Consider the following 72,089-nt stretch of genomic DNA (forward strand, 5'->3'; position numbering starts at 1 on the left):
GTTGTCACTTCCTCCATCTAGTAACACCTTAACCAACTACCCTTTGATTGAGCCAGTGAACCTCATGGTTCCTGAAGCTGCATAACTATTCATGGCATTCAAAGAAGACTTAGGAATTTCTTCTTCATTAGTGGTATTCTCCTCTATTTCAACCACAAATTCACCCGATTCCTGTTCACTGTTATCAAATGATTCTTCACCCCACTGGAGTAGCAAAAGTCTTTTATTTTGGCACCTGTGTGTTGGTGAGAACTTCTCATCACAGTTGAAACATAAGCCTTTTGCTTTTCTCAACTGCATCTCATTGAAACTAATTTTTTTGAATGCTGGAGGATGATGAGTGGTACCGGGGGGCATTAATTGAGGCACATTCAGAATAAGAGGTAACAACTTCGGCACTGGTGAGGCTCCTTTAACTGCAGGATGATTTGTACTGATGTCTTGAAGGAATTGCACTCTTCGAGTATGAGATTTAGACAATGTTCGATACTTATCCTCATACAACTTTGCCAAGCTTGCGGCCTTAGAAATAGATTTTGGCAACAAAAGAATGATGTCCCTCTGGATCTCTCTTCTCAGCCCACTAATAAAACATTTCAACAGTGCTGAGGATGATACTCCTTCCACTCTGTTAGCCAATGTTACGAAAGTGGAATAATAATTTGCTACTGAGTCCTCTTGCATCAATTTAAAGAGTGCGAACTCCGAGGTTTCAAAAACAGATGGTCCATAGAGCTCTTCCAAGGCATTCATCAAAGATGGCCAATTGTCAACCTTCCCTTCTTTCTCCAACATCTGATACCAAGGTACCACTTGCCCATCAATATGTATTGATGCTATCTCTAGCTTCTCAGCATCAGTAACTCTGTAGTATTTAAAAAACTGTTCTGCTCGGTATATCCAGTGTAGCACCTCTTCACCATCGAACCTGGGAAAATCCAGCTTGACCAATCGAGTAGTGAAAGGTTTGTTTCTTACATACTCTCCATCCTCTCTGAATTCACCCTTGGAGGCTTGCCATGTTCCTACTGTGTTAACATTGGTAGAGACGATCTGATTTTCAATGTATTTGGAAATAGTTTGCATAGACGTCTCCAACATCTTAATCTTGTCATCACGTTGTGCCATTACTGCAATAAATCGCTCCTCCCTTTGCTCCATTGCCATCTGCATACCTTCAATCTTTGCTACTAAGTCTCTAAACCGAGTTGCATCAGCCATGATTGTAATGATATGTGATTTCAATTGCTCTCAACGAAAGCACCAAAATATGTGATGAATTAATTGAACAATCAATCCAATCACTCAGGAACTCAATATTAATAGCTAATCTCTAACTTCCAAGCAGATCAGCATATCTATTCATGAGTAAATCCTCAAACACAATAACAGCAGTAGTATAATTCCTCTCAAAATGAGAAAGTCGATCTGATTGACAAACAACTAGAAATATACTGGTATTCAAAGCAAATACAGAAATAGAGCTCACAGAGCTGTAGATCGGACAAAAATGAGTAGAATCTATAGTAAGATATGTGGGAATGTCTTCCCTCCCAACTGGTCACCGGAGAGTTGCCGGAGAACCACGCCAGGCCTAAGCTTCTTCAATGTTCTTTCCTGCCTCTTCTCTTTCTCTCTCTTCTTCTTTTATATTTACTCCTATAGTGAGCATACTCCTATCATGTTCCAGCCCATCATTCCCTTCTTCACTGCTACGTGGCATCACTGATTCATTTCCAAAGCCAATACGATCTTCCCCAGCTGCCACTATGCCGAGAGTATGATAACCCTTCAATCTGCTGCTTCTGTGCCTCTTTCTATTGCTCATGCGGATCACTGGACGAGATGCATCCACCTCAGCAAACTCAATCACATCAACTCCCTTGCTCCTCTGCACGTGCCTCTCTTCATTTAGTCTTTTTGGTCTTCCTAAGACTCTAGTCAACTTCCCTATATTCCCTAGTATTCATCACAGTCAACTGACTAGTATTACTAGCTGATTTGATTGCGATGAACCATGCCGGCTACATCATTAGAGATTGCTGGAAGGTATTATTTTGTACCTTAGCAGCTTAATTAATACTTGCTGCATTATTTTTTTCATCTTGCATTGACATGAGACATTACTATGAGTTGTTTTATGTAATGATACAGTGGGGCAATACGAGTTACATACTGCCTTCACTATTATTTGGCTATACCATATGGTTCATGGCATCGATGTCTTTGCTACAAAGTTCAACATTGTGTCTCCTAGTGCTGATATATCCGTGTACTTCCCCTTTACTAAACAGAACAATAGCACCCCCTGCTTCAGTTGCAGAGTGAAGTAGTGTTTATTTTGGGTTAATTTGCCACCTATGGTTGTTATGCTAATTTCACATACCTGATTTTTTTTTGTAGAGCCCCCCACAAAAATCAATGAAGTGAGCCAGGAAGACCTAAAATTGCTAGATATCATAACTGGAAAATTAAGCTTGTTTGAAATTTTATTTAAGGACATCTGTTTTATCCAGATGTTTGGTTTGTTTATGAGAGATATTTTTATTATTGCAAGTTTTTGTTGCAGACTCTTCCATAACCTTATCTTGTTAGTATTTTTGTGTTCATGTTAACATTTGCTGATCTAGTGCTGGTGCGTCTTAGATTTATTGCTTCGATGAGGTTAGCTTTTTCAATTTTGTTAATAATTTGCATGTCATCAGTTTTAGTGTCTTAGATTTATTCCGTTTTTCAAATCTGAGATCAACATGGTCATGTCATTTAATTTTAATAAAATTTATTTTATATAAATTTATTTTTCATAGAACAAACAAAAGCGTACCGAATGCCGCAACAAAAAAAAGTTTGGTTAAAAACTGTGCCAATACCATAAAAAAAATATAGTATATAAAACCGTGCTAAAATTTTAAATCAATAAATCCATATCAAAATCGTGACAAATATGGAATCAAAGTTCATGTCAAAAATCAAGGAAATGTTTGGCATAATAATAATAAAAAACTATTCCAAAAATAGTGACAAAGTTTACCATGATTATATTTCTGTGCCAAAATCAATTTGTCACGGTTTTTAAGTTTATTTTTGTGCCTATTTTACCGTGCCAAATTGTTCTTTTGCATTCACTACCCCTAGAATTGCATTGATTTTACTTCTATTTATCCCAAAACCTATTTACCTACACATTAAACAAAATATACCCGGTATACCACTTCTACTTCGGTTGAGTCAACAAAAATATGTGGTCTGGGTGTGTTTATCATTAGATCGTAGAGTATTTTTAATTATTAGTGTTCTTTCATCTGAAGCCCATGCTTATTGAGAAAAATTCGTGGTTGTGTAAGCTTGAACTTGAAGTTTTTTTCATATATTTATTTATTGATTATTTTATATATTTACTTCGCAAACTTTTAGAAGTTTTATCTGTATTAAAAAAAGTACGTGGGATTAATTTGTAATATTTTTTTACTATGAAAAAGTTATTTTAAAAACATTTTTAATGGAAAAAACAATAATAATAAATTCAAATGGTTTATTTGCAAAATTGGTGAATGCGACATGAATTATGATATTGAAACAAACCAAATAAAGGGTCTTTTAAGTATTTTCATGATTTTGGCTAAGGTTTATATATATATATATATATATATATCACCTTGTCCAACACGTCTCACATAAAAATCTAAAAAATTAGGATCTTGTTGAGGGAAGGTTATGTTGCTCTTTAGTGGTGGGTTTAGTTGCCCATAAAAGGGTGAGAAATTTGTTTTTTAATTTCTTATTCATTTGAAATTGAAATTTAATATCTCAGTCAGTCACTCCAATGACAACAATTTTATTCTAATTTGAATTTATTTTTATCTATCTATTATTTTTTAGAATTTTATTTTGTAATATAAACATTTTATCACCAGACCAAATAGGTGCGAGTTAAGATAGGCTCAGGATTACTTTCTAAAGATTCACTTGTTCACAACCTCATGTGTTTATTCCTCTGGATCATGATAATAAGTTGCTTATGATGATCAATTAGCCTAGGACTAAATGGATTGAGTTAAAAAAAAAAAACAGATTATATAGAAAAGATCCTTGTTCATAGCCCCAAGGGGTTATTCATATTGACTTCCAAGATCACATGCAATGACTTTTACTTTGGAAATTAGACTAATTGTTGCTCATTGATTATCATGATCGTAAGTTGCTTAATTTTTATGCTGGTTCTTTTAAAGTTGGTTTTGAGTTCAGTCTTCAAGCTTGTGAAAGTTCATCAAAGAGCATTCAAGAGTGATATGCTTTTCTAGCTGTTTCACCCAAGTTTTTTATTATTATTATTATTATTATTATTATTATTATTATTATTATTATTATTATTATTATTTAGTTTTAAATTGGAGGATTAAAACATGCTCAAAATTTGAAAACCTTTATTAAGCTCTTATTAACAATCATATTTATAATATATATAACATCACTCCAACCCAATACACTAGTTTCTCCTCCAACTTACGGTAATCAGAAGTCAATAATTTTTTCAGACATTTCAAAATATCTGCAGTCTGTCAATTAATTAACATAAGTTCTCAACTTAACTCAACCTTGAGATTAATTAAGATCAAGTGGACCTTATAAAGAATTGGATTTCAGTTTCACGCCAACAAAGATACATTTATGTTTCATTGGAAGCTCGTGTTCTCTGATTTTTTTTTTTTAAAACCACTGCACGCTCAAAAATTGAAACAAAACAAGCACAACACAACAAATCATTATAGAAAATAGAGGACGAAAGGGACAAGCGATTTACGTGGTTTGGTCAAAATTAAGACCTACATCCATGGGACATCAATGCCAATAGTAGTTTCAATATCACTTTGAAATTTACAATTACAATGACTATAAACAAGCAATCAAATACAACACCTTCAACTTTAAATGTAGACATTTACCACACCAGAAAAAGCTCTTTGCACTCCAACAAGAAGGCCATCTTCTTCTTCTCCTTGCATTCAAAACCTCACATAAAGCTTCTAATATATAGATAAGGCTCCATTAGATTAAAAAAATCCAATGATGAGGAATAGCTATGAATAAGTGTGAACTTATCAACAAATATTAAGCCTCCAAATTAGTTATTTGACTTCACCTTAAACAAGTCCAACTGAGTTTATGCACCATAAATTAATAATGTCTAACTACACTATAAAGAAATGTTAATCACTGCAAAGAAATTAAATTAAGGTAACAGACAGTGTGGTTGTTGTGGGTGTCACTATAACATTCCCTTTGATTGTATAAGCCGCCACAGAAATCAAGAGAAAATATCTCTAACATCCCTAAACAATAGATGAGCAAATTAATTAATATCAAGAATCAACCATCCATCTGAGAAGGAAAGTGCAATACAATCACTACCTCAAAAATATATCTATATTTTTTTTGGTTGCAATATGAAACCCAGCTAAATGTCACCATCACTACAAGAAAAACATCAATTAGCTTGGGACAATTCCCTAGCTAAAATTGTAAAACCCCAGGCTAATATTCATTAGCTAGGGATTTCCTAGGGATTAACATCCCTGGGTAATAGCCTCGTGGGTAATAATTTACCAAGGGATTTTATAATCCCTTGCTAAATAGCAACGAATTATTCTGTGGGTAAATAATAAATTCCCTGGGTAATTAATGTTAATCAATTCATCAAAGACAAGGAATTTGCTTCGAAATATTTTATGGGAAATCTCTCGGAAATTTAAGTTAATTGATTCATCATAGACAAGGAATTTGCTTTGAAACCTTTCCTAGGAAATCCCTAGGTAATGTTAGCAAGGTATTTTTCATAGGAAATCCGTTGCTAAATTTTCAAAAAATTGAAATGTTAGTCCCTGAGTAATCCCTGGGTAATATTTACTAGGGATTATGTCCTAGGTTATTCGTTAGTATTTGGATGTAGCAGTAATAAATAATAGCCTTGGTAATCCCTTGCTAAATATACTTAGGGATTATTTCCTTGGTAATCCTTGGGTAATAAATTTGAAAATAGGATTATTCCCTGGGTAATCCCTTGCTAATATAAAACAAAGTTTTAATTATTTATTTTAAATTGTATTATAAATTATAATACAAAAAACCTGTATTAAATCATTCATTCATAATAATCAGTAAATTTTACTACAATATGCTAAAAATAACAATTGCAATCTATCATAACCAAGTATGAAAGATTATATTAAACATTGTCAAAGACATTAAAAAACAACACAATTCATATTCAAAATAGCTTCAAGCACATATAGCTAATATAAGTGGCAAGTACTAAAACTCAAAAGTATCACAAGCAAGCAAACAAATACGAGAAATATGTCACAAGATAAGAACATTAACTACTTAGTTGGTGGAGTAGGATCAACATCTTCATCATGACCTGATTGATTTATTTGAGAAGGTGCTTGATTTTGAGATATAAGTAATTGTAACATCCTCCTCATTTCAGCCATCTCTTGTCGAGTTTGTTGAAGCTCTTGTTGAGTTTCTTGACGCTCTTGTTGATGCCGCTCTTCTTGGATCTCGTAGTTGATTACGGACAGATGCTAACTCATTTTTGTAAATCTTCATTATTTTTGCATAGTAGATGTTGCAGCTTGAGTTATTGACATTTGAATTTGAGCATCCATAATAGGAAGATGCTTGAGAACCAAGACCATAGACTCTTCTTTTCTTTTTCTCCACCAACAGACTTTCAATATAAAAGAGCTAATTCATCTACTGGAGTAGGTCCTGAGTTTGTTGATGCAGATTCTATAGAAATTGCATGTTGTTTCAAGGTCAACATCTTATCCTACATTGAAAACAAATGTCAATAGTACAAATTTAGAAGAAAAAAAAATTAAGAACTTGCATTAAAATGTCATCGGTCTTAGAAATGCTTACATTGATTGTCTTTGACTTGAGATCTACAAAAGTTTCCCCATCATGTTTTTTAGTATGAGTATGCAAAAAAATCTCATGTGGAGTAGCTTTTTGACCCAATTTAGATTCCTATAGCAATAAGAAACATTAAAATTTCTTAGCAACATGTAATACATGAATTTGCAAAATGAAATAAAATAAACACATTTCAATACATTTAAAATCTTATATTTATACTTACAAGCTTCTTCCCATGCTCAACACTAGATATTGACCCTCCTGTATGGTATGATGGCTCAAAGAATACTACGTCGATTTTTAGAATTTATCTCTTGTTTCTTTTTTAAAATGTAGGTCTATCCCTGCATAGCCTTTCCAATGCTTGTACTCCTCCTCACTTAGATACTCCGGCTTTGTTGTTGCATCCCTTATATCCCTCAAAAATCACTATATCGTGAGGCTTTCAAAAACTCCAAGCTTCCTTTTATTTGTGCCTCTAATGAGGAATCCCAAATAAAGTGCTTCTACATAAGATAAAAAATATTCAATGTTCAAAACAAGAATTAATAAAACAAACAAATAAATAAATTAGAAATGATAATGAATAATACCCGAAATTCTTCAAAATAAAAGTCTCTTATAGGTTGTGACACTGTATTCCATGTGTATCCTTCAAAGTCAACTTTTTCCTTAAACTTTTTTGTGATTATCCTTGCACATTTGCTAGATGGCTCTAACCTACCATAGTTTAAGTATAAAATAAGAAATAAATAGTGAACATAACAAATACTATCATTGTCAAATTGTGAATACTTACAATCCATTGACAACTATGATACGTAACCTCCCAACAATTGTTGAAGCATCTTGTGTGCTACCATAGTTTTCTTGAGTATCACTAACAGCTACAACATTTTGATTGAGTTGTTGAGATTCAATACCATTCACTGTTTCCTCAACACTTGGAATAGTGGCATTTGAAAATGGTACACTATCAGTATTGCTTGATCCTTCAATGTTTAAATGAGCATGAGAAGTGCGGCCTCCACTCCTTCCACCTCTTAATCTAGTCCTTTCTTTACCTCTATCCATATCTATAAAATTATAAAAATATAATTAGTTGACATCAAAATAAGGCAACATATGTAAATAATATATGATATAAATAAACTAAAACAATGTCTTTTGAAAAAAGAAATATAACTTAGCAAAAAGAAAACCGATAATGCACAATAATCATAACTTCAAAAATTGCAAAATCAAGTACTACAATATATAAAATGTATTGCATTTGTTCACCAATCTAATAAAAACTAATGATTATAAGTCATAATCATCAAAATGTATTCATCTTCATCATTTTCCTGATTTGTCTTCGTCTCATAATCTGCTTTCAATTTCATCTTCTAGTATATCATCATGGCTATTATCAACCTCCATGGAACCTCCATTTGAATCATTTAGAGGTCCTCGTATATCATCGATATTGTCAATAGAGTGCTCTTCGATTTCATCTTCTTGAATGCCAAATTTGCTAGTGGAGCATCAATAATTTGTCTTGGTTTAATTTTGCATAATGCCCACCAGCTTATCTTTTGTCACGCTTTCATGCTTGGATAAGATGTATAATATACTTGTGTTGCTTTGTGTAGATAAAATGAAGGGTTCATCCTTGTTAAACCTTTTTGTGATTGATATCCACAAGATTGTAATCCTTATGTATCTTCATCCCAAACATTTAGAGTTGGATCAAACCAATCACACTTGAACAATGTAGTCCTTTTTATTGGGAGTGCAGGATACTCTAATCTGTATAATCTCCCTCAAAAAGACCATAATAATCATATGATGTTGCATCGTAATTGGAACCCTTTACACAAACTCCACTATTTATTGTCATTCTTCGCACCATGCTAAGTTGTGTGGAATTTATACCCTTTGATGAAATACAATGGATAAGTCATCACAACTTTTTAAAGGGCCGAGCTATGTAGATCCTTCATCATTTGATTTGTCACATTATTATTAGGATCCCATGCCTACATAATAAGATGCACTATTAATATTAATGAGACAAGAAATCAATATAGTAAGATTGGTAAATAAGAAGAATATATAAAAGCTTTAAGACTTACATAAATCTTAAAACCAGCTTAGCAAAATTCATTTTTCCAATTTATCATCAACTTGTGCATCAGTTATATTAGGTGTATTTTCCACCACCTCTTCCACAAATATCCTTCAAAGGTGAAACCATTTGTGTTAAAAAAAGAAACTAGAATTTTTCTTTTTAATTAAATTGAAGTAGAGAAGCATACTTGACATATTGTTGAACCTCATCACAATTTAGTAAGACATAAGTTTGAGCTTGATGGTATTCTTTTATCACCAAAACGCCTTGATTTTTGCTTGCCCATATGGCTCGACCGTGTAAATCGAATATTGATAAAAGACCTTCAGATGTTTCAACCTCTCCTCCATCATCATTATGAGGTACTTTTCTTAACTTTGTGTTCACATGAGGTTCAAAGTAATATGAACAAAAAGTTGATGCTTCTTCAACCAAGTACGCATTACAAATTGAACCTTCAACTTTGGCTTTGTTAGTTACTTTTTTATTTAAATGGCGCAAGAACCTAAATTATAAATAAGAATAGTTATATTAAATTGAAAAAATAGACATTATACAAAAATCGTGATAGGCTGAATTTATATTAAAGTTTACCTCTCAAATGGGTACATCCAACGATATTGACCTCGCCCTCGCTTATCTTTGCTTCATATGGTAAGTGAATTGGAAGATGTTCCATTGAGTTAAAAACCTCGGAGGGAATATACGTTCCAACTTGCATAATATTACAGGAATTTCTTCAATAAGCCTATTCATGTCTTCCACTCTAATCGTCGAACAAGTAAGATCTTTGAAAAATAAGCTTAGCTCTGTCAAAGCCTTCCATACCGACAATGGTAATAATTCACGAAAGGCTATAGGGATTAACCTTTGCATGAATACATGACAATCATGGCTTTTCATTCCATACATCTTATACTTGCACATATTTACACACCTTGCCATATTTGAAACATACCCATCCGGAAACCGAACTTGACTTACCCATTCACAAACAACTTTTTTTTCCTCCTTACTTAAGCTATAACAAGCTTTAGGATATTTCCCAGCCGCTTCATTTTTCTCCAATTCTTTACGCTTGCAATATATTTTCACATCCTCTCTTGCTTTTGCATTATCTTTGGTTTTTCCTTCCACATCCATCACGGTGTCAAACACATTTTCAAAAACATTTTTTTCAATATGCATGACATCGAGATTATGGCGGATGAGATTAGTATGGCATCACAATTTACTCATATCACAAAGATCTGAGTAATAATGCATAATACAACATATATATATATATATATTAAAGTTAGGTGATAATGCATTGATTTAATTTGAATGGGCTTTCATATATCCTTTTTTATTTGATAATCTTTAGTATGGCATCGCAATTTACTCATATCACAAAGATCTGAGTAATAATTCATAATACAACACCCTGATCAAGATTTTTTTTGTTTTTACAGGCTCTTCTAGCAGCTCAGAATTCTGGAGCTATTGTTTTTATTGGCACTTTTAGTGCACTTGCGTAAGTCCAGTCACTCGGCATGGCAATCATAGCTTGCTTCACTTCTCATCCCCTTCATGCTGCTCCATTTTTTCAAACTAACCACATCTAGAAAGAATCGACATTCTACTTGTTGTTACTTCTAAACCTATATTTCTGTTGGTAGAACTAATTCAATTGGAGATATTGGAAACTTGTGATGATTTAATTAAATCACCTTCAACAGAATATAACATTTTGATATGAATTCAACCCGACTATGCACATATGATTTTTTTACACCTTTCTTGATAGGATCCAAATTTGAATTCAATTGGACTATATCCTAATAAGTATCACAGTGTTCATGGCAATTAACTATTGAAATGGAAAACACACAAGTTAAAGACCATCCCTTGTCCTGTCACCACCATATTACAAATTTTCTTTTACATTATATTACTGACGAACTTTTGTAGATCTATTATTTTTTAATCCTTGAAGCAGAACATATTGTAGTTATTATCATATGCATCAATTAATGAGAACAATTTCAACAAGTGTGGCATTATATATATATACTCATGTAGTTTTTCATTTTTGGAAAAGAGTGAATGTTTCAATTAACAAGTGAGACTGATATTTGAAATGGAAAGATAACCCAGAGCAATTCTTAAAAAGTCTAATCCAACTAATCTGATCCAGCAATTCGACCTCTCTTCGTCAACAATTTAATATAAAAAGACTTGTGTATAAAGCAAATTTCATTAATGTTACACTTCAATGAATTGAACCTGATTGCTCAAAAGTTACCAGCAAACTCCATAAACCTGAATTATATATCTCTTCAACATCAAGACACCGAATGGAAACAAACAATTGGCCAATGGATTGGATTGATAAAAATAAAAGACATAAAAGAGAGAAAAAGGGGGATCATAAAGAGGATGATTAATACTTTAATGGCAATTTAAAAGTAAAAGCTATGGTCACCAGGAGGACCAAAGCTCTTTATGTTTGCTTTTTGTGGCTAAGCTCACTGTTGATTCACCCCTTCATGTTCTTTCCTTATTGCTCAATCTAGCATCAGAAACCTAATTAACTAAGAAAAGAAAATCCAACTCAGAACTCATCCTAATATCCACATCTCTGCACGTCTTCAAATGAATTTCAGCCAGGCTACCTACTAAGCTCAAAAAACAAACCTAAAGATCACAAATATCTAAAATTTCAAGTTTAGTCCATGTCCATATAGAATAAAAATCTATAGATAAAAAGAAAAAACCTTCTTTTTAAATTAAAATAAAAGAAAACTAAGACAGCAAACATATCAGTTCCTTCTCTTCAAGAACTTCTAAAATCTTCTCTCTCTCTCTCCAACATAAGCACAAGAAAACAAGGAGTAAATTAATCAATTCAACCATGCAAATCAGAACTCCCAACAACCCAAAACATCCACCACCAGACAACAACAAAGTCTCTATGGTTTAAAATAAATCAAACAGTATAAATATCAACACAAAACATACCCTACCATGTTTCTTAATCAAAGATTACAGAATCAAACAATTCATGACCGAAGTAACCAAACAATAGAAAATTCCATAAATTCCAAGAAAAAAAAATCTTTGCTTAACTAAAATCCATCAAATAAATAAACAGATAGCTCACCATAGAGTTATTAAACGAAGTATAACCAGATTGATCACCATATGGTTCTCCCAGTTCTCTTATGTCCTCTTGTGTCTAGAAATCTGGGTTAGCAACACAAAAGTGAACGACGGTCAACTTCGCTGGATCTATAAGCAAAACAAAAGTGTCGAACCAAAGTGGTGAGAGAGGAAATTTAGGGCGGGGATAGACCTCGGATCGAGCGTTGGGTCGGGCGGTGAATCTTGAGAGTGCAGAGTGAAGGTGTCGGGCTCACGGGACCGGCGAAGTGCGGAGTGATGGCGTCGGGATCAAGGACCTCAACGCGCGTGACCTCAACGATGAGAACGTCAGTGAAAGAGGAGACAGAGATCAGGGATTAGGGTTGGGGTGAAGAGACAGAGATCAGGGATTAGGGTTGGGGTGAAGAGGAGGCAGAGATCAGGGATTAGGGTGGTATAATTATGAAAACAACCCTAAAGAGGCTATTAATTATTTGGGTTTGACTTGGATTATATTTTTATGAAATGAATTTTGGTGTGACTTAGATTTGTAGCCGTTGGAGGTTTTGGTTTGTATGAACTGAAAAAAATTGTGTGGGTTTTTATGCAAATACACCCTTCACAAAACTTATATTATGAATTAGTAATTTGAAAAAGTGTTTTTTTTTTGTTTTATAATTAGTTATATATTTATTTGAAATATGCATTTGATCCCAATAATTGTTCTATTATCAAGATAGTTAAAACCAATTGCATTGCAACTTGTTTTTTTATAATATTGTTTTATTAATTAAAAAAAATTGAAAAAAAATCAAATCAAAACTGAATTAAATTTTAGTTAATGGGAAATTTGTTAATAATAATAAATGGAATATAATTATAAATGTTTTTAGGGATATTAAAACATAGAGGCTAGAGTACAAAGAGACATTGAGGTTATTAATTATTTTATTTTCTTTTGATGCAATTTTTTGATAAAAATCATACTATTAAATTATATATATATATATAATAATAATAATAATAATAATAATAATAATAATAATAATAATGAAGTTTAAACAATAAATAATAAGATTTTTAAACTCAATAACAAATCTAAGAAAAGCAATTTAATACTCTTATAAAAAAAAACAAGTTACTTTTTATTTACCTAGGGATTAGCTATGAACTAAACATGATGGTTATAGTCCCTAGCTAATCCCTAGGTAAATTTTAAGATCAACAATTTTACCTACGGAATCTAATCCCTTGCTAAATAAAAATCCTAACAAATAAAAATACCCAGGGATTAGCTACGGGCAAATAATAACGACTATTTACCTAGCTAATCCCTGGGTAATGTAAATGCTATTCAATATACCCAGGGATTAGCTAGGGAAAAATAACAACGAACAGTGCCCTAGCTAATCCCTGGGTAATTTTAAAGTTGTTCAATTTACCCAGGGATTAGCTAGGGAAAAATAACAATGAATAATTTACCTAGCTAATCCCTAGGTAATGTTAAAATTGTTCAATTTTACCCAGGGATTAGCTAGGTATAGATACCAAAGGATAATTTTTTATGGTAATTCATTGCTAAATATTAGCCGCGAAGTTCCCGCGATATTTAGCAATGGAATAGCTTGGGAAAAAAAATTTCATTGCTAATTCCCTAGGTATTTCCCTGGGTAATCCCTGGGTAATATTTTTAACCTTTATATCTAATCATTCCTTTCTAATCCTTAGCTATTCCCTAGTGAATTACCTAGGAAAATGTTTCCTGGGTAAATTCCGTTGGTAATTAACAGTTTTCTTGTAGTGCATCAAACTGTGTATGTATGCCCATGAGCATGTAACAATACTATTTACATCATATACTTAAATTATGATTATAAAGTTTGTAAATTGTTTGTTATATGATGATGAATATAACAAAGTTAAACTATGTTATTGAAAGCATGTATCACTCAAAGAATGAAGAGCTCGCAATTGCCATAATTTCTCCTCTTTGTTTGATTTCGATGTGCAATAAGTAAGAATATATGCATATATGCTTTGATTCTCACTACAGTGTATACTAAAACGTTGATGACATGAATGATAGAATAAGAAACATATCATCAAATACTATTCAGTTTTACCGTTTCTATAAAGAAAAAATGAAATAAATACCAAATATGTGAAAAGTGAATTAAAGAAATATCTATAAATAGCAAACTATACCATATTAATGGCCAAATCAAAAATAGAATCACATCCTTTCATAACAACTAAATTTGCACTCATACGAAATCAAACTGCATTTAAATAGAAAAATTAAAACTTAAAATTAAAAAAGAAAGCTTAGCTGCTTCAAACAAAAGGAAAACAAAAAAAGCTTGTGCATCAAGGCTTGATATAGTTCCATGTATGTTGAGATATACAGAGATCATCCACAGACCAAGCAGAAGATTATACTCCCCATTATTCAAATTCATCTTTGCCTTCCTGAAACAATTAAGAAAACATTTTAAATTGATCCAAAGGGGGAATGAAGAAATAAAGAAAACTTTAATTTAATTCAACATATTCCCTGTGCGCGTTACATTTAAGATGTTGAAATCAACTAAGCCAATATAGAAAGGCAAATTTTAAATGTCACAAGCCATTTTTCTATTTGTTTCCCAAGCTTATAAAAAAGATGATAAGTAAATAACCTATGATTAACAGACTTTTGTTGAAAATGCTCAATAATATACTAAAGATCATATTGAAATTAAAAGGTTACACTTGCATAACCATTTGACAAAAAATAAAATACTAATGAGACATATCAAGAGATTAAACTCAAGATAAATAAAATGAATGTGTAAGGAAAAAATGAATTTAGTACAATACCTTAATTAATTGGAATTGAAGGAGTCAACACATCTGAAGATTTGATATTTCCTCTTTAGCATAGTGAACTTCACAAGAATTGCCATATAAACCCGATCATGCACATTGTCTACGTATTGGAAATATGAAACCCTCCAAGTTCTCTTGAACAACATAATAATAAAAACTGCCCATAAACCAGTGGCAAAACCTGAGCCTATGATAAGATAAAGCATTGCATCTTTTACTTCATCAGCACCTGTTGCAGTTGTTGGCCCTTCCTCCATTGAACAATTCATTAAAGGAGGACCACAAAGATCATTATTGCCAATGTAGATAGATGGATCATCGAATGTAGTTAGATGCTTCTCAAAAGGAATCACTCCTGACAAATTATTGTATGATAAATTCAAGTGACCCCAAAGAGTCCAAATTACTCAAGGAAGAAGGTATTACTCCCGACAAGCTGTTTCTAGATAAATCAAGAGATTCTAGTTCATGCATTTTGCCAATCTTGTTTGTAATCTCTCCGATAAGATTATTTCCAGATAAATTTAGGCTCTTCAATCCAAGAAGATTAGTTAACTCTTCAGGTATGCTTCCATATAAACAATTGTAAGAAAGGTCCATGACACTAATTAGGGGTAAAATTAGTTCACATTTGTACTCATTCCCCTTTATATCCAATAAGATATTCTCCTTGTAAGAAAAAAAATTTCCCAAATGGCTCATCTTGTTAGATAATTTCATGGCATTAAAATTGCCATAGCTTTTTGGTATAGAACCAGACAAGTTATTGTGGGAGAGGTCTAATAAATGAAGTCTCTGGAGATTAGAAAGTTGAGGAGGGAGGTACTTTGAAAACCTATTTGATCTTAAATTAAGAATTTCCAACTCCACCAAGCTCTCGCTTATCCAATATGGTATGCTTCCATAAAAATTATTATAACTCAGATCAAGAGTAACCAAACTATAACATTCCCTTAGAGATGTAGGAAACACACTTGATATCTTATTGTTGCTCAAATGCAATGACTCAAGTTTATGAAGAGAACAAATAGAATTAGGGATTCCTCCTGATATATTGTTGCTTGAAAAATCCAACACCTTGTACCATGAGTCATTATTCCAACAGTTAGGAAGCTCTCCAGACAAATGGTTCCTAGAGATATCCAACACTACTATATTTTTCAAATTACATAAACTAAAAGGTACCGTACCATTTAGTTTGTTGATTGAGAGGAAGAGATATGATAACCAAGACATTGTTGCCAAATGGTCTTCTTTCAATGGACCCTCAAAATTGTTATTTTCCAGAGACAATTCCTCCAAATTGGATAGATGCCTGATATTCTTTGGGATAACTCCACTAAAGTGATTGTTTGATAGATCTAAACGAAATAGTGATGAAAGCCTACCAATTCGTGGAGGTATTGAACCCAAGAGAGAGTTATGTGAAATGTTAAGAACTTCTAGATATTCGAGGTTCCAAAACTCATCTGGAACATAACCAACAAGTGAAGTTTGAGCTAAGAGCAATTCCCGCAAACTATTTCTGATACAACCAGAAAAAGGGCCACCATACTCTTGAAAATTTTGGCTAATATTTACACCGTTGAGGTCCAAAACCATTAGATTGCAAAGGTTACCAAGAGTGATAAGAATCGGACCCTCAAGATGAAAATTCATACCCAATTGCAATACCTTCAGTGAAATCATGTTTCCAATGATTGGAGGAATATATCCGTGGAAATAATTAGATGCTAGGTTCAAGTAAGAGATGCTAGTTAGATTGAATAACCATGGAGGTAAGGTAGAGTTTATTTGATTATCAGGAAAAATCAAGAGTTTTGAGGTTCTTGAGACCAGCTATCCAATATGGAATGTCACCTTGAAGGTTGGTTTTGGCCAAATATAACACATTCAAACTTTGTGAAATGCAACCAGAGAATATTTGTTGAATTTTAGCTGCTGCTTTACTTAGATCAAGGCCAGAGAGAGACAAGATTTGTAGCTTGCACAGATTGCCAAGAGATGTTGGTATTGAAAGACGTTGGTTGTAAGAAAGGTCAAGGATTTCAAGAGAACTCATGAATTCATCAATATTGGTTGGAATTGGACCAGAAAGAAAGTTTTGCCTAAGGTTGAGAGTTCTGAGATATTTTAGATTCAAAATCTCATTTGGTAACTGACCAGCCAGTGAAGTATTATATAAGTACAAGTCCTGCAAGCTATTTTTGATACAACCAGAAAAGATAGCACCAAATTCTTGAAAATTCTGGGTAATATTTATACCACTGAGCCCTAATGTTTGCAATTTACAAAGGTTCCCCAGAGTCATAGGTATTGGGCCTTGAAGATAAACATTCCAATCCAAGTATAACACTTCCATCGAAATCAAGTTTTCAATGGCAGATGGAATATATCCATGAAAATCATTATCTGATAGATCCAAGTAGGAAATTGTGGTCAAATTAAATAACCAATGAGGTAAGGTGGAGTTTATTTGATTCGAGGAAAGGTCAAGCAACTTGAGGTTCTTGAGACCATCTATCCAATATGGCATATCACCTTGAAGGTTAGTATTGGCTAAATGTAACTCCTTCAAGCTTGCTACGATGCATCCAGAGAAAATCCTTGCAGTTTTATTAGCAGTCTCTTTGCTTAGATCAAGATAATAGAGAGACAATGTTTGTAGTTTACACAGATTGCTAAGAGATGTAGATAGTGAAAGACCTCCATTGTAAGAAAGGTCAAGGATTTTGAGATTGGTGAGAGTTCCTAGCCAACCTGGTAATGACCCATTAAGGGAGCCTTTTAAGTCTAACTCCACCAAGCTATTTATAATGCAACCTAAGAAAATCCTGCCCAATTTAGCTTGCTCTAGACTTAGATCGAGATAAGATAAAGACAAGGTATGCAAATTACAAAGATTGCCAAGAGTTGAAGGTATCAGAAGGTTACTAGGAGAGTTAAAAGATAAATCAAGGGCTTTGAGAAAAGTCAAGTTCCCAATGTTACTAGGAATTTTGCTTTCAAAATGATTGCCATTGAGGTACATATATTCAAGATTGTTGAGATTGAACAACCAATCAGGTAAGGAGGAGTTAATGTGATTAAAAGAAAGATCAAGAGTAGATAGAGATGTAAAATTCACATATGGAAGATTGAGTAATGGCCCAGAAAGGTGACAAGAACTTAGACGGATCTCAAGCAAGGAAGGAAGCATGTTAATTACAGGAAGCCAATTGGATGCTTGTAACATATCAACATAGCTTATGTTGAGATATTTCAAAGAAGTGAGTCTAGATAGCCAACCAGCATTGTCAATGACAAGAGATTCCCAATAATTGGAAGATAGATCAAGGGATTTCAACATAGAGAGATTTCCCAAGTGATGTGGGATAGTACCTGTGAAGCCAACTTGAGAGAGGTTGAGATATTCCAACTTCTTGAAAGAGCCCATGAATTCTGGAATGCGAATTTGATTGAAAGCATTGCAGCTCAAGTCCAAAAAACGAAGTTGCTTGAGGTTTACAAGATTTGGATCTAGCATTCCTCCAAGCGCCTTATTTATATCACATGATGTGTAAGCATCGGTACTATAATAATAATAATAATAATAATAATAATAATAATAATGAGAATCTCGAAGTATTAATTGGGAATTCCGCAAGTCCAGCTTGATAACATGTCTAGGGACATCGTTACTGCAAGCAACGCCCATCCATGAGCAACAATCATCTCCAGTCCAAGAAGAAAGCCTGTGGGCAGGATCAGAAAGACCACTTTTAAATTGAAGGATGGTTTGCCTCTCAGTTTCAAGGCACTTGGTACTAAACATGGTAGAGTTGGTTTTAAAATGATGATGATGATGATAGGATGCTTGAGAATGGAAGTGAGAAAGCTTGGCCAATAGCAAAAGAGAAAGAAAAGCTAACCAAATGGATTTAGGAGAAGCCATGGTATGTAGGTGTGGGGTGAAATCATGAACCAACAAGGGCTATATATAGTAGTACATCAGACTCAATGTGGTTTGTGATGACGAATTAGAAATATTTTCAAAAATCAAAATTATTTTTAGTTTATACATTTGAAATACCAGGTCTAAATAAAACATAAATAATTTCTCTTTCATGTTCAAGATAGATTAATGAAAATTGTTTTACAATAAGATATTAAAAGTGTACAGTTTTGTCGTTTGTGGGATCAAGCCAAAGAAAGGTTTAAACAAACTTGAGAAGTGTAATATAGTATCTTCGTACCTTGCAGCAACTGAATCTATTTAAATTTAAACCCAAAAAAAATATAATTAACAAATAAAAAAAGCATACATTAATCAGACTTCAATAACATTAATTATGTTGTATAGCATATCGTGCTATGTAAGTATGTTTTTTATTTTGTAGATTACCTTTGCAAATGTCCTGAGATTTATGTCAAGCAAATCAGAAAGGGTAATTTGAGAACAAAATTACATTAATATTTTAGGTTAGAAATATATTAGCAGTAACCCATTTTTATGAAAATATTTTGTAAGAATTACCAATTTTTCTTGATACAGATTTTTTTAGCCATGCCAAAAAAAAAAAGCTATCATTTTTTTTCATAAAATTTAATTATTTAAATCATTACATTTAATATATATTTAATTTTGAAAAATTATTTACACAAAGATTTATTAATTAGTTAAATTAAAGTTTAGTCTAAGCCAATTAAAATTTTCCTCTATCAGAACTTTCAACAAAAATTTCCAACAATCCATAGTCTTATATGCCACCAAACACGTTCAAAGAATATTAACCATGGCCTACACAAATTATTCGTTCTATCACAAGAGTTCTCATCCGTTTTCATATCCAAATAGACAGCCTTGATGACAACATTCAACTAATTCATATTTTAAAATTTTTAATTTTTATTTCCTTTTTTCATTACGTTGATTCCGTAATATTAGATCGTTGATGTGCTAGAATCAACCAAGTCTTTCGGGGTGGGTCTAGTTTACCATCACTATCTATAATGAATAAAACATTATATTACAAAATACATTTTATTTATCATTATTATTTATTAATGAATCTCTTCTTCATTTGCAGCCAATAAATCAAATAAAAGAATTTTCAACTCATCCATCTATATCACTATATGTCATATTGGAATTTTGCTTTCTTATAAAATTTACTCGACAAGTCCCAAAGAAGAAACCAATTCTTTATTAGATCGTAATAAATGTGCCTTAAAGAAAGCTTTGGCTTATCATCCAGATTCCATACAAGCATGTACACATAATATGGACATAATATTAACTTCCTCCCATTCTTTTTACTGTCCTATTTTACAGTTTTTTTTTATCCCATTTTACTTAACCATTTAGAAAATTTATAAAAGTATTAAATTTATTTTTTTCAAATTTACCTTTATATTTAATATACTTCTACAACTTCCACTAAATCATATTCAACTACACATTTTATTAAATAATATTTTAAATAAGGATAATTTTGAAAAGTTAATATAATTTATTTATAAATTTTAGATTTTCAACTAACTTTAACCAACTTTTTAAATCATATAAATTAGTTAAAATAGACAAATAAAAAGAACTAGAGAGAGTATTATATAACTTTTGTTGCCCCAAACTTGGAACATGTCTTAGGACCGGTTCAAGACATGGCTTATTTAGTTCAAAGATTAAGAATTCACACTCATACAAAATAATCATTAATATATACCTTTTTGTTTTGCTGTTGTATAACTTAATAAATTTAATTATTTGAATTATTTTAAATTTCGTTAAATCAATTTTATTTGTCTAAACAAAACCTCATTTGTGATGCATCTCATTTTTGCTTTTCAACCTTAAAATGATGGTGTTGATGACGAGGAATGATAGGAAACCTATTATTATTATTATTATTATTATATCGAAAATTCTTGCTAATTGAAATATTGAAATAAATAAAATGACGTGTATTTCTTTTTTTTGGGAATTTCATCATGTAGATAAAAAAATTATAGAGATAGAGAGAAAAAAAAAATAATAGTTTTCAGTGGCATTTGAACAATTAGGGCCATTTTAAAAGATATATAAAAAAAATAATAATAAATAAAAACAAAAATAAATAATAAAAAACAAAAAACAAAACACAACACAAAATACAAAGCAAAACAAAAACAAAATCTAGATTACCTTGTCCAGCACGTCTATGGGTCTTTATTGGTGGATTTAGTCAATTATGAAAGTGATTGAAGATTTTTTCCTACATTTCTTTTTCATTTGAAATTGAAAGCTAATTAATATCTCTGAATCAAACATACCAATCATAATAGTTTTATTCCAATCTAGTGCTATTTGCATATACTTATTCCAGTTTGGAATTTTACAAATTAATAGTCTTCTCATTGTCATAGGACCAACAAGAGTGAATAAAGAGACTTGGATTACTTATGAGAGACGCACTTGTTCACAAATCCATGTGTTTATTTATCTTGATCATGGTAAGTGTCTCATAATCAATTACCATGGAACTAAATGGATCAAGTGAAGAAAGGCTTAACTAGATTACCTAAAAAAAATATACTTATTCACACGCCCAAGTAGGTATTCATCTTGAGTTCCAAAAACACCTTTGATTTGCAAATTGAGCCAATTGTAGATTGTTTGTCATGATGATAAGTTGCTCAATTTTAATGGTATATATGAGCTAAAGGGTTGTGGTATACATGAGAATTGGTTTTATAAAGAGGTATATATTTAATTACTTGAATTTTAAGGAATATGTAAATAAAAAACCACATTTAATATTATAATATAAGTATTTTCTTGAAAGTCCTTGCTAATTGAAATATCATATGGATGGCCACTTTGGGTAAGTAAAAAGATATCCCCTTGTCTTTGATGGTGGGCATGGTTTACCATCAAATTGTTTGACGTTTTCTTTTCATTTAAAGTCCAGGTAATCTCTCAATCAATCCATTTAATCAGACAATTATTCTATCCTAATTTAGAGTTACATTTACCTAAATATTCAAAATTTTATTTAGTAATCTATCAATTATCATTAATGGAACGTAAGAAATCAAGGGAGACTAAGTTTACTAACAAATGAAGCGTTTGTTCACCCTTAATGACTATTCATCTATGACATTAACAAATTGTACATTATTTTATTTGAAAAATATTAAATTAAACTGATGTTTTAAAAATATTTAATGTAATATAGAAATTAAATAGGAAATCCATGTTTGGATAGCCTTTGAAGTTATTTTCATATAATTTATAAATTATTTGAGCTATTTAATTCTTAATATTTAGGAGGTTAATATGCACTAAAAAATATAGTATATTTGGGTTAATTTGCAACTATTTTTTCTTTATTATAAAAACTCAATTTAGAAAATACTTTACATATGCAAAAATTAATAATAATAATTTCTTATGACTCATTTGCAAAATTGGTAAATGCAGCATGCATCAGGATATTGCCACAAGTCAAAGAAATGAAGGTCATGTAGATTAATAATTTTGTTTTAGAGGGGTATAGGAAGAAATAATAGTCTTTAGACTCCTCATGGACAAGTGCATCCATTTTTGAAGTCATCCATGGAAAACATCCTTCACATTTTTGTAATTTGCTCACTTGTACCATGTAAATGAAAAGGACCAAAATCACATTGTCCAACACATCCGAGAAAAAAATTTAAAAATATTCCAAAAAGGAGATCTTGTTCAGCAAAGATAATAGTCTTCGATTAATTGTGGATTTAGTCAACTATTAAAGTCATTGGAAATTTTTATTATTATTATTATTCTTTAAATTGAAGGCTAGTCTCTCAGTTAACTATGCCAATCACGGATTCACAATAATTTATTCTAATTTGGAGTTATTTGTATGTATTTATTTTTAGAATTTTATTTTGTAATTTATTCATTTTTTTTTTGTTTTTTTTTATTTGAAAAGGGCGACAAGCGCTTGTTTTTATGGCGTGAGAGTTGGTTACAAAATCACTTGTGAATTAATTCTTCCAAGAAAGATTCGAACCCTCACCACTCTGCACGCCACACGAGAAATTTATTTTGGTACCGCTAACCACTTAAATCAAGTGGCTTTGGAATAATTTATTCATTTTCATTTGACTAAATGGGAATTGAGTCAAGAGAGACTTGGCTTACTTAGGCAACATGCAATTGTTAATAATCTTATATGTCTATTCAACTTGATCATGATAAAGTTGCTTATGATCAATTAATATGGGGCAATGGAACCAAAAAGACCGAGTCGAAAGATTTGGATTATGTTCAAAAAAACCTAATGCATGTTCACAACTCTAGATGGCTATTTATCTTTACTTCTATGACCACATGCAATAACTTCATTCTACAAACCAAACTAGTTCTTGCTTATTGATCACCGTAATAAGTTGCTCAATTTTGCAAAGACTATTCATCTTGACTTCAAATATCACATGCAATGACTTTGTGTTTGATTATTGATCACGGTAATAAATTGCATAATTTCGTGAAGACAATTCATCTTGACTTAGAAGATCACATGCAAGGACTGTGTGTTGCTTATTAATCACGATAATAAGTTGTATAATTTCATGAAAACTATTCATCTTGACTTCGAAGATCGTATGCAATGACTTTGTGTTGTTTATTGATCACGATAATCAGTTGCATAATATTGTGCAGACTATATTTTGTAAATTGAACAAGTTGTTACTTACTGAACAAGATAATAAATTGCTTAATTTTGTGCTAGTGTTTCTAAAGTTGGTTTTGAGGCCAATTTTTAATTCTATAAAACATAATCAAGAGCATTTGGGAAAGCATGCCTTTCTCTATTTATATTTATTGTTGCATTTCTCTATAATTTAATACAAACGGATCTTTCAATTTAAATCTCCCCATTTTTTTAAATTATTTTTAAGATGGTTTTAATGCTACTTCTTTAGCTAAAATAAAAGTAGAAGAGGATCTTTGCAACTTCCTTGGTTAACAAATAAGCATTATTCAGACAAGTCAAGTTTCTTTGTCACAGAAAATAATGTGAATTATCTGACCCGTTATTATTATTATTATTATTATTATTATTATTATTATTTATTTTGAAGTTATTAAAAAAATACTAAAAAGTAATGAAACTAAAAGTTTTATATAAAGAGTTTAAGATATTAAAATATTATAAAATTTAATTAAATACTCATATCCATGATTTAAATATATATGTCAATACTCCATCAGATATATTATGTTATTCTCTACTTAATAATCGAAAGTCATTAATTTCTTAAATATTTGTAGTCTGTTAGTTGTAATGGTCATAAGTTCTCACCTCAATTTGATCTTGCTGTTAAAATCAGGCGTGAAATATATAAATTTTCTTGGTTTTTTTGAGAAGTGATTCATTAGGCTCTTCTAAGAAGTCAGACTTTAGTATTCATGCCAATAAAGATACATTCATTTCTCACTTGGAAGTTCCATCTTAAAATTTCAATCAATGTATCCATTCAATGTAGAATTTATCCCCATTCAAAGCTAAACATACTTTTTTTATGATAGACTATAATACTTCTTTCTAATTTATATTTCATTTACAATGGAACCAGTTAGACCTACTTAACATAAACTTAGATCACATAATTTTTCACCAATCCAAGAGAAAGAACCCAAGTCCCTTGTTGGGCCAAAACCAAATGGGTCATGGGGAAAAGCTCTATCTTACCTCACATATAAGTAAATATTGTCAATTCTTCTATGGTTATTTTTTAACTTAAAACTCTTGCTTATTTTTCAAAATATATTCATGTACAATAGCTACACCATTATATATTGAAGATTGAGCTTGGAGGGAAGGATCAAAACAAAATTTTAACGCCAATTCCCATAGTTTTATTTTCTTATCACTTTTCTATGATGAACTTGTATCTTGAACTCTTTATTTTCTTGTATTTTGTACATATGATGGGATAGATAATCTCTAGTTGGGAAAAATCTTTGTGCTAATCTTTCTTTGGATTTTCATGCTTGAATGAATAAAATTTGAGTTTATGCATTTGAATTTAATTTTTAAATGAATTTGTTATGGCGGATGGATATATCGACTCTACATTTTTTAGTTTAAAATATTTTAGGGTGTGATTTGATCTTGTAATTCATTCCTTAATTGAATTTACTCCGTTAATCAATGAAGATACATTGATTTTGTTCTTGAGGAATTGATCTTCAATTGGTATGTGACAATGCTAGATTATTAGGAATTATAGATATAGGGTTTCTATTTTAGATTTCAAGAAAACATTTAAATTCATTCTATATAATTTTCAAGAAAACATTTAAACTTCAATTGCTTAGATAATAGTATACTAAGTTTGGAAAGAGAGTAGGAGAGGTTGAATTATGAATATATTAAGAGAGGTCCTCAAAAGGGGAGTTGCTTGGTTATGGATTTCTAGAATTAGATTTGCACAAATGATTGAAGAACTATTGCATCTAACTTTTTAGCTTACTTTACTAGGATATGAGGGTTAAGGTTAAGTTAGGAATGCAAGTGGGGCGGGGCGGGGATTCCCCGCCTAAAAATTCCCCGTGGGGGAGAAATTTCCCCACTCACTCCCCCTCGGGGCCGAGGAATCCCTATCCCACCAAATTGTTTTTCTTAATTAAAAAAATAAATAAAATATTTTTCAAAATAAGTATTATTTAATGTATGAGAAAACAACAAACTAACAAAGTAATCGATGGCATGAAGAATTGAAGATGGGGAACTGCAGAAGTTGGGATTTCATAAGAGATGCTCTACTTATAAGTTGAGATTTCATAAGAGATGTCCTACCTATAAATTGAGATTTCAGTAGAATTGATAAATTAATTAATGAAATCTTAATTTTAATATAACATATTTATCTATAATAGGAAATAAAAAGTTTTGATTAAAATTTTTAAAACAATTTTTCTTATAATTATCTCCAAGTATTACATTGGAGTAACAATAATTTTTAATTTTATTAGTTTGAATTTTAATTTTGTAAATATATTATATAATAATTTTATTAAAATAATTTAAGATTTTATTAAATAAATATGTTTTAATGAAATATATTAATATAAATAGTTAATTAGTTGTATGAAATAATTGTAAGTCCCATTTTATAACATAAAGATAAATTAATGAGCAAGAGTTTAAATGTTTAATGGATTGAAAAAAATAATATTTATCACTAAATAAATAATATATAATGTTTTTTTTCAAATTTATTGTTACAAATTATATGTAAACTTAGTTATTTTAAATTAGATTTCTATTAAATATGAAAGTTATATTTACTAAAATTTATTAATAATTAAAAAATATTAACAAATAAATATTTATTGATTATATATATAATATTATCTTAATGTCGAAATAATCTTTACTAAATACACTAAAAATATATAATATATTTTTTTTTGTTGGGGAATCACCGTGGGGAGCGGGGTGGGGAGAGCATTCCCTGCCCCCGACCCGCCTGGCTAGGCTGGGAGGAATTTTTCCCAGTTCCCCGCCCTGCGGGAGGATATTTCGGGGAATCCCCGCCCCACTTGCATCCCTAGGTTAAGTATATTTTCTTTTTTAACTACATACCTCTTTAAGAGCATGGATTACATAAGGTGGTTACTTGGATATAAGGCCCAATTTGGTTTCAGGAAGTTATCCCCAATGCATGGGGATTACTCCTTCCTTTGGTACATACCCACGTTTGGGTTTGCATCAAATTATTTGGGGAATGGCATGGGGGAGGCATGGATGCCCCCCCAAACCCTGCATAGTGGTTCCTCCTAAAATTGGTGGGTTTACACAATCCTGATAGGTAAAATTACTATATTACCCCTAACAAATTTAAAAATTCATTGTTTAAATTTTCCTATGCCTTAACATCAACGAGGAGAGGCCGTAGTAGTTCACATCCTTTTTTCTTTGTCATCACTGCTCCGCCATATCATACCCCGATGAGGCCTTCTTCATCACATCACAACAAGTAATATTGCATACAGGCCGTCGTTTCCCTAACTGCATAGTCGTATCTCCACGATATCTACAGTATGGTCTCCTTCCATTTTTTTTTTTAGATATGATCTTATTGTTTTGCTTGAATATTCAATGTGTGATTTATGTTTTGCTATTGTGTCCAAGAAGATTTTTTTAAATATTATTTTTTTTTTCATAAATAAAAATGAATTGATAAGCATGTTTTAATATTCTCACTCCATCTTACCATATTAACATTATCTTTTTTGTTTTCGCAAATAAAAAATTTAGAATGTATTAATATTATTAGGCATAGCATCCACTTATTTGATTTAATACCAATTTAATTTGATATTTTTATCTTTTAACTATCTTATCGTGTTATTAGTAAGATAATTCAATCCAAAATTTAAAATTAATAAACTCATTTAATGTCAAATACAAAAATGGATTAAGTTTTTTAAAATTATAATAATAATTATCTCAAAAACTAAATATTACAAATGGATATTTATAATGAAATTTAAAATTTATCTATCCTTAATTTGTCAATTATTTTTTATATAAAAATAATTATATTTTAATTATAAATATCTCAAATAATTAATTTTTCAAATAAATAATATTTACTGTTATTTTAGAAATTTTATCCAATCTTAAATTCATAAATAATTTTTATATAAAATGATTAAAGTGTATATTTTAAAATAAAGTATTCAAAGGTACAAAGATAATTTTATTATATCTCTTCCTCTTAACTTTTCCTATTCCCATTCGCATTTCCTCCAACTAAACATTACTTTTGTTCCCATCTCCAATCTTACATCCCCATCCCCATCCTTATTCCCATCACCCTATTCCCATCTCCATCCCGAGAACCAAACGGGGCTTAAGAGTTGTATGGTTGTAGGAATCGATATTTTTAGAGGAGAGGTACAGAGAGTAGAATTGATACCTTGATGGAGGGAGTTGGTTGAAAGGTGAATTTAAGGGCCAAGTTTAGCTTGAGGTCTTCGAATTGATTCTCTTATAAATGGAGTGTATTAAATCAAATAAGAGAGTTTCTTGGTCGTAAGAGTTGTTTGTTGTAATGAGATCTAAGTACAAATCTAAGTTTATTTCTTAGCTTGTAAGTGACTCAATTGGATTGCTCTCCAAAGAACCATATAAAGTTTTTATTTTACTTAAAAATCCAAAATTTTTAACTCACAAAATTTTTAACAAACAAAATTTTTAACAATCTAGGATTCGAACACTAATGTTCATTTCAAAGGTTGGAGTTATTCTTCAAAAGCCTTTGCACATTTCTTTTCTTTTCTTTTAATTTACATTTTTGAATTTTATCTTCTTTGCACAACATATTGCTATGATTTCTCATAAAACATGCATCATTATATTATTTGATATGATAAGTGCACTTGCTAGCATATCCTACAAGTCACACCAAGTTTCTGCACCATTCCTAAGGGCTATAGATTGTTCTTGTGTCATTTCAATGCTACTTGTTAATTTGAGAAATTTTATTTTATTTTTGTATTATTTGAAATTTTTAATGTCTTTTTTAGTGTATGACCAGTTCTAGGACCTAAGAATAGGAGGAATATGATCCCGATCCAGAGAGAACATACTTACAAAGAAGAAAAAAGATAATTAAGAGAAGAAACCATGGATGGTGTTAACAACTCAAATTTGCAAGGAGAGGTACATGATAGCAGCATTGGAATGAATGAAGCTCGGTCATTGAGAGATTATATAGTGCCAAACATACAAGAGATTGAGCCAAGCATTCAAAAGCCAGTTATCAAAGTAAACAATTTTGAGATTAAACCAGTAAAAGTATGAATAATTCAATAACTGGTTCAATTCGGAGGTTTAGACTATAAGGATCCAAATTCTAATATAGCGAACTTTTTGGAGATATGTTACACTTTCAAACACAATGGAGGATCAAACAATAATGTTATCATATTGAGGTTATTTCCGTTCCCACTTAGAAATAAGACGTAGCTTTTTTGGCTTACATCTCTAAAATTCGGTTCAATCACAACATGGAATGAAATGACTCAAAAATATTTAGGCAAGTATTTTCCTCTAATTAATACTGCTATGCTTAGAAATGAGAGAAGGTGACTTTGAATCATTGTATGAATCATGGAAGAGATTCAACGATTTGATGAGATAATGTTCACATCATGGTATCCTAATTTGGCCTCCAGCAATGTAGCTACTAGCAATATATTGGATGTGGTATTTGATGGAATAATAATGAGGAAGCCTCCTAAAGAAAATTTATAAATTGTTGAAAGAAATGGTTTCGAATTCATATCAATAGCTAACAGAGAGATAACCTTCAAAAAGAGTACCTGGTATACATAGTGTGGTTGCATATACGGCTTTAGTGGTGCAAATAAGAGTTTTGAGTAAGAAGATTGAAAGGTTTCAAATGCAACAAGCATCAAATTATAATGCAATTGTGATTTTTGTGGAGATGGAACCCAAATCATGAATATCTAATTTAAAATATAAGCAATGTCAATAAAGCATATGACCAAGTAAATTTTGTCAACAATTTCAGAAGGCCAAACCGCCCAAGAAATTCCTATAGTAAAACTTACAATTAAGGGTGGAGGTACCATCCAAATTTTTCATGAAGTGAAAATAATATATTAAAGCCATCTCCATGTGGGTTACAAACTCAATAGAAGAAGTTAAGTGTAAAGAAAATGTTTCTCAATGTAATAAGAGAAGTGAGAAGGATGAAGCTAGAATTTGAAACCTTGAAGCATCAATAATTGGGATAATTGCTTCCTCATAATCAAAGAAGAGCCTAGACTCTCTACCAAGTGACACCAAGGTAAACCTTAGGGAGAAAAAACAATTGGTGTTGCCTAGAAGTTGAAAAGTTTTGGGAAACCCGAAGGAGAAGAAAGGCCAAGAAAATGTTGATGAATTGTCACTTCAAGTAGAGTCAAGTAAGGCAAACATAAATTTATTTTTCCCATGGATTTTGTGATGTTAGATATAGAGGCATTCCTATCATCTTAGGAAGGCTATTATTCTCAACTGCAAGATAGGTGATTGATGTTTGTCAAGGAAAGTTTATCTTGAGACTTAATATTGAAAAAAATTGAATTTGATATTCATAAAGCAATAGTTATTGACTTTGCTATTTTATCCTACATTGTTTTAGTATTGATGACATTGACTCATGTGTTGAGGATGTGAAATAGGACATGTTGAGAAAAGAAGCTAATGAATAGTGCATGCTTTGTTTGTACCATCTCATTGAATTTTCGTACCACAAATCCAACAGAACCTTTCCAAAACTTTTTCCAATATATTTTCATAAACTCTAGCATAAGGTATATAGCTAGCTAAAATGGAAATTCCTAGTATAGTTTTTTGAAACCCAAGGAAAATCTAAGTAGGTCATCTTCAAAATTTAGCCAGAACATTGCCAACACATTTGCTGAGGCACTTACAATATATATATATATATATATATGAGGATTTATCCACTGGGGATGTCCCTAGAATTCAATTCTAGGGATGTCCCCTCCAGCAGCCGTTAGATGGCCATCTAACGGCTATTGAACACTTTAAAAACAATAATGTTATTTGATTAAATAGTTAAAAGCACTTTTGGATGAGAAGCCCTTGTGTCCTCCTCCCTTGTCTTCTCTGGAGAACAGACCTCCTCTCACCCTCCTCCCTTTCCTCCTTCCTCTCCGTTCTCTCTGACACCCGTCCTCCTGACAAGCCTATTCTCTGTTGTCCTCCGCCACCTCCATGACCATGACTCTTCCATCCACAGTGCCTGCGTCGAAGCCTTCAGCCCCCTCACCGCCGCCGTCGTTAATGTGGCTACTAGATCTAATCTTGTCTTCAGCCTCTTCACCGTCGAAGCCTTGAGAAATTCTTCTGGAGCAACATGTTCAAAGACGAGCCTGTTCTGATCTCCCTCCTTGGCGACATTACCTATGCTCTGGTATCTTATTTAGCAGGTGAAGACCAAACCGGGACTTCATAAATTACACTGTGAATGAATGTTTGTAATTTTAATCGTATTAATGTTGATGAAGATTGCAATGTTCCTCATCGGTTGGCACAATCAAATGAAAACATTGCATAATGATTTTCTTAATTTACTTTTGAAGTTTCTAATTGGTTGTAACTTTAAGAATTCGGTTATTCTAGTGTATATCATCCCAATTGATTCTTTTTGAAATCCAAGGTTGTTGTTATTGTGATGAGATGGAGTACAAGTTTGAATAAAAATAATAGTACTTGTCCTGGAGAATTCATGCTTGATGGTGGATCAAAAAAGAATTGAATATGTATTACCAACAATGGACTCAATAGTTTTGCTTTACAATTTAAGCTGCTAGAAAATTAGGATACAATGGATTGTGTTTTGTTGGTTGATTCTATATTTCAATGCTATTTGACTTATGGGAGTGTATCATCAAATTCATTTTGGTGAGAGAAACTATGTTCTATTTTGACCTTGTTTAATTTAGATATAATGGAAATTTCATGAATTTGATAAACATCTTCTAATTGGAATCAACACATACCTCGAATAAAAATTTGGAGTTTCAGAAGTATAATCTACACTCAACTGATGGAACTGATTTGAAAGTGCATGCATTTCTAACTCATTCTTCTTATAAAGGCTATTATTGCAAAGGTTATTGGAATGTGATTTTGATGTTGAAGAACCTCCAAATTTTTTAATAACAATGACAGAAAAGAAAAACAAATTTGAATGCACTAAAATTGATATTATTGTTTCATATGAACAAGCAGAGTAATTATTGATACCATCTCCTATGTTTTACTGATATGCAAGGATTTCATGTTATAATTCTGATCATTTATTTCTCTAAAGCCATTGTAGTGTGTGATCATGTTATTCATGATGATCTTATCCAAATCTGATCACTCACTCTATATAGTATCACTACTTGATAATGTTAGCTTGTTTCCTGAAATCCAAAGATAATGCCTGCAAAAGTATTTCATGAATGTTTAGAAGCATTTATAATCACAATTTTCACAAGTCCATTAACCTCATTAACATACATCCTCCTAGAAACCACATACATCAACCTCATACATTAACAAATCCATCAACCTCATATAAAAAAATTACAGTTTTCACACTTAATTAGTATTTTGCAAACCATTTAGCAAATCAACTACAATGGTGAAAAACCCAAAAACTTCATCCAAAATTGAAATAACATAAAACATGACCATCATCACAATGAAACCATTAAAGATTCATGCAACATAATAAGTTACACAATACAATATTGATTACATAAATCACTTGTCCTAGAATGATAGCTTGTTTATAACTTCCAAACGGAAATCACAAGTAGCTTCAAAAAGTGAGTGCTCCTTGTTGCTCAGGGTGGATCTATATTCACAAATGAAAAGTTTCATTTAGTAAATAATAAAAAAGTGATTAAAATATAAAATAAATTAATACAACTTTTAATAAGAAAAAAATGTCTTACTAAATGTTCAAGTAGTCATTATATGACCCTTTTCTCCACATCTACCACAAGTCCTTTTTCTTTTAGTTGATAATTGAATGTCGATGCTAGACTCAATTCTAGTATTCACTCTTGGTCGACCTTTGCTCTTGACAGGTTTTGGATCAAGAATACTAATGTTTGACCTACAAACATTATCTTCACTTGAGAAGCCAAGGCAAGAAAAGGAACCAATAATCTCTTGATTTTCCTCATTTTGTCCAGTGCACAATCTATGTTCTGGTGTACTAGACATTTCATCAAGGATTTCAAAAATGTCTTTAAGCTTAGCCATGATTTTCTCATACATATCTAGGGATGATATAAATTGTGTGATACGAAAACACATATTTTGTGCATTCCACTTCATCAAGGATGTGAAAGCATTGTTGCATGTCTCAACCATCATAACACTTGATCTATATCTTGCATCCATAGTCCATCGGCGTAGAATATATCTTTTGGGAATCTTTGCAACCTCTTTTTTTTTTTTTAAATATTTTCAATATATGGCTGCACAACACACCTTCTCTATCAAACTTCTTACAAGAGCATGTAGCGGAAGGCTCACCATCTTCATTACAATCTTTGCTAAACACAACAGTTTGATTACAAATTATATATTTTGCATTTTCAAACCCATCTCGAACCCATTTGGCAAGCATAATATCACTTTCTCGTAATTCTACTTGAAAGATATTAAACAAAGCTCTTGTATACACTTCTCCTACATGCTTCTTAATTGGATGACTTGTGTAATACTTAGCTATAGATATAGAGTCCAATGTCTTGAAGTCTTCATTTTCTTCATCATTTCTTTGAGCAAACAAAGCCTTATCATATTGCATAACAAACTTATCCACTGGAGTTTGTGCATTAACAAAGTCATCAAAAAATGAGTTGATACTTTCACTATGTTGTGTAGAAGTCATTCTAGCTGCGAATATATCTTACCAATATAGAGACACCCATTTGTGTCGAATGTTATACATCTTACTCAACCAATGTTTATCATCAATATTGTATATTGCTTTAAGTTCACCCCATCTATTTTCAAATGCTTCAATCGACTCACTATGATGCAACCAATTGTTGTAGTCCCTCATGAAGCCCTCTTTGCTCTTCAAATCTACTAAATACATCATTGAATTTCTTCCTATATGCCAAGAGCAAAGTTGATGGTCAGAATTTGGAAACACTTCTGCAATGGCCTTCCCCATAGCCAAGTCTTGATATGTAATTATGGTTTTTGGATATTTCCTTAGCATACATCTCAACCATGTTTGGAATACCCATAAAAAATTTTCTTCTTTTTCATCTGCAATTAGAGCACAACCAAATAAAATTGACTGCATGTGATGGTTGACGCCAACAAAAGGAGCAAAGGGGAAACCAAATCTATTAGTTTTATAAGTAGTGTCGAAAACAACATCTCCAAATTCTGAATATTCCACTCTAGACCTTCCATCTACCCAGAATACGCATCTAGTTTGACCAAATTCATCAAGCTCCATATCAAAGAAGAAAAAATCATCATTGAGTTTTTTTTCCTTGAAAATCTTAACAATAGCCATGCATTCTTGCCCAATATTGTTGCTTCGAACTCCTCTCAAATGATTAGAACAATCAACCCTTGTAATTATTGTAGATCCTGTATTTGAAAGAGTTTCATTTAATATTTGACTCATTTGGCTCGATCGCACTCTACTCTCATGCAATGTTTCCATCAAATTTCATACATGTCTCACTAATATGGTGGTGAGACCGTATCTTCATCACCTTAGATGGAGTTGTTAGTAAAAAATAATTATGCACATCATCAAATGTCTTAATGGTCCATAGTCCACTCTTCATTTTTGACACTACCATTCGAGCCTGGTAATTTGTCCTTGTATCTCTGCGCCTTTGAATAGTTTTTCCTGGTTGCCTTTTGTCTGACATACATTTAGCTCCTTCCTTATCACAAACAAAGTGTTGACAAGTAATTACTTTAGAACTAGATGAACGATACACATGACCCTTTCTTACCACCAAAACCTTTGGACTTTGCATAATCCAAGTAACATTGAAATGCTTCATCTTCATCCTCGAACTCCATACCGACAAATGGAGTCTTATCTCTAGTTCATCTCAAGATTATGGACTCATTACCATTTGTTGATCATCTTGTGTTGTCAATTCATGCAAATCTTCAACTTGTTGGCTATCAATATCCTCAAAGGTGGAATTGTCATTTATGCATATTGCATCGGTGATATTCGCCATGATATCCTATAAAGAAAACTGCAACCAATTAGAATATATCAAAGCATATACAAAAAAAAATAATTATTTAGGACAGTGAATTATTTCACTAAATTGCTTAGAAAAAATTTGGGACCCATGAATTAATAACTTCATTCACGTTTAAGAAAAATATTTAAAGGAATCTATGCATTGAGATAACATTATGCATAATCTAATCTAATTTACATTATGGCTAGTTAATCTGTTGACTAAGTCAAATCTTAAATTTATATTGTTAATGTGAATTTTCTTATCATTATAAACAAGTGATATATGAAACTCATGATGAGAGTTAGGTGCTCCCTTAATGATTTCCATGACATTATTAGAAACTATATTTTGAGATTAGTCAATTACATTAGTTTACAACCAAACCCATATCACATAATTCATTATTTTATTGTATTTCCATTAGTTAGTCAAAATGATATGAACTTGGAATTGGTAGTAAAAAAAAAAAAACAGTACTCCAATGATATTCACCACATCCATTTCTAAAAAATCGCAACAAGCTTGGAATTAAAAAAAGAATCAATTGGGATGATATACATTAGAATAACATAATTCTTAAAGTTACAACCAATTAGAAACTTCAAAATAAATTAAGGAAATCATCATGCAATGTTTTCATTTGATTGTGCCAATCGATGAGGAACATTGCAATCTTCATCAACATTAATACAATTAAAATTACAAACATTCATTCATAGTGTAATTTATGAAGTCCTAGTTTGGCCTTCAACTGCTAAACAAGAGACCAGAGCATCGGCAATGTCTCTAAGGAGGGAGATCAGAACGGGCTTGTCTTTGAACGTGTTGCTCCAGAAGAGTTTCTCAAGGCTTCGACAGTGAGGGGGCCGAAGGCGAGATTGGATCTGGTAGCCACATCAACGGCGAGGACGGTGAGGGGGCTGAAGGCTTCGATGCAGGCACCACAGATGGAAGAGTTGTGGTCACAGAGGTGGCGGAGGACAATGAAGAGTCGGCTTGATAATAATAATAATAATAATAATAATAATAATAATAATAATAATATAATAATAATATATTATTATATTGGGATTAATTTGTAATATATTTTTTTAAAAAATAAAAGAAATAAACAACCATTCAAAAAGATTTTTAATAAGTCATTAATAAATAATAATAATAATAATAATAATAATAATAATAATAATAATAATAATAATAATAATATAATAATGGTGTATTGGGAAAATCGAAAGTAAATCATGCATTAGAATATTGAAACAAATAAAACAAAGCACTTTTTCTTTAGGGGGTATTTTATTAGCAGGGGTATAGAGATAAATAATAGTTTTTTTGATGACATAGGGACAATTTGGTGCATTATGAAAAAATGTTAAAAAAAAAACAAAAACAAAAACAAAAACATTGACCATAGAAGAAGATTACATCACCTTGATCAACAAGCTCCAAATAAAAAAAAAATTGGTCTATTGTTATACAAATACTATACAAGTCTTTAGTGGTGGATTTAGTCTATGAAAGTGATTGTAGAAACTTTTTTTTTTCATTTCATTTTTATTTGAAAATTGAAACTTTATCTCTCAATCGATCACACTAATCACTATAATTTTATTCCAATTTAGAGCTATTTAGATGTAATTATGTTTGTTTAGAATTTTATTTCACAATCTACTCATTATTATAGGATCATAGAGTAGTGAATTAAGAGAGACTTAAAAGACGTATAAAAGACTCACTTGTAATGACTTTTATTTGCACATGAGCCAGTTGTTTCATGTTGGTCATGATGATAATTTGCTCAATTTTAATGGTATATTTAAGATAGAGTATTGCATATGCATTAAGGGGGGAAATATCAAATTTTAAGTACTATACATTATAGTTGGTTTCATGCTATGAGATTCAATTAGTTGAACTTTAAGGAATATTCAGATAAAAAAAAAGTTATCATTATTTTTTTAATGATCGCCTTCATCATCAATATTATCTTATTTAAACTTTTTGCTAAATGAGATATTACATGGGTGATTGAGTGTTTATATATATATATTTTTGTCAAGATGAACAATTTGACAGCTAAGAAAGAGACGTACACAAGCCTTGACAGAGCAAGTGAAGGTGAGATCTATGCACACATTGGTGCTAGGATCGCTCGCACACAATCACTACTTACACTCTTAGAAATATGTTTTTATTTGTGATTTAAACTCTTATCACTTGTGAAGAATTCTAACAGATGATCAAATTGGGTGAGTAAAAAAAGACATGCAGGGTCTTTAGTGATGGGCATGGTTTATTGTCAAAATGTTTGGACTTTTTCTTTTCCTTTCTACTCATGCTAATCTCTTATTAGTAAATTTAACTACACAATTATTTTATCCCAATTTAGGCCTGCATTTGGCTATTCATCAATACAAAATCTCATTTAATAGTCCATTTGTTGCCATGGCAACAAAAGAAATCAAAGGAGACTTAGTTTACATCTGAAAGATTCACTTTTTACCCATAATAACTATTCATTATGACACCAAAAAATTTTATATTATTTTATGTGAAAATGTTAAATTAAAAAAGATGTTTTAAAAATGTTTAATGTGGTTTAAAAATTAAAAGAATCCATTCTAGAATCCCCTTGAAGCTATTTTGTATATTAGTTATAAATTATTTGAGCCATTTAATTCTTTAATATTTAGGATGTTTATCCACACTATATATATATATATATCTATAGTGGTTAATTTGTAATAATTTTTGTTATATAAACGGCCCAATTTAGAAAATACATTTAATGCACAAAAATCAATAATATTAGGTTTTAGTGGTTATTTGCAAAATTGGTAAATACAACATGCATTAGGATATTAACACAAATCAAATAAATGGTATTTTAGAAATTTAAAGGGTTTCAGGTAACTTTTTTTTTTTAACATCTATTAATTGGAAACTTTACCCAAGTCTTGTAGATCAACAATTTTGTGTTGAAGGGATACAAGGTGGGGAAAATGGTGTCCGAGGTCTCATTGACAATTACACCCATTTGAAAGGCATGCATACAAAAAAAATCCTTCTCATTTTTGTAACTTGTTCACTTGGACCAAGTAATATGGCTTAGATTATTTTGTCCAACAAATATTTTTGAATTTTTTGATTTTTAAAATTGAAAGCTAATTTTTTTAATTTCTTTTATTTGAAATGAAAAGCTGATCTCTCTCAAGTAACCATCCAATTACATCAAGTTCAATCCCTTTGGAGCTATTTGTATGTATTTATTTTTGTTTGAAATTTTATTTGGTAACCTATCCTTTTTTTTGGGACCAAGTGGTTGTGAGTTAAGAGAAACTTGGATTACTTAGGAGAGACATAACTGATCATAATATTATATGTCTATTCACCTTGGCCTTCATAAGTTGCCCATGATCAATTATCATGGGACCATGGGCCCAAAAACAACGAGTCAAGAAAGACAAGGATTATCTACAAAAGATGTATTTTTCAGGACTCGACTTTTAGGATGATATGTAATGACTTTGTTTTGCAAATTGAACAAGATGTTGTGTATTGATCACGATAATAAGTTGCTCAATTTCGTGAAAGCTATTTATTCTTGACTTCTAGGACCATATGCAATGACTTTACTTCGTAAATTGAACCAATTGTTACCTATTGATCAAAATAGTAAGAGACGAGTAATTTATGTGGTTTGATAAAACAATATGACCTACATCCACAGGAGAGCAATGCCAATTGCAATTTCTTTATTACATGCAAATTCCAATTACAAGAGAATTTCATCCAATTCATGTAACTCCAAAAGTAGGATATCAAATATAAATCTTTCACTTATAGAACAGACAGGATCCAAACAAAATACCAAGGAATTACTCCTTTGCCACACCAGAATAAACTCTTTTCAATCCAATAAGAAAAACTTCCACTTCTTCTTATTTTTTTTTAAAGTTAAAAATTTTGTATATATTTTTTTATAAAAATTTAAAATAATAATTTCCCACGGATCCACTCTTCTCAGCTGCTACACCAAATTGGCTGCACAGCCAAGGTATTAATAATTTTGACTCTGCATGAAGTGGTTTTAATATTTCTTTCCAAAATTTAATGTTTTATTATTTTTTTCCCAAATTTCCATTTAATTTTTTTAATTAAAAAAACATCTCTTCAATTATGTTCCCTCTCTCTTCCTATCTCTTCAATCATCATCCAAACTTTCCCCATTATTCTACTTTTGCCAGCAAAGTCCCAAAAACCATTAAAAAAATAGAATAAAAAAATATAAATATAAATATAATACTAGCAAAAATTCACAAAAAAATTCCAGAAAAAGGAAAAACACCACTAAAAAAAAAAAAATTAGAACTCTAACTCCCCTTTCATTTGAACCAAAAGCACAAAGAAGCTTAGCCCGATGCACACGATGGCTGTGAGAATCCCCTTTTTGATCAACACCATGAAAACAAACCCCATCCAACGTGATCCTCCACTCCATAGACTTACTTTCAGGAGATATCAGCTTCCTTCCCTGTTGAGTTGTGTGGAGCTTGATTATACTAAATACCTAGTTGTGTTATTTGGAAATTTTTGATGAGGTATTTTGAAAATTTCCACCTGACAATGGTTTTTTATCTCTTCTATATATATATTCCCCACATATATATATTCATCCTTATAAAAAGTGTTTTTTAAAGAAAAATAGTGAAATTAGCCTGCGGCCATGGACGTAGCCTTAGTTTTGGGTGAGCCACATAAATTTATGTGGTTTTTTTTTCTTGTGGTTTCTTTTATTCTTGCCTTTGTTTCTTAATTTCTAACATTCCCTTCGTTCTCCTACGGCGAACAAGGTCCACCTACGGAGACTCTCTTTGAGGAGGCAGCTTCAGCTTCTCCCAGTGTTGTTCCTTCTCACCCTCATTCCTCCCATCATCTTCCACTTCCATCTCCGCCAATTCAATCACATACGCTTTAGGTTTCCATCGTTATAATTCATACATGTTTTTGTTGATTTTGGTTGCCGAGAAATGAGTTTCTAGTGATTCAGAGGATCCAGTACATTGAAGCATGGCTTTGGAATGTACTCAAAGGGGATAACGACATTTGCAGCTCCAGAGCCACCGTTTCGGCTGCGACTACAATGGTGGGTGAGAACGATGATCGAAGGCTACATCAGATGACGTTCGAGGATCGGGACTACAAAAGAATATTCACAGGCGGAGAGGAGTCCTGCTTGGTACTGTCTGTCTCTGTTCAGAACTGGATCAAGAGGGGATACTAGGTCGTGAATGTTCAGTGCCGAGCAGCTATTGTTCGACATTGTTTGCATCCGGACGGACATGGAGTATGATGTCTTTTCATGGAATCACTGACACCAAAGTAGATCAAGCTCATCAGGTTGGTTTCAATGGAATTCCTTGTAAATTTGAAATCCTTTGTTCTTATTTCTGAATTTTTTTTATGGTTTTTTCTCAGGTATTTTACGTTCATCACAAGGATGGAACTCTGATCAACTCAGAGGCTGAGTGGCAACGTGTGATTCAGTGCTTACAAGCTGCTATTGAGCGAAGAGCATCCAAGGTAATGCATAAAATGATTCATTACCTTTCTACTTTCCTGCAATTTTAGCTATAATTTATGACAATTTGATGAACTACATCATTCATCTGATCACTCATTCAATTCAGTTCAAATCTTCAAACTTCACCCAAATTTGATTGTAATTTTGCCTTTCGATGTTGCATAGCAGATAGAATTTTCCTCCAAAATGCAATTTTTCATGACCTTTTATGATAGAATAAATCTTGAACTTGCTTTGTATGAGAACAAAACCAGCATCTAGTTTCAACATACTGAATTTAGTGAATTTTTGCTAAGAGCTTTCCTAATCTACTGCAAGGTTTGCTCGCCGATGTAACACGCACATTCTGTGAAAATGGTCTTTCTGTGACAAGAGCATAGGTTTCAACTCGAGATAATATAATAGTGAATGTGTTCTATGTCACAGGCCCCACCAGCCACCCGGTCGATCTTAAGACCATTGTTGGCATACAATAGAGAATCAGAGCTGGAATACTCACAGTCAAGGAAAAACCACGAGAACGGGTCTGCATTAAGAGACCCAACCGCGAAGAGGTTGCTGGAGTTGGGCTTTTCTATTTAGGCAGCTTAGTTAAGAGGAATCTATTCAACTTGGGTAGAATGTTTCAATTGATTGTCATATCAAAGGTCTGTGTAGCATGTTTTTCCCCCCTTTTTTTTATTTTAATTTGTTTGTCATTTATGTTAGTAATTTTCAAAAATTGCATGTGAAGGTGACAATTATTGCAAATGTTTAGAGTGGCGGAAGTAATGAAACCATAAAAGGCCTGTTGGAAATACTAAAAGCTTTTCAAGATACTGGATTTGATTTTCCGAAACAGGTTTTAATCTCAGTTTTTTTTTTAAATTGATTGATTTGTAGGTAGAAGATGAGGAGGTCTATTAAAGTTCCAGCTATAAGTAACAGCCTTGCTGATTTTTCTCTTGATTAGTATTCATGAAGGAAGTATGGATAGAAGCCAATCAAAGGTTCTCCCAATCCAAGATATTTATTATTAGTAAATTACACAATTTTAATGATTTTCATTGTTTGGAACTAGGCAACAGCTTCTGAAGGATTCCTTCAAAGGCAAAATGGCCAACAAGGGAGTCAACCCATACGAGGTTGTTGCTTATGATGCAGCTGTGAAAGGAAGCATTCTTAGTGGATAAAGTGGTAAAGAGACCAAAGGTAAAAAGATCAGTCTACACACCAGAAGCTTGATAACCTTGAACTCTTCTAATATGTCAATATTTTATAGACAGATATCCTCCTGTTGGATGTCGTGTCCCTTACTCTTGGAATTGAAACTTTTAGTAGAACGATAACCAAGTTGGTTCCGAGGAACATTTTCATCCCAACCAAGAAGACCCAAGTCTTTGTTATGATTATTCCCTCGAATGCCAACTAGGATACTTGTATTAGGGCATTTCATTTGTATTATACATTCTTATTCTTATTAAATAGACATTTATTTTGATGTTTATATAAATCTTGTGATGGCATTATAATTAGTTTTGAATATCATAGTCCATCATGTATTAAGTTAAACCTTCTACTCTTTATGGGATAAAGAGGAGAGCACTAGAAGGGTTTGATACTTATACACTTAAATAGTTCGCAAATCAGAGAAACTTAAATTGGGCCTTAAAGGTTCGTAAGGATTTGTATGAAATATACTTTGACAAAGAGTGCTAGTTGAACACGATGGAATAGTGGGAGCATATGTCATAAATGCATCATTGGGAATTGGTGTATTCAAACATGACTCGCAACAATCCAATCACATGGGTTTTACTCTTTGAAAATCAATGAGTGGGATTGTTGGTTATGATCATATGAGTGGACCTTAGACCTGAGGTATCATGATCACAATATACTTGTGACGTCTAGTCTATTACTAGAGTTGTTAGGCTCAGTTTACCTTTTGGGAAGGCCGACCTCGAAGTGCGACTATGTCGGACAAGTAGCAGTTGTGAATGATCACCAAGGAGGAATTCATTCTCTCGGAAGTAAACGATTCAGTATCCTATGTGATTATAAGTATGTGAGATTATAAGATCTTGGCCAAGGCAGTCAAACTAATAGTGTCGGACACGAAGGGTAGTTTGGTAATCTCACCCCACTATAGTTATTTGCATATGATCGAGTTCAATGAGTTTGACAATTACCATGGCTCTCACTCGGTTGGGATACAAGAACGAAAGGTATATACACATATGGTAATCATAATCGAAAAGGTTCGTAATGATATACTTATTCGTGTTCAATTGGGTTACGACATGGGGCCACGGGCTGGCTAGGTGTCATCCACATCCTTTGGTATCCTCCCATTGCCAATCGGAGTGAACCTAGGGAGTCACGCTTAAAGGGATAAAGAATCAGTCTCATTTTGAGTACATGGGTAAAATTGTTAATTTACAATTTTACTTCATGGGATGAGTGAAATTGTAAATTGGTCTAGGGTTTTTGTCTTAAGTTTAAATTTTGATTTAAATTCGATGGAGTTGAATAGATAATCAAAATTATGAGGACGGAAAGATAAAAGTGGTTTTAGTTAGATTAGGACTCATATTTGTAATAGAAATTCTATGGTAATGTTTATCATATTATGAAGGTTCATATTTTGAATAGGAATTCATAATTTAATGATGTTTATCATATTATGAAGGTTCATATTTCAAATAGAACTTATAATTGAATAATGTTTATCATGTTTTATGAAGTTTCTATAAATATGACTCCTCTCCAACTATAGACTCAACTCAATTAATTCTCTAGTGAGAAAATCCCCAAGCTCTCTCTTCCTCTCTAACCCTAGCCTCTATTTAGAGAAGAAGAGGAATTGTCTCTTAATTCTGGCATGTGATCTAGAGGCATGAGACTTCTGTTCGGTGCTAGGAGATTTACGACAATCCGAGAGATAAATTTGGTGCTTCAAAGAAAAGAGAAACATTAAGAGGTAATTTTCTAGGCTTTTTAATTAAATTACGGTTTTCATTAAAACAATTAGAATATATCGCAAATATATTATTGCTTCCGCATGCCCTTTGATTATTATTTGATTTTCGCGATATTACCTAACAGTATTCACCACTAATAGGATCAACAGACCACCGTTTCCATTCAGGTATACATCCCCACATTATTCTCACTGAAACCTGAATGCAGTTATGTTGAGACTCAAGCTAATGATCATCACTTACTCTTCAAGTTTTTGAAGGCGAAAGAAGTCTCACAAAGGATTGCAGAATGCTCGACAAGTATGATCTTTCTGGAATTCCTCCAGCACCAAGGTTTGCCTCCATTACTTAATGCTATTGAGTTATTCTTTGATTTCTGTGGTACCTGCCCATAAATGAAGTAACATAAGCTCCTATTGATAGTTAATTATGTAGAAGTCTTCATTGTTACAATCGATGGGAAAATAATGCAGGCTAAAATGAGGTTAACTGTAATTTTCAATGTTTAACATTGAAGAATCAACTTTTGTAATATCTATGAAGTATATAAGGTGGAGTTGCACTTTTTTTCATGAACTGTACCCCAAAAAACATTTCATGTCTCTTTTAACTCGATGTGGGCATGTCTCTTAGCTGCCTACAGCTCAGTTTGTCACACACACACTTGATGTGGGACTGATAAATGTGTTTTGTAAGCTTGATTTCTATGCTATTGCATTTTGGGAAGTTGTTAGAGTAAAGAATATGTATTGCATGCCCCTAAACTATTTTGGGATAATATCTTTACATTTAAAATTGAAATTTACATCATTGTAAGTGGAAATCATTGCCACATACATAGGCAATTTGTTTACTTCTCAGTTTCTTTAAATTGTTTAGCCTTCAGTGACATTTAATTTCATAGTATGAGATGTTATTATCCATTGTGCTTTGCTTTGTTTATGTTATTGTCAGTTTATACTTCAGGCCTGCAAAACCTGAACTAATAATTATAAACCTGCATATAGGTCCTTAAATACCAAGGAAAGTAGGTTAGAAGCATTGTTGTAAATAGGAGGGATGTAAAGTATAGATTGGAAGGCAAAGATTTCTATGTAAACTATTCTTCATCTATGGGCATTAGTTTATCTAATTTTGCGAAGACAATCATTTGTTTATTAATTTATGCCACTGTTTAGTAAAGAGTCATTTGTATTTAACTAAATGAGTACCGGCTTTCTATTGGTAAACATCTCATAGAAAAAATGTAAATACAAAAATTCTAAAGGAGACCATCTATTTGTAATGTTTATATATATATATATATATACATTATTACATTTGCATCACAATTAGTCCTAACCCTTTTCTTCTATGAATGCAGTTATTCAAAATCACTGAAGAGGTAGTGATAGATGCAACCAAACAAAGGAAACATAGCATGGTTAATTAACCATTCTGCAAGTCATAACATTCTGACAGCCTTTAGTTTCTGTTTACCTAACGATTATTGAATAACATGAATATTGATTACATTTTTTGTCCACCTTGCTTAATTTTATCTTTCCTAATACAGTCCGTTCCAAATTTCGATGCAAGAATCTTGGATTTATCAATAGCACACATTGACATTGTTTTGAAACTTTCAGACTAAGAAAAAAAATGTGAAAGGGTGTAGAGCATATGAAAGTATGAACAATATTTGAGAAGCGAAAAAGTGTTTCAATTTAAGTTGATTAAGAAATCTCCAATTTCTCTCTCAATGTCTAGCTGGGTCTAGCTGTGTGAAATTATTGGGTCTATGTCTAGCTATGTGAAATGAAGAGATCTTTGCTTGGATTTTATATTCCTTTGCTGCCAAAAGATCCGGATCAGCATTTACATATCTTGTAAAGACATACTCATGGTTTTTTATTTTTTGTGTAGGCCGTCTTACATGGTGGTATGACCAACCACAATTGTTGACCCTTTTATGCTAAAATCCTACATATATGTGAGCAATCTTGACTTTCACAATCTGTAACTCTGATTTTTAGTGATTTATCTTTGATATTTCACAACCTTATACAAGAAACAAAGTAAAAACAAAATAATACTTCATCTCTTATAAAAGTATGTCATTGCATAAACGTTTTACAACAACATTAATATTTTGTTTTGTCTTAAGCTTGGTGGATTGCGTCAATTCCTCATTAAGGAAACTGGTTAGTTCTTCACTTTTTTTTTTATTTGATAATGTTAATAAATAAAATTATTGAATTTGAAAATATTTATTTTATTATCTTATTTTAAAGTTTAAAGCAGTGATAATCGAATGATGTTAACAATAACTAACAAAGAGGCTCATGCTTTGATCAACAGTCTACAATGGTTTTGTTTACCTATAATTTTTATTTGTTTTACTTTGCTTTATTTTACAAATTTTATGGGTATGTAAAAAAATTATAGGAAATAATTTTTAAAAATTAAATTTTAATAATATTTATTAATATATTTTTTATAATACGCAACACTTTGGATTCATCTCAAATAGAAATGGATTTTAAATAAATTGATTAATTTAACTACTTTTACTTTGCTTACTAATAAGTAATATCAAAACCAATCAATTTGGGAAGAGTCGCACAAATATTATAATAAATAACATATGCCAACCTAAGATTCTCATATCAAATGACTGTCCTCTTTAAAACTATTCAAACTAAAGGCAATAAAATTGTTTCCATAGTTTTTATATTTTTATATCTTTTAGAAACAACAATGTTTTGAAAAGAAAATTACTAATTGTCTTTGTATTCAGAAAAAAATTAATTAAATTTTTTTCTGATGAGTGAAAAGAATAAATACAAATAATACATCGGGAACATCAGTTTATACTAATAATGTATAATAAAAGTTATATATAAAATGTTATACTATATAATGAATAAGTTGTGGATAATAACCTTTTCAACATTACAAATAATTCATTGTAAATAAATTCTAAACACCTATAATTTTTTAATACTATTTTAAAATCTTTACTTTTATTATATATATATTTAAATTTTTTTGTTCGGAATGGATAAGGGCCATTACAATATAATTAAAGTAATTTCACAAGCATCACCAAGCATTCAAACTTAAAGACGGTTTATCAAACACCCTTGATTTAGAAAACCTTCTTTCAATAAACAAACATGTCAAATTGTTCAATCCCCAACATAACAGCCCCTAACTCCAACAATTCATGACTTAAAAAAAGGTAAAAGAACAAAGCGTTTTCAAATAATAAAATACAAAAGAACATAGCCCTTGCCATTCCCTCCAAGACTTTAAGTTCTCTTCAAAAGAACGAGTTTTTTTCCTTGTCTATTCAAGCCATCTTTTTCACCATCTAGAGAAGGGATTTGCTTTTCTTATTTAATTTTCACTGTTGCATTCCCTTCACTTTAAATTTAAGTGGTTAAAAAATTGTATAAATAAAAAAATAAACATTTATTTATTAATGCTCTAAATGCAAGGTCGCATTAATTAAATAAAAATAAGAAATCAATATATGACAGAAGATCTTTTTGATTGATACCCTTCTATTATTTTTTTTAATTAAAAAATTTCGTTATCAGGAACTCCTTATTTTCCATTTCCATATGTAAAAAAATCTTAGTTAAATTCAAAATATCTAATTCATTTAAATGAATAACAACTAAGAACTACAAATATATCTACATAAATAAATACTTGATAAAAGTTGACAAATCACCAATTTATTTAAAAAGAAAAGCATAACATAATACAAGAACAAGGGAAAAACCCAAAAGAGAATAACAACACCAAAACAAATTGAGCGCAATCACATGGGGCAAACACTCCACAACACCCACACAAAGTAAAGGGGAAAAAAATAAAAGGAAAACTGAGCCAGGAAAGTCCACCATCTAGTAGCAAAGCCTAGGAAATCGTGAGATTACCCAAGTTTCTGCATAAAAACTTCTGAGAATCATTGATTCATGTTCCTATTTGCATGGAACCAAGCAAGAACCATATGAATAATATTTTTTATAATAAAAAGATGCAAGGATGCATAAAATTAAAAACTGTTTTTCCATACATATATATATATATATATATAAAAGTGAATAAACTACTTTAATTAAAAAAGAACAAGTACAAAAACGACCACAAAGCAAGCAGGAACAACTACCACTAGATGTGGTAATCATGCATCAGGCACCAAAAAACAAAAGTACAGAGAATAAAAGAACTGGGTGAGGAGAAAAAACCATCCTCAAGGCCACCAAAGAGTCCTAGCCCGAGCTCTGATCATGAACCTCCTCTAGCAGCAAAGACACACCAACCTCCTCCACCCGAATGCCTAAGAACTCTAGACTTCTTCTGATAGTAGAGATATCATCTTCACACTTTTCTCTAGGCCTTGCAACAACTGAAGAGAACCAAGATAAGATCATTCAATCAATTTTCAAGATAATGCAATGCATAGGAAAAATATTGGCATTAAAAATGTAATCATTTATGGCAAGCCAAATATTCAAAAACAATAGCTTTTACAGCCAGGTCCCCAAAAACCCTCTTGGTGGGATGCCAACAAAACCTCCATTGCCCCCAAAGTTGATGCATAGAAAAAGGTGGATCAGGAAGCTGGAAAAGCCTGATAAAGTAATTCCACACATTATTGGCAAAAGGGCAGTGAAAGAAACGATGATCGACAGATTCACTTCCAGTATGGCAAATAACACAAGTTGCGGTCGGCAACCTATTGCATCTCCTGTAAGGCAGTTGAAGAGGCTGATTTTCTTTGGGCACCAGTTGCGCCAAAAGAACTTCGCAACTAGGCATCTCAGACCCCCATTGATTAGAAAATTATAAAAGGATTTGACTGAGAAGACCCTATTCCCAGTAAGCCTCCACCACTTTATATCACCTTTCGCCCCAACCGACACCCATAGACACTCCTTGATTTGCAAAGCAATCTCATTATCCGAAAAAAGAGGCCTATTACAGATATGGAGAAGCTCATGAATAGTGTCATTGGGTTAAAGGTTGCCTCTAAATTCATCTGGCCACAGATACATGGGCACCCTTCCATCAAGCCAACAATCTTTTCAAAAAAGTGTTTCCTTTCCTATCTTAATTTTGTGAAAGATGTAACCCCTAAGGGCTGACAGGTAACTTAAAACCCTTTTCCAAAAAAAGGAGATCCTACCAGACAGAGTTGGGCCCATCCTCCAACAGGTCAAACCATAGTTGAACTGCGCCATCTTCGCCCCACACTAAGACGGGTCAGTCATAAACTTCCACCAACACTTCCCTAACAACAGCTGGTTGAAGGTAGCGTGATCAAGAATGCCCCACCCCCCTGGCCACGTTAGTGACAAAGATTCTTCCAACCTACCAAATGACAACCAGGGTGGTTAATATTTGGACCTAACCACAAGAAGTCCCTTCGGATTCTTTTAATCTCTTTTATGACCCACCAAGGCAGTCGAAAGATGGGCATCCGGTATGTTGATATCGCTGATAGAACAGAGTTCACCAAAGTTAGGCATCCACCTAAAGATAGGTGTTACACTTTCCATGCGAAAGAGCCTCCTTCTCACCTTGAGGATAAGCCCCTCCCAATCTTATGAGGCCTCCCACCAGAAATTGGAATACCCAAGTAATTAACTGGAAAGAGTCCTATAGTGCAATTTAACGTGTCAGTAGCGGCCTTATCAGTTAACTCCCACATTCTACTCGAGTAAAGGCACATTTTTGAAAGGTTAGTTTCTAGCCCAGTCAAGCGTTCAAACAAATATAAGATTAGTTTGATGATTCTGAGGTCCTCCAGCTCGCCCGTTGTCAAAATCAGAAGATCATTCGCTTAGTGAAGGTTACATTTACTTCCAAACATCCCTAGAGGTACTTCAATCAAGTTCTTAGAATTGAGAGCATGGGTAAACATCGAACTCAGGACATCCGTAACTTGAACAAACAGTAATTAACTTATATTAATATATAACCATACATTTACAATATATAAATTCTATTTATTATATACTTTACTTATTAAAGAAAAATAGATAGAACAAACCACTTAAACTTAAATAGCACCAGCTGTTTTTAAGATGGGAATATGCTCGTAATAGATATTAATAGCTATAACTTATTCAAACCACCAACCAATCTCCCCCAATGTATACCACTGGAAATAATTGTTCAACCAAAGCCTTATTATCTCCACTAAGAAGCTTTTCAATTTTATCCATTGATGTCATCTTTGCCTCAAACTCTTTACTAACTTTACACGTCGTTGGATAAGCTTTCAATCCTTCCAACAATATTTGACTAACATAACTCATATAACAACCTTTTGTACTTACAATCACCACCATACTACAATGATTGTTCTTAGGCCTTCCTCTTCCATTGCTACCATCAATTCCAAATATTGACATAAATAAATCAGTCAAGAGTATTTCTGCATAACAAATATGACAAATATCAAGCAAATTACGCTCATCAATACCTAAACATTATTATTTTTTCAACAATACATTATAAAAAAATTATATATATATATATATATATGTTAACTTGATTAGAAATTTTAAGCATATTTATAAAAAAATAATTAAATTATCAAATGATAATTATGAGGATGTTTATTGCTAATATATATATATATATATATTATATACATATCACAAATGAAACACTATCATCCAAATAGAAGTAAATAATATATGAGAACACTTATTAACATTGAAAGAAATGTGGAGAAAAAAAAAATCACACTTATTACAAGAAAAGAAAACATACATCAGAATAATATCAACTTGGAAATATTAATGAAAAAAAAACATATTAACCATATTAATTAGGGAATATAAAGGACAGCTAAAATATTTAAAATAGACATGGACAGTGGCGGAACCAGAACTTACCGGTAGGGGGGGCTAAAGCTAGAGTGTAAAAAAATTATCAAATAAAATAATTATCTACAGTAAAAATAGTTCAATAATATTACTACAATTTGAATATACATATAGTAAAAAAAAACATTAACTATAATTTGAACTGCTATCGTTGTCATGGTGTATCTGACTAAAAAAAAATAACTATATTTAACTAGACAACTAAACAATCATTCATTTACTCTAACATGTATATTATTATATTAGAACAACTAATTTATACTTGCCATGCCACATTATCAACTTAATTTTTTAAAATTAATAAATTGTTTTTATAAATTTTATTAATATTATTCAGAAACTTTTATTGAAAATTTGAAATTTGAATGCCACATTATCAACTTAATTTTTGTCTTAAATTTTTATAAAATTTAAAAATTTTTAGTAACTTTTTTTGAAAATAAGAAAAACTTGTTAATCGAGTAAAAAGTATAAAAAAACTTAACACTTCAACACATTATCAATTTAATTTCTTTAAAAATCATTAAATTATTTTTTTATAAATTTTTATTAATATTATTCATAAATTTTTTTATTAAAAAAATTTCAATGCCTCATTATCAATTTAATTATTTCTTTAAATTTATTAAAAATTTTTAGCAACTTTTTTTGAAAAATATAAAAAAACTTATTTTTTTAGTTAGTAAAAAGTATCAAAAAAACCTAACATTGCAACCCATTATCAACTTAATTTTTTTAATTATTAATTTTATTAATATTATTTATAAATTTTCATTGAGTGAAAATTTATAAATAATATTAATAAATGAAATTTCAATGTCTCATTATCAATTTAATTTTTTTGTTAAATTTTTTTAAAATTTTAAATTTCAGCAATTTTTTGAAAATAAAAAAACTTGTTTTTAATGAAAGTATAAAAACTCAACATTGCAACCCATGGGATTTGAACCTAATGGGCTCTAATCACCAAACTCCCACCAACCACTCAAGCACATTGACATCATATGACAATTAGGTACAAACAAAATATTATATAACAATATTATATAAATAAAAACCCCAACTTCATGGCTGCCAGAAAGCAACCTTACCGGAGCCGAGGGGGGGGCTGAAGCCCCCGCTCGCCCCCCCTTGGTTCCGCCACTGGACATGGATGAGGCCAAATCCTCTCTATGGTTTGTCATGGAGACAAGAACCCCTCTTTCTTTTTTGAAGAAAAATTATTAAATCAATTAATTATGTTCTTTGAGAGGATTTATTAAGATAATTTTATTTGGTTTTTAGATAATCCAGTAATACAAATATATAGAAATAGTGATTATAAAAATCTTCAATATATTCAAAATTTCACAATTTCATTTCTCGCTTAAAAGGATGTTAACAAAAAATGGAAATATTTCTTATAATTCATAAGCTTTTGGAAATAAATATATGAAAAATACCATAATTAGCAAGAATACTTAAAAAAAACTTAAAACAATTCGAAAAAAATTACCACTAAAATATGGTTGGTATTTAATATTTAATTATTATGTTTCAGAAGATTTATTGAAATAATATTTTCTCCCATAAGTTTGTCTTAAAAATACAAAAACAATAAGAAAAAAACTTTCATATATATTTTAAAATTTGACAATATATTTCCCATATTGAAAATGATTTAAAAATTTTATATTATCAATGTCAATACACCTTTTTGATATATTGAACCCGTAGAGTTAGCTTGGATCTTTACACTAGTTAAGTTTATTTTGAATATTTGGACCATTAACTCTTGAATATGTTTTAATCTAAAATTTGTCAAGGAAATTAAGGATGTTTTGATTAGCTAGTTGCATTTATTTTTTACTACTCAAGTTATTTTTTTAGGGAAAATTACTATTTACCCTCTACAAATTTCAAAACTTCCCAAACAACCCCTGCAAGTTATGAATACACCGGATAACCCTTCCTTTATCATTTCACTTTCTTTTTACCCATTGTAGGTCACTTGGATTGGGTCCATGTTCTGAAACTCCATTATTGCCCTTAAAAATAGTGGGAAAAAACCGCCAATCACATTATGTCTAACATTTTTTACATTTCTTTTTTTTTTTCTGAAACAAACTTTGGAAGACTTTTATCCCTGTCATGTCCCTGTTAATGTTTAAAATTATACAGTTTTTTGTTTAAACATAAATGTTTCCATTTAAATTTATCAAGTTTCTGTTTAAAATGTTATGTTTCTGTTTAAATTTATCCAGTTATGTTTAAACAGAAATGATTTTAGTACGTATTCGGATTCTACGAGCATATCAGTTCCACCTCAGGGCCATCCTGACGGTGTAGTACGCCTTCCTTCCTCGTTAGATCAGTTTAAATTTTTGTCATTGCATGTCGGACAACGTTTTGTAGGCGCTAACTATTTAAAAAACTCACTTCGCTACCATGAGTGCAGACATAATCGTAGATCTTGCAAAGAAAACTGTCACCCACTAAGTAAAGAGGACAGCTTATATTCGTTACATATGTTTGCCTCAGACTATCGCATATTATTGTACATTTTGCTCGTTATATATGAAAATTGTTTCCATAAATAAACGCAAATTTAAAATGAAACAATGATATTTAAACAGAAACATAGTTTTACAAGTTAATTATTGATTAATTATCCCAATTTTCCGCTTAAAACGTATGTTTTTTCTCAGCTATTCTTGTCATGTCCCTGTTTCTGTTTAAAATTATATAGTTTTTTGTTTAAACAGAAATGTTTCCATTTAAATTTATCAATTTTCCGTTTAAAATTTTATGTTTCTGTTTAAATTTATCCAGTTTCTGTTTAAAGATAAATGATTTTAGTAGGTATTCGGATTCTATTAGTGTATTCCTTCCACCTCAGGGCCATCCTGACGATTTAGTAGGCCTTCCTCGTTAGATCAGTTTGAAGTTTTGTCATTGCATGTCAGACAACATTTTGTAAGCACTAACCATTTAAAAAACTCACTTCACTACCACGAGTGCGGACACAATTGTAGATCTTGCGAAGAAACTATCGTCAACTAAGCATAGAGTACAACTTATATTCGTTATATATGTTTGTCACAAACTATCGCATATTATTGTACATTTTGCTCGATATTTATGAAAATTGTTTCCGTAAATAAATGCAAATTTAAAATAATGATGATATTTAAACAGAAACATTGATATTTAAACATAAACACTAAAACTTAAACAGAAAAATTGAAACTTAAACAGAACAATTGATAGTTACAAAGAAACAACAATATTTACATTCAAAATTAAACCTGGCCATCTTAGACAAATGTGGATCGAGTTGCACATCACAATGAGATTGCAAAACAATCGAAAAATCTTCTTCAACACAACATTATCGCTTTTGATTGTGTACACAGACCAAAATGGAAAACAAACAAAACCCTAGCCGAAAAATCTCCCTACAAACTACAAAATCATCTAATAATCACACCATAAAACCAAAAAATTTCGTTTTCTAATTGAATACTTTACAAATCAAATCAGAAAGGAACCCATCGAATATTAAAACAAAAGGAAACTGCACAACATCTTCAACGGTGTCCACCTCGCCTCAATACCTTGGAGCGCAAACTAATGAAATGCCGAAGAGTTAAACGGGAGTTCTCCTTCGAGGCAGTGGTCCAATCCTACAGAAGATATCCAGGCAACAACAACTTTGAAAAAGAAAAAGCTGAAGAGATGAAAAGAGAAAAAGGAAACTAGCGCCAATAATGGTGTTATCTGGGGATTAACCAAGAAAAAAAACAGCTTTTTTTTAAAGAGGAAAAATTATTGCAGCAAAGGGCGTTATGGTCAAACCATGTCTCACTTGCCACAACTCCCATGTAAGGGATAATTTGTACATATTTTCAAATTCATTACATGCTTGGGGGGTTTCAAATTCATTATTTTCAAAATGAGGGGTTTTTTTATGGATAATCAAATTTAAAGGGACAATTTGTACATATTGCAAACTTAGAGGGTGTTTTTTGCAATTTCCACATTTTTTTATGATATCCTTTTTTTTATATAGGTTCATGTTGCCATTATTTTTTCAATGATTATATCATGCTCTCAGTTTCATTTGAAATATGATATAAATTCCCTATGTTGATTTCAAAGTTTTTGACAGAAATTGGAAGTTATGTCCACTTTGAAAGTTTATGGTTGTTTCTCTTCCTGCAATTATTGATGATTTCAAATGGATTTATTTGCAACATATGTAAATATTATTTCCATTTAAAATAATTTCTTAGTTTGTGTTGATTAGTTAACAATTTAAAATTTTCTCAATCTATTGTTGTTCGTATTGTTCAAAAAAGGAAAAAGGAAAAACATCAGCTTGGTGAATGAGTACATTGCCAAATAAATTGTTTTTTTTAATATTCCCTAATATTTTTAATTAATAAATATAAATACCAACAAAATAAATGGGTTTATTTCAAATAAATAAATAAATAAATGGGTCAAGAGAAAGAAGAGGAAAAAAGTCCGTCATTCTACAAAAGAAGAGAACATAGTAAGAGCTGGATTAAATGACAATAATACTATTTTCAAAGTTGTAATATAAAATTTAACATTTGTTTTTTTAAATAATGGCTGGTGTAATCCCTAGTCCATGGGATCACAGCTCCCTCCCTGGCATCATCTTCACCACCTACCCTTCCCAACTCCTTGCCATCTTTAGCCCCAGCGGTGGCGGCAAGTCCACTCTCCTTGACATCGTCTCCACCCGCACCTCCCCTACATCCGGCCATCTCTTTCTCAACTCCACCCCACTCTATTACGCCGGAATATCCTGCCATAGAACATTCTCGGTGGTCAAATCGGACAAGACGCCCAGCAAGATGGATGAATGACAGCTTTTTTATAACTAAAGAAGCAAGAGGAGGAAATTAAGGAGTGTCGGTGCTCATATCAAGGAGAATAGTGATATCCCTTAAATCATGCATGGAATATCTTAAATCATGCATGCATACAAGAGGAGTGATGTACGTGGCTATATAATGAGCTTTATTATAATATGAAAAGGCATGGAAGAATTTGACTGAACTTCTCTCATTTCTCTCTCTCTCTCTCTCTCTCTTCCTCTATCCTATATTCTCTCTCTTTTTCGGAGCTAGCGATCGCTCAAAGGATTGCCATTCTATCAACTGGTGCTTTCATTTTTGAACCATGGTGAATGACAACTCTAGCAACATACAAATCCATGACGCCACAGGCCAAGACATCAACCCGTGGGAGGCACCTATCAATGCTCTCCAACAACGTCTGGACCAATATACCTTATATTCATACCAGAGTACGCAGGCCATCCAACGAACCCTTCAGCAGTTATCACAAACCGTGGAAAGCTTTAAGCTCATGTCCGCCCCATCTATGACAACCTCAAACGTCCTTGGGCCATTACCGGCACCACCATCACAAACTACGCAAGTCGGCGCTTCAGCGGAAAACCCTCGATGTAGCCCATATGCAAATTCCAAGAATCAAACTAGATCCTCCAAAGTTTACCAGATCTAACCCCAATGGGTGGCTCTTCCAAGTGCAAGAACAACGACTTTGATTGGTTTCCTTCATGGTTGACGGCGAGGCTTTTGAGTGGTTTCGCTGGATGAAAAATAACATTTTATTGCACTCATGGACAGAATTCATCGAGCAGGTCAAGCTTCATTTCGATCCATTGTACTTTGAAGATTTCACTTGACAACTATAAAAAAATACACCAGGTGACAACCGTGGCCTCCTATCAAGCTGACTATGAAAAATTAATGAACAAGGTGACCGACATTCCCGAATCTGTGCTTATCTCCATGTTCGTCGAAGGTCTGAAACCTTGGTTGCGCAGAGAGGTTCGAATGTCCAAACCCTTAACACTGGCAGATGCTTTTGCATTAACTCGTGAATCTGAAGCCAAATATGTAGAAATGCAATAGGAGTTTCATAGTTCTTCTCGCCAACCTCCAAAATGGCAGCCACGTCATGGTCTTTCCATTCATAACTCACAACCACCCATATACACTACAACCAACCCACCCAAACCAATGGCACACAACCCACCAATCCAGCAATAACCCAAATATTTCCAACCATCATTACCCAAATATTTCCAACTCAATACTATGGCGGGGCCGGGAAATCATCGCTCTCTCCGTTTATGGGGCACCCTTGGACATTCGGTGTAGGTATTAATCTATGGAGGTAGTACTCACAACTTCATCAAACCAGCACTAGTAGAAAAGTTACAGCTACTAACCACTCCAGTGCAACCATTTCGGGTATACATCGGTAATGGAGATTCCTTGGTATGCCACCAATGTTGCCATAATACACCTTTGGAACTTCGGACACAAATTCTCAATAGATCTCTATGTGCTACCTATTCATGGGCCAGATATTGTGCTTGGAGTGCAATAGCTTCAAGTACTTGGCAAAGTCGCTCATGACTATGACAATCTGAACATGGAATTTTGCTGGAATGGACAAAAAATTTTCTTGGAGGGTGATCACTCTATATAAGCTAGAAAAATCTCCTTCAATCATCTATGCGCCTTATTTCAAGCTCAAAAGGTGTATGATTGTTATGAACTGTTCCAGCTTTCGGAAGACCCACCTACTACAAAGTCAGAATCGCACTTTCCTGAAGATATTCCACATCAAATATTGGAGGTACTACACCAGAAAGAGCAAGTCTTTCATTCACCAAAAGGACTCACACCTCGGCGATTGTTTGATCACAGGATCCATCTCACACCTAGAACTAAACCATTTAACGTCCGGCCTTACCGGTATCCCCATTTTCAGAAGGCAGTAATCGAGAAGATGGTCCTTGAAATGTTAGAACAAGGAATCATACAACCGACCAATAGCCCGTTTTCTTCTCAAGTGCTTCTAGTCAACAAAAAAGATGGCTCATATCACTTTTGTGTTGATTATTGGGCATTAAACAAAGTCACAATCCTTGACCATTTTCCCATTCCAACAGCTGATGAACTCTTCGATGAACTCGGTAAGGCCATATGCTTCTCCAAATTAGATTTACACGCAGGATATCATCAGATACGGATGCATGAAAAAGACATCTACAAAATGGCTTTTCAAACTCATGAGGGCCACCATGAATTTCTTGTTATGCAGTTTGGATTATCAAATGCTCCGTCCACATTCCAATTAAGCTATGATGAATTGCATATTGGGACCATACCTAAGGAAATTCGTTATAGTTTTCTTTGACGATATCCTTGTATACAATTCAACGTTGGAGTTGCACGTCCAACACTTACACCTCATCCTTGAGACGTTGGACAAATATGTTTTTTTATGTCAAGCTCACTAAATGTTCTTTTTGCAGGACATCCATCGGCTAACTTGGGCATATCATATCCGAACACAACATCCATCGTTGATCCGGAGAAAATCAACGCAATACAACAATGGCCGCGACCATCGAGCCAAAAATTCCTGCATGGGTTCTTGGGTCTTACCCATTACTACCGACTGTTCATTAAAAACTGTGCCCATCTGGCATCCCCACTCATGAGCTCTTGAAGAAAGATTTATTCCAATGGTCGGAAGTAGCTGAACAAGCATTCTGCACTTTCAAGAATACAATGTCCACCACCCCTGTATTTTGGCTTCCCAACTTCACCAAACCATTTGTGGTGGAAGCTGATGCATCCACACTTGGGATAGGAGTTGTACTCATGCAAGAAAAGCAACCCATAGCTTTATTTAGCAAAAAATTGGCACCAAGAATGCAAGCAGCCTCAACATACCACCGCGAACTTTATGCCATCGTTGAGGCTGTTCATAAATGGAGACAATATCTTTTGGGCCGACCCTTTGTCATCCGAACATATCAACAAAGTCTTAAGGAGTTGTTGCAACAACTCATCCAAACACCTGAGCAACAATAATATGTCCGTAAGTTGATGGGATACCAGTTCACAATAGAATATAAACCTGGGGAAGCAAACAAGGTGGCTGATGCTCTATCAAGACAAGAAGAACCAATTGTACAAGAAGGAGACATGTTCATGACTTATGCTCAACCAATTCCTACACTAGTACATGAGCTTTACGAAGAAAACAACACCCAGCCTGATCTACAACAACTCCATATTCAGATTTCAGAGAGAATGGCACCACCAAATCTATTACTCAAGGATGGGTTTGTCTTACACAACAACCGGTTCTACATTAGCTCTCTTTCACCACTCAAAGGACGTCTCCTACATGAATTTCATGCGACCCCCATGGCAGGCCACAATGGTGTAAAATGAACACTCACTCGTCTTGCGGCAAGTTTTTATTGGCCCGGCATGAGGAAGGATGTTGAAAACTTTGTGGCATCATGCGATATTTGTCAAATAACCAAATACTCCACGTAGCCCCCGGTCGGTCTATTGCAACCATTGCCTATTCCAACCATGGTTTGGGAGCATGTCACGATAGATTTCATTACCGGGTTGCCTCTGTCTCGTGGGTACTCAGTAATTATGGTGGTCATAGATAGATTGACAAAATACTCTCACTTTGGTGCTCTACCAGCCCACTTCGACGCCTCAAAGGCCTCATGTGTTTTTATCAACATTGTGGTCAAGCTCCATGGGTTTCTTGCCTCGATTGTTTTAGACTGAGACCCAATCTTCATGGGTAACTTTTGGTCCGAATTATTCATGCTTAGCGGCACCACTTTGAAGCGTAGCACAACATATCATCCACAAACGAACGTGCAGACCGAGGTTGTTAATTGTGGGGTGAAACAATATTTGAGAGCCTTCACACACTCCCGACCGGCGAAATGGCATTCCTACTTGCATTGGGCTGAATTCTGCATCAACACAACATTCCACGAGAGTATCAAAATGACAACATTTCAGGCTTTATATGGACGACTCCCCTCCACCATTCCGCCATACCAAAAAGACACAACCAAAGTCCAAGCCTTGGAAGATCTCTTACATGATAGGGACATTTTATTGAAACAATTGAAACTTAACATTAAGCAGGCACAACACAGGATGCTACAACGCACACGGTCCAAAAGCCAAGAACTAGAATTCAATTGCGGTGATCTTGTCCTACTTAAATTGTAACTATATCAGCAACATTCGTTGGCACGTCGGCGAACTCAAAAACTCGCACAGTGGTACTATGGGCCATTTAAGGTGGTGAAACAAGTGGGCAAAGTGGCATACCATTTACAACTACCAAACCATGCCAAACTGCACCCAGTTTTTCATGTCTCTTTACTCAAACCATACCAAGGTGATATAACAGAATCACTACCAGCTTTGCCAACAGAATTCATAGATGGCAAACCATTCTCAACACCAGTGGCCCTCTATGGATTCTATACTGTGCTGCGCAATGGCAATACCGAACAACAACTATTGGCCAATGGAGTGACGGTGGCCGTGCAAATGCTACATGGGAACCAGCTGCCAACATCGCCGCTCATTTTCCTAATTTACACCTTGAGGACAAGGTGGTTTCCGAAGAGGGAGGGGATGTTACGCCGGAATATCCTACCATAGAACATTCTCGGCGGTCAACTTGGATAAGACACCCAGCAAGATGGATGAATGACAGCTTTGTTTACAACTAAAGAAGCAAGAGGAGGAAATTAAGGAGTGTCTGTGCTCATATCAAGGAGAATAGTGATATCCCTTAAATCATGCATGGAATCTCTTAAATCATGCATACATACAAGAGGAGTGATGTACGTGGCTATATAAGGAGCTATATTATAATATGAAAAGGCATGGAAGAATTTGACTGAACTTCTCTCATCTATCTCTCTCTCTTTCTCTCTTCCTCTATCCTATATTCTCTCTCTTCTTCGGAGCTAGCGGCTGCTCAAAGGATCGCCATTCTATCACACTCCGTCCTTCCCTCTTCCACCACATCTCCTCCCACATTCCCCAACATGACCTCTTCCTCCCTTTCCTCACCATCTCTAAGACCTTCACCTTCACTGTCTCCCTTCTCCTTCCCCTTCCTCCATCTCCTCTCTCTACTTCTCTCCGCCTCTCCCACTCCCTTCTTTCCTCTTCCTTTTTCGGCGATGAACACCACAGCATCTACATTGGCCTCAACCTCCTCTCTAACCCTTCCATTCTTCTCCTCGACGAACCCACCTCCAACCTCGATGGCTCCACTTCCTTCTCTCTCCTCCTCACTCTTCACTCCCTCTACTTCTCCCCAACCCCCACTGAAGCATCGATTGAGTTGCATCGTTACCAGAAAGCCTGGATTGGATTGGGACATAATCGTCGTGAGATTGCCGACTACCCAAGTCGTGCTACGCCTTCCTATGAAGGTGAGCTCCTCGTGCTCTCTTCGGGGTTTTGATCTCTTGTTTCTAGTTGCTTGTTGAATTGGTGTTTCTTGTATGATTTGTTTGCTGTTTGGCTTGTTAGGGTTTGCTAATTTCTTTACTTTTTTTTTTGGTTTTTTTAGATCAGATTGCTTGGTTTTGGAATTGTGGATCTATTGCTATGGTCTTGTATGCTAGGGGTTTTGAACTTTTTTTATTAGCTTTTGAATTATCTAGAGGAACTGTTTCCTTTCTAATGAACTTTGAAGTCCCATTAGAATTCATTGTAACCATTTGGTGCTTCATCAACCTTCATTATTATTATTTGACTCAGTTATCCTATTGTTTAAATTTTTGTAATTTGTTTTTTTAATATTGATGCTAGCTTTTAAGAATTTTGTACATTTGGTGCGCAAACAAAGAATACGGTTTTTTATGCAATGAGAAAGTGGAGAGATGGATAAGGATTAGTTCAAGTTTGTTTTAAAAATGTAAAAAATTAAATAAATAAATAAAATCCTGACTATTCTTTTGGAAATTTTAACCTCCCCTCATCCCACTTTGTTTTTCTTTTGAACATAATAAAGTCCTCACTTTAGTTTTTTTAAATATAAAATAAACATAAATATACATCACTTTCTCAAAAGTTTAATCCACCGAAGTCATAAGGTTTCGGTTACTTAATAACATGAAAGGTTTGCCTTATAATAATAAAAGCTTCATTTGGTTAAATACCAGAGTCCAAGCACCCCCAAAGCTCTTTTTGCCAAATTTCCAAGAAGCATGTTAATTTCACATAAAGAGATGGCAATCTACTTTATGAACAACCCAATATGTTGCCTTTTGCTGTGCTTTTTCCCACTATCTTATAATATTCAGTTATTATTGTTGTCATTACCTGAATTTCATGTTCTAATTATTCCTTTCCAATGATGATGGCCATCATTTTTTTTTACACAATAAATAATTTATCATTTTCCACTAAAGTAGAATTCAGTATCTGTTGTGCATATGTAACCTATATTTATGTTTTTAATAAGTGTGGTTGTAGGGCTAAGCAAGCGCACTACTTCTGAGGGACTTAGAGAAGCCTTTCCAAAATTTGGTGAAGTTATTTCAGGTCTCACTCTCTGACACCTCCTTATCAGATCTTCCATGATTGCATATTGAATGTGTGTGGATTGTCTCCTTGCCAAGGCACCTACATGACATGCTAATCATGTGTTTTTGTGTTTTGTAGCGAGAGTTGTGACTGAGAATTTCACAAGTTCAAACCTTAAGGTTTTCTTTCAGTGCACAGGTAAGTCATTTGCATGAGTTCCTTGTTGATCCTTTCCTTAAGGTTTTCTTTCAGTGCACAGGTAAGTAATGTTAATTTATTTTTATATTCCCTCTGCTTTTAATATCACGTAGGTTTAATTAGTGTGTTTTCTTACTAGTTGATTTTTAATTTTCCATTTGAAAAGGTTGTGTAAAATTAAACATCTTTTAGATAATGGATTATGTAATTTGTTTGCTTCAATTGTTTTGGTTAATCTCGGAGATGAGGCATATCTAATGCTTAATTAGTTTCTTGAGACTCCATGTTTGTTCGAATGAATAGATAAAAAAATGACACAATAAGAAAATGAAACAATCATTAACCGAAATAGCTGACTAATGCTCTTCATGAAAAAATCATTAATGATAAATGATTAATCAGTGAAATGAGAACTACCTTGCTAATAGCAAATCCTCAAGCTTAGCGCCAAAGTCATAGTATGCCGTTTGAGAATTCCTTGAATGCAAATTGCTTTGGTGTTGCCAAACTCTTTTTATTTTTTTATTTAGGTTATTCCCTGAAACACTTTTGCAATGAAACCGTTGGATAAGATGCAAATTTTCTTATAAATCTGAATGAAGCCACATCTTATATGTAGGTTCAACATAAAGGAGAAATGAGATCATTGTTAAAAGTGTCACCATTCTGATCACAAGGATCATGATCATTTAAACATTTGACATAGTTTCTTGATTGAGTCTTCGTATTAATTGTAGAGAAAAGAAGAGAAATGATTTTTGCAAATCTGTTCATACCACTAAGCAACATAAAAAATCTAATATGAAGTTCATTATTATAAGTTCTCATGGTATTTCTATCTTCATGAAGTTTGTATAATTGAAATGTGGTCAATGTAATTAATGATAGTTGAATGTCCCTTTTGGATGAGCCTTCAAGTGATCCTTTCGTTTAATGATTGTTTCATTAACCAATTAAGAGCATATGCATTAATGATTGTTTTGTAATGATTGTTTCATTAATGATTGTTTTATGAAATGCATTTGTCAGCTATGCATACAATGAAAACCACAACATAAATGAAATGCAAAATAGACTAAGCTCAATGTGGTGCACACATATGCAAAATAGTGTCAGTGAAACTCATGCTCTAGTTTGAAAGCTGGAAAAACATGTCTACAGGGGTGTGGATGTGTGTGTATGTGACGTTTATCATAATAATTTACCGCAAGTAAAAGGAACTTGATATCAAATAGCTGACTTATTGTGTCATTTATCATTCAAAGCTAAGGATGAATATGTTCAAAAATAAAATGATATTTTCAACAAATATGAAGAGCATTAGTTATTAACAAATGTGGAGGCTCAAGAAACTAATTATGATTGTTTCATTAATCATTTATAAAAGGATCTTGATTGTTTCATTGATGATTGTTTTGTAATGATTGTTTCAATATATCTTAGTTCCATGTTTTTTGATTAAGAGCATTAGTTATTGTGTAAGACAAACCCATCCTATCCAATTGGTTTGCTTCAATTGGTTTGCTTCAATTGTTTTGGTAATATCATTAGTTAGCATTACATATATACAAGGCTGTAAAAGTAATAAGAAAATGAGATAGTATAAATAAATAAATAAATAAATAAATAACAAAAAGAGATATCCAAATATCTCTATCATGAATTGCCACCAACAAGGACTTTGATCTTTGATCTACTACCACCCAAGCCTAGTTTTCCAATAAGAAAGTGAGTTCTAATTCTTTACTCATTTCCATGCAACATGGTTAACAACTTCATCATCCATTCCTTTCATTCCTTCATGTAACCATGGAAGCATATCATAATGTATATATAATGTGTGTGTGTGTTTATATAATTGAAGAGAAGGAATAGCATTAACCACAAAGACCACATCAAAGTCTTTTCATAAGAATTCTTAAGCAGTTTGTTCTTCAAGTTTTCTCTTCCTTTTTATTTTAATTAATATACATATATATATTTGACTGTAATGTTAATTTCAAAGTAGTAACTTGGTCCAATAAATGTGTATGTGCCCCATTTAGAGGCAGTGTTTGGAAACACGAAATTTAATTAGGCATTTATAGGCCTAATTAAATCACCTCTGCAAATGTTTTTGAAATATCTAGTAAGTTATGTGGATTGAATTCAGTAATTGTACTTTTTTTCCATATTGACTAGGCCTTTAGTATGTAATTCGTTGTCTTTTTCTTTTTTAAAGAAAAAATATTTTAATAGTTGCTCTGTCAATCTTAAAGTTGTCATTAGTTTTGGCACTTGTTTAGTGCCATCTTTAAGATGACCAGTCATTCTCCACTTTGTAAAATGAAAAAGGATTATCTTTGAGGATTGGTTACATATTAAGTAATAAAAACATATTAAGTAATAAACTCTATTTAATTACTTAATATAAAATAGAGAAGAATGAATGCACCTTATCTTGAATCCCTTAAGAAGGACATGGTAATCACCATTATGGGATGAATACAAACATCAAAAATTGATTGACAACAATCAATTATTTGCAGGAGAAAGATAGGGCCCTTGAAGGTAAAAGGAAAGCACCCACTTTGAAGAAATCCAGTGTCAAACAAAAAAAGTCATCAAGGACACTCAGAGTACTGCAATTTCAAGGAAGACCCACGAAATTAATCAAAATATGCAGCGTTTTGGATCAATTTAGATATTTCTAAGAACTTAACTAATTGTTCTGCCTATGAGAATTGGCTTTGCAGATACTAGTGTGATTCCTGAATGGAGAAAGGAGAGAGCAGAGCTTCCTTAACACAAACAAAATACATTCTATATACGAGTAAGTAGACTCACTAGACACAGTTGCTATTGGTGGTTACCAACTGATATCTAGCTTCCCCAGAAAATTTTACGGCCATGAACATCTGGAAATGACTCTCGAAGAAGCAGGTATTGAACCAAATGTTACTTTGTTCCTATTACTTTCTCAATATTATTCTCCCATCTTGATTTTGAAGATACATTGTGATATTTTTTTTTTTTTGAGGGAAAGAGCTCACAGAGCTAATTTATTAGAAACAAATAAGCGATTTACAAAGAGTCAACAATTACAAACCAAAACAAGAAAGCAGAAAATACAGGAAAAGAACAAAACAAAGACAGTAAAAGAACCTAACTAAAGGAACCAGGAAGAAAAGGAGAAGGTTACAGGGAAATTCCATTCTTCTTCAGTTGCTTCATAAGCCAATAAGGGAGCTCCCTGCCACAATGAAACAAAGTAAGAGCATGCGAGTTGAGACCATGCAATGCCAAAGCAGAAGCAGCAGACATCCAGGTTTGAGGGATAACATAGAGTCTGGGACAACCCAAGTCCACCACATAATCATTAATGCTATCAATCAAAGGATTGAGTCTCTAAGAGTGCTGCCGATTGCCAGCCTGAAGAATATTATGCAAAGCAGAACTGGCGATAAAGATGGACTCAGCAGAGTTGTTGCAGCAGCCAACAAGGATGAATTGAGAATTCGAATCAGCAATGAAGAAGCCGGCGCCAAATAGGTTCGAGTCATTATTACCAACATTGGCTACAAAGATAAATGGGCTATCATTATAAGAGAAGTTATTAATTATAAGTTGCTTACCAATTTGAGAACACTTGGACTGAGAATATTCTCGGATGTGGTTAACAGCTCGAACAAGGATAAGTTTAAAATCAAGAGCTTCACTTTTGACAAGGTTGCATCTCGCCTTCCAAATTAACCAGGAAGCAGCAGCAATCACCGACTGAGAATGCTTGTCAAACTCCACATTAGCCGGACAGATCCAATTCCCAGACATGAAACCATTCTGAAAGCTAATTTGTTTACCGATAACATTGCTGATCAAACTCCAAACCAAATGAGCCTTAGGGCAGGTATTAAATAAATGCTCAGCTATTTCAAAATTAAGATTGCAGAACTTACAAAGGGTTTAGGACCCAAGATTCAATCTGTAAAGATAGTCATAAGTTTTAATACCATTATGAAGAAGCAACCAAATAAAATGTTTAGCCCTGGGAGCAATATGCAAACGCCAGATATTACCCCAACCATCCCAAGCCACCAAGCAACCCAGCAGAATTATTAAAATGAGAATAAACCATTGAAGTGAGCTTAAGTTTTCGAGATTTAGGAAACCAAACCCAATGATTAGCATTGCCATTGCTGAATTTGTCATTAGTAAGTAAAATCAAGATTTAAAAAATTACCGAAAACATCATGAAGCCGAGCAACATTCCAAGAGCTATCCAAAAAGAAATCTGATAAAGTCATTTGAATCCAAATTCTGATCCATATCATATAAGTGGGTTTAAAGGCTAAAGGAATATCAAAATACCAAGGGTCCTTCATTAAATCAGTAAACACAGGATTAAAGCGAAGTAGCCAGAGATGAGGTATAATAGCATCAGCAACATGCCAAAGACCCCTAAAAAACTAAGAACAATTGGCCGGTATGGAATTAGTCCAGAAATTGACCTTACCATACTTAGCCACAAGAATGTCCACCCATAACACATCACGATGATTAAGATAACTAATCACATTTTTTGCCATTAAAGAGGTTTTGGTAGCACGCAAATTACGGATCGAGAGGCCCCTCTCAGCGTGATTAAGAGTAATATCTGTCCAACTAACCGAGCTCATATCTTTTCGATTGCCACCCTTAGACCAGAAGAACCTCCTAGGAGCCTTAGTAATGGCATCCAAGATAGTATCAGGGACAGGGTATACAGACAAGTAGTACACAGGTGTAGACATAAGAATAGAATTGATGAGTATTGTACCTACCATGGATATATGCGAATGGTTCCAGAAAGACAAGAGCTTCTCAGTTTTGTTAAGGAGGTTGGCAAACGTAGGAAGATAAAGTCTTTTAGGAGAGATGGAGATCTCTAAATAGGAAAAGGGGAAAGTTCCTGCACGAAGGCCAAGAATTTGACAGATGCTATGTCTAAGTCTATAATTAAACCTGGTAGGAAAATGAATATCAGATTTGGATTTATTGACCCGCTGACCAGTAAGTCTCTTATAGATACTAAAGCAGAGATTAATATTACGGGCAGCTTTCCTAGAAGCCTGAGTGATGAGAATCAAATCATCATCGTACATAAGATGATTGAAATTGTGTCTCAAAACAGTATTAAAACCAGGAATCATGTTGCATCTCAAGGAAAAATTCAGAAGAGCTGTCAAGTTTTGGGTAGCAATAATAAACAGATAGGAGGATAGGGGATCCCCTTGATGAAGGCCCTTAGAAGACTTAATCCAAGGAGTAGGCTGCTTACTAATTAGAAAGGAGAAAGAAGCAGAACTAAAACAAGCTTGGATCCAATTAATCCACTTACTAGGGAAGTTTATCCGATACAGAGTGGCAAGAATTGCATTCCAACTCGGTGAATCATAGGTTTTTTCAATGTCCAGTTTGACTAACATCCTAGGGGGGCTCTTAAAATCTCGATCAATCAAATGCACCACCTCTTGCAAGGCGATGATATTATCAAACAGACTACGATTAGCAACAATTGTTCACGATCAATAATACGAGGAAGCAAATTCTTAAGTCTATTGGCAAGAATTTTAGAAATGATCTTATAACAAACATTGCAGAGAGAAATGGGCCTATAATCTGAAACAGTTTTAGGGTTAGAATTTTTAGGAATAAACGTAATATAAGTCCGACCCCAAGAATTCAGAATAATAGAATTCTGAAAAAAGAAGCTGATAGCATTGAAGAGGGAATCACCAATATCATTTCAAAAGAAGCGGTAAAATTCAGAATTAATACCATCAGGCCCAAGACTCTTACCAGAGGGGAGGGACTGGAGGGCAAGGAAAACTTCCTTTTTAGTGACATCCTTAGTAAGAAGATTACCTTCCTTAAGGGAGATCAAGGGAGATCGTCTGGGAGAGCCTGAAAAATTTTTGTCACCGAAGCAGAAAAAGATTCAGTCCACAGGTTAGTAAAAAAATCACAAAAAATCTTCTCAATACCACTGCGGTCAGTGAGACAATTTCCACTAGAATCCAAAATAAAGGAAATGTTATTATGATGATTACGGCAACAAATTGCGTTATGAAATAGGCTAGTATTGCGCTCTCCACTCTGGACCCACAACAGCCTAGCTCGCTGAGCCCACTTAGAAGAAATTTGCCTTTGAAGTGCTGCAAGATGATTATAGAGAGGGTTAAGGACATTAGAAGAATTAATACTAAAGCCATTTAAAGATTCAGAGGCCTCGGTCTCCATGATTTCTTTCTCAATCCTGATAATATTAGATTCAATAGAGTTCAAACCCTTGCTCTTCCAAGAAAGGATATAATGCCTGGTACGACAAAGAAGATGAGAGAAAGCATGCATGGGGTTAGAGTGAGGGGAAAAATTCCAAGCCTCTCTTACAGCATTATGACAACCAATATAATCAAGCCAGTAATTATCATACCGGAAGATTTTATTAGTGAGCGAAGAACGACTAGTAAGAGTAAGAAGAAGAGGAGCATGATCAGAGAAAAAGCGGGGCAAATGCTTAAGAAAATACGAACCCAACACAGCTTTACAGCAAGTATTGAGCAAACACCTGTCCAGGCGTGCCCATTTCCTTGCTAAACCCAATTGATTATTACACCAAGTGAAGCTGGAACTTGTAAAGTTGACTTCCAAAAGATTATTAGCAGCAATAAAGTCAGAGAAAATATGAGCTTTACGTCGATAATACGAGTGAGAACCACCCTGCAACTCATTAAGAGACACAATAGAATTAAAGTCTCCAATAAGAATCCAGGGATAGTTAATAGAAGCAATATTAGTTAACTCAAGCCAAACAGAGGACTGCTCTTGAATACGAGAGGGATTATAAACGGTGGATAAGATCCAAGTCTCATTTCTAGTACTAGTAACTACCAGATGAAGAACATACCTCGATCTGGCAAAAGGAGTAACAATACCTAACTGTTTTTGCCAGATAACAAGAATCCCACCAGAGTACCCATCAGCGATAATGGCAGCCCACGCCCAGTTGTGACCAAGTTTGGAACAAATGGTGTCGAGCCTACCATTATCAGCTCGAGTTTCCACCAAACAAAAGATGATAGGATTGAGCTTCTTCAACATGAACCTAACACGTGAAAAGGTATCCCTCCCGGATATCCCCCTACAATTTCCAGCACACAAGCTTAGTGGTTGTATCAATCATAAAAAATGAAATAGTGAGAAAGCACAAAGAAGAACTGCCAAAAAGAAAAAGAAACAGAGACGAAAGGCAAAAAGGAGAAGCCTAGAAGAATGGGCAAGGACCCTGGACCTCCTTCCTTCCTTGATTAAGCTTTCCTTTCTTGGGCGACGAAGCTAAAGATTGTGGGACTCTACACGGACTAGTGCTTCCTTGCACAAACCAGACTGATATTGCTCCAAGGTCATAGAGTCATTTTGGCTTTCCAGGATCATCATACTCTTACATTTCACTATCACTACCCTCCCCATCATCTCCGTTAGATTCACTACCACCAGAGTCACTCATAGAATGATCAGAAACAACAAACGAGGGAGAGGGAAATAAAACCCCTTTGACTTGATCAACAACCATCTAATGCGAGGAGGAAATGGGGTTATTGGGGATACTATCACCTTGATTATCAGAAACCCTTAGCATATGAGGATGAGCCGGGGACTAATGGGATGAGAGGAGTTGCCTTATGGGACCTGCAGAGGTATTGGAACTAGGGCCAGGATCCACAATGACAGGGGGGTAAGGAGGATATTAGAACTTGAGGAGGCTCACCAAATGGAGTCTCAAGGTCTCGAGGAGAGTGAACACCAGCGCTAAGTGTAAAGTCAACATCATTCTCTACCAAAGGAGCCGTGCCTCGGTATCTGTTCCCCATGTGACCGCCTCTACCGCGTGAAGAGAGACCTCCACGTGGCAGATGAATCGACCTGGTATGTTGCAAGCCATTGGGACCAGAGAGAGAAAGGGTCGGTGGTACCCGCATGCGCCTCACGTGATGTCGGGTGTCCAACACCACCACCGGCACCTTCGCGGCCACCACCTTTCCCTCTCCGGTGAGAGACAAGCATCCAAGGACCAAAGCTCGATTCAGTATTCTCATCAGGATGATCATTGCCGGTAGGGCACATGGGATCGATCATCGCCTCCAAGCCATTGTCCATAGGATCTATTCCCGCCCCAGCCTCCAGCCCTCTCGATCCACTAGGGGTCTTCAAAGGGGGTGACGAGGAGCGGTTAATGTCTACGGAGCTCCGGTGGCTGTAATGATTCGAACCATGGCCAACCATCCCGCAAAGATAACAGAACGTAGGGAGCTTTTCGTAAAGCACGACGACAAACACCCGGTGAGCATCATCTCCGATCCAGAAACCTTGCTTAAGAGGTCTTGTCAGGTAAATCTCCACACAAATGCATGCAAACTTTGATCGAGAAAGAGTAGAGGGTATAGTCATCAATCTTTAACAACCGACCCAGAGAACCAGAGATAGTCTCCAGAGATTCACCATCCCAAAACTCCACCGGAAGATTGTGAAGTTGCACCCAAACCACGACCGTAGATAGCTTAGCAAAGGCAGGTTCGAAGAAAGGTTTCCAAGGAGCAAGCTAAAGAATGGCTCCATTTACAGACCAGGGACCTTCAAACAAGAGCTTTTGAGAGATTTCATCCAAATCACACCTTATTAACAAATCACCATTTGGTAGATCAGATATAGCAACTTCACCAAAAATAGCCCACCGGGAATGAAGGATTTCCTTGGTCTGTTCGAAGAGAGGAGGTTTACCAAAGAACTAGCCTATCAACGAATGCTGAAAGCGCAGATGAGCCCTGGCCACAGCATCTCCGTCGAAGCGGATAAAATCTGAAGTAGACGCCTTAATCCGGCGAAGCACCGGTCCATCAACAAAGAGCCGATGGGTTAGCAGGATGATTCTTGACGGAAGCTGCTATCTCCGCCCACAAAGTAGGGGCCGGAGATGAGGAAGGGCCCCCACTTGCCATGTCAAGGGGGCAAGTGAACGAAAGAGTCAGCCGGTGAAGAGAACGTTGGAGGGTAGATGTAATTGGTTGGCCTTTCAGATACTACAACTATTATCAAAAATTTTTTAACACAAACAAGAAATTTGAAACAAGTGCTAAGCAAACCTAACTTCAAAATTTTGTAACAATATCAAAAGATTGTGCATAACACTGGATTTTTAACCACCTAGATACATTGTGATATTGTGTAAGGTTGTTCTTGATTTGGGTGGGGTTTTAGTTTATTGCTCTATGAAATATTATTTCTCTATTTGTAATCAGTATTAATATCATTTTATTAAAAAAAATATTCTATATAAATTATAGAATATATTTTAATAGAATTAATTTCATGTAAATTTATTTTTCATAGAATAAACAAAAGTGATTTGAAAGCGGTAGTAAAAAAGCCTTGCCAAAAACTATGCCAAATACCATGAAAAAAATAAAGTATACAAAATCGTGCTAAAAAACATGCCAAAACTGTGGCAAATTTGGAACCAAAGTTTGTACCATAAAACCAATGGTAATGTTTGGTATGAAAGGAAAAAAATTATGCCAAAAATAGAGACAAATTTTGGCATAGTATTAAAAAAAACTATGTCAAAATATATTTGTCACCATTGCTATAGCCACAGTTATTTTTTTGTGTGAAATACGGTGCCAAAGTCAGTTTGGCACTGTTTTTAAGTTTATTTTTATGTCAATTAAATAATTTTCTTGTAATGATTCTCATGTTCTACAAGTAACGCCCCGATGACCTTCTTTTTTTTTCACATTATAATATGGTAGCTCAAAATGACATTTATATTGTTTAACCCTCTCTTTATTGAAATTATTAATGTGAAGTTAGATTCTTCTTTTTGAAATAATTCTAGTGTATGTGTAGTATGCACCCAAAATTTTTTTGTTGATTTTATTTCTATAATTTTATATTTTTTTTATTGAAATGTGGACAAACTACGTCAAAGATATGCACATATATAGAGTTAATCCATTAGCACGTTTGTGCATTTATCTTGTGTGAGGTTAGGTTTAACCCGCATCTTTTGTAAGACATGAACACTCTACACAGAAAATCCAATGGCAATAAATCTAGAGATTATTGACTTTTCTATAATTTTCTATAATTTTTTAATTTGAGAG

The 72,089-nt window shown here is 33.3% G+C and overlaps 3 protein-coding genes and 2 pseudogenes across 3 annotated transcripts; 1 reads left to right on the forward strand and 4 right to left on the reverse strand.

Annotated features, from left to right (window-relative positions):
- Positions 1–14,429: 14,429 nt before the first annotated feature.
- On the reverse strand, positions 14,430–18,953 carry LOC120259158 (receptor-like protein EIX1). The gene is made up of 2 exons (XM_039266706.1): positions 15,020–18,953; positions 14,430–14,629 (listed from the first exon to the last, which is right to left on the reverse strand). Exon 1 carries the CDS (start codon positions 18,840–18,842, stop codon positions 16,830–16,832), a length of 2,013 nt encoding a protein of 670 aa, XP_039122640.1. The 5' UTR covers positions 18,843–18,953; the 3' UTR covers positions 14,430–14,629; positions 15,020–16,829.
- On the reverse strand, positions 14,606–16,717 carry LOC120255044 (probable leucine-rich repeat receptor-like protein kinase At1g35710). Its single transcript, XM_039262980.1, has 3 exons — positions 15,436–16,717; positions 15,187–15,383; positions 14,606–14,629 (listed from the first exon to the last, which is right to left on the reverse strand). The coding sequence occupies exons 1-3, from the start codon at positions 16,715–16,717 to the stop codon at positions 14,606–14,608; spliced, it is 1,503 nt and encodes a 500-aa protein (XP_039118914.1).
- A 10,165-nt stretch (positions 18,954–29,118) lies between the features above and the next one.
- On the reverse strand, positions 29,119–29,211 carry LOC120268371 (annotated as a pseudogene).
- Positions 29,212–30,712: 1,501 nt separating this feature from the next.
- Positions 30,713–33,487, reverse strand: LOC120255145. The gene is made up of 4 exons (XM_039263069.1): positions 33,082–33,487; positions 32,647–32,867; positions 31,980–32,020; positions 30,713–31,004 (listed from the first exon to the last, which is right to left on the reverse strand). Exons 1-4 carry the CDS (start codon positions 33,485–33,487, stop codon positions 30,713–30,715), a joined length of 960 nt encoding a protein of 319 aa, XP_039119003.1.
- A 6,488-nt stretch (positions 33,488–39,975) lies between these two features.
- LOC120255237 lies at positions 39,976–41,588 on the forward strand (annotated as a pseudogene).
- The last annotated feature ends 30,501 nt before the right edge of the window (positions 41,589–72,089 follow it).

The sequence above is a fragment of the Dioscorea cayenensis genome, chromosome 1, assembly GCF_009730915.1.
Source record: "Dioscorea cayenensis subsp. rotundata cultivar TDr96_F1 chromosome 1, TDr96_F1_v2_PseudoChromosome.rev07_lg8_w22 25.fasta, whole genome shotgun sequence".
NCBI classification, from domain to species: Eukaryota; Viridiplantae; Streptophyta; class Magnoliopsida; order Dioscoreales; family Dioscoreaceae; genus Dioscorea; species Dioscorea cayenensis.

Coding starts and splice junctions, on each gene's coding strand:
- LOC120255044 (XM_039262980.1), bottom strand. CDS start 16,717: ATGATTTCACTGAAGGTATTGCAATTGGGTATGAATTTTCATCTTGAG. Junction 15,384..15,435: donor AGTAATACCTTCTTCCTTGA/GTAATTTGGACT, acceptor ATAATTTGTCAG/GAGTGATTCCTTTTGAGAAG. Junction 14,630..15,186: donor TTGCCACTGGTTTATGGGCA/GTTTTTATTATT, acceptor TAATTGTTTCAG/GAAGGCAAAGATGAATTTGA.
- LOC120259158 (XM_039266706.1), bottom strand. CDS start 18,842: ATGTTTAGTACCAAGTGCCTTGAAACTGAGAGGCAAACCATCCTTCAA.
- LOC120255145 (XM_039263069.1), bottom strand. CDS start 33,487: ATGACTTCTACACAACATAGTGAAAGTATCAACTCATTTTTTGATGAC. Junction 32,021..32,646: donor AGAGCAAAGGTCGACCAAGA/GTGAATACTAGA, acceptor ATACTTTTGCAG/GCATTATCTTTGGATTTCAG. Junction 31,005..31,979: donor AAACAAGCTAACATTATCAA/GTAGTGATACTA, acceptor CTGCTAAATAAG/ATACCAGAGCATAGGTAATG.